At 41.2% G+C, this 61,450-nt stretch overlaps 1 protein-coding gene across 1 annotated transcript; it reads right to left on the bottom strand.

The window, feature by feature from the left end:
- Nucleotides 1-7,703: 7,703 nt before the first annotated feature.
- On the bottom strand, nucleotides 7,704-47,506 carry CEP162 (centrosomal protein 162; the record flags this gene model as incomplete). The annotated part of the gene is made up of 27 exons (XM_084261148.1): nucleotides 7,704-7,934; nucleotides 8,693-8,827; nucleotides 11,724-11,822; nucleotides 14,465-14,606; nucleotides 15,419-16,089; nucleotides 17,164-17,388; nucleotides 18,437-18,541; nucleotides 19,824-19,987; nucleotides 20,841-20,967; nucleotides 21,966-22,071; nucleotides 22,840-22,952; nucleotides 23,855-23,992; nucleotides 24,947-25,174; nucleotides 25,857-25,999; nucleotides 27,988-28,255; nucleotides 29,415-29,679; nucleotides 30,521-30,602; nucleotides 30,771-30,962; nucleotides 31,654-31,776; nucleotides 32,166-32,193; nucleotides 33,365-33,432; nucleotides 35,019-35,068; nucleotides 36,012-36,198; nucleotides 36,466-36,618; nucleotides 41,108-41,218; nucleotides 43,345-43,483; nucleotides 47,447-47,506. 27 exons carry the CDS (start codon nucleotides 47,504-47,506, stop codon nucleotides 7,704-7,706), a joined length of 4,353 nt encoding a protein of 1,450 aa, XP_084117274.1.
- Between the last annotated feature and the right edge of the window lie 13,944 nt (nucleotides 47,507-61,450).

Below are 61,450 nucleotides of genomic sequence, written 5' to 3'. Positions count from 1 at the left end.
ACTGTGAAGGCTGCCACTGGGAAAACTCCTTGGCCAAGAAAAGCATAAACCTCAAATTACGACTGAAGCAAAGAATAAACCGGCAGTTCTGGGGACGTTCTGCAGCTTCTGCCAGTGCCCAAAAGGACACCTGAAACTGAGCAGCACGATGGGTATCTGCTTGGTGTGCCACTTGCTTTCTGGTGCAGTTTAAACCCAACTCCCAAAGCTTTGAAAGGGAATCGCCACCTTGTGTATTGAACTGGTTGGTTACAGTGTTTACAAAGTGCTACCCAGACCTGTTGCTGAGTGAAAGCAGATTGCTGCCTGTAATTGTAGTACTTCAGAGTGATATTCTGACAGCTGCCCAGTAATCATCTGGAATTAGTATTCTACACATAAACACTAATTTGATTTGATTTTTTTTTTTAAATTGCTGATGGAAACTTCCAGTCCAGTAAGGGTAACTAAATTGCAGGAAATCAGGTAACTCTATTGGCAAAAGAAGAATAGTTTTATTATATGCAAACGGTGTTGGTATACCAAGCTGCTGTCATGCTTTCTTGTAGGCTGGACCTTCCCATGCTTTTTGGCTTTGGAAGTGGCTGATTTTTGTCTGGTGGGCCAGTGAAGGGCTACCAGCAGGCACAATGGATATCTGCTTGTTGAGAGGACCTGGCCCAAAAGCACGGCTGAGCTTGCTCATTGTCTATTTCTACTCATAGACTCATAGAATGGTTTGGGCTGGGATGGATCTTAAAGATCATCTAGTTCCAACCCCCTGCCATGGGCAGGGACACCTCTCACTAGACCAGGCTGCTCAAGGCCCCATCCAACCTGATCTTGAACACTATGAGGGAGGGAGTAGCCACCACCTGTTCCAGCGCCTCACCACCTCATAGTGAAGAATTTCTCTTTTATATCTAAATCTACCCCCTTCCAATTTAAAACAATTTGTCCTGTCACCCCATGCCCTTCTAAAAAGCCCTTCCCCAGCTTTCCTGTAGCCCATTCAGGTACCAGAAGGCTGCAATAAGGTCTCCCTGGAGCCTTCTCTCCTCCAGGCTGAACAAGCCCAACTCTTTCAGCCTGCCTTTGTAGGAGAGATGATCCAGTCCTCTGATCATCTTTGTGGCCCTCCTCTGGACCTGTTCCAACAGTTCCATGGTACTCGTTTGGGATGGTGGTGTAATCACAGCTATTCCCCCAGGAGAAGGTTTGTTAAGGAACTGAATAGGTGTAACTTTAGCCTCTGAGTTTATTTTTAGAGAAAAAATAAGCTTCTGAACCTTAGCCAGTACTTAAGCTACGTTTCAGCTTTCTTCAAGCGATGGGAAATGAACAGCCAAATTTTATAGGAAGTGTACAGGATGGAGAGGAACCAGGTTCAAATCCTTTCCTGGATTTGGAGTAAGAGTGCTCTGCAGGAAGTTCTTAGCTGAAATGAAACTAGGAGATTCCAGATCCTGTACCTAACTGGGATTTTATGAAACTAACCCAGTTTGCATGTGTGTGTTTTGTCAGAGTAAACACAGAGCAATGGCCTGCTGCGATGCTCTTTGGCCACCTAAATGCTGATCAATTCAGTTTTCCTTCACAAACAGGAAATACAGTGAAAGGATTGTGCACAGAAGGGGGGAGGAGGGGGAACAACACCACACACTCATGTTCTCATCTTCCGTGTCCCTATTACAAACCACTTATGCCTCAGTTTCGTGTTTTCAAATGCAATTCTGGCACCACTTCCTAGTGTTTAAAGTAATGGGATTATACTTAAAGCAAAGCAGACTGTATCAAGCTGGCAGATTAATGTTGAAAATAGTTCCCAAGAGAAGACTTAAGTGAACCCTGTTCTAAATGAGCAGAGCTGCTCGGGTTGCCACGTAAACTCTGCAGTATTCTTTTGCAGTAAGTACTTAACCACAAGTTTGAGGGCTGTAGCTGTGGACTTTGCTTTTCTCTTTGCAGATTAAGAAACTTGGGATATCTGCCTTGTGAATGTGGCAGCCGCTTCCTCCTGAGGCACCTCAAACAACTGTTAACTGTCTGATGGCTAAGTTTTGTCTGAACTGAAGCTCAATAGTGTCCTTGCTAACAAGCTCTGGGACTTGTGCTAAATGTGGCTTTTATAGCCTGTTTCTGGATGAGTGAGCTGCCTCCAGTGACATTTCATCTATTCCTTTTTTTTTCCTCCCCTTTGCCATGCTTGAAACCAGAAATGATGCTTAAATGAGCAGTTCAGAACTCTGCAGTCCAGAACTGAAACTGAAAAGCATTTGAAACTAGATTTCAAAGTAACACAGGTCTGGTTTTTGAGCTTTGTTTTCCCAGTGGGCTAATATAAGCTTTTTCCCCACCACCCTAAATCTGTGGCTTTGGTTTCAGTGCATAGCTTTCTATGTGGGGGAGAAAGAAGCATTCACAAGTACGGATGCTGGTGACACTTAATACCTAAATGAAAGGTATTTAATCAAATGACCAAGAGACAGTTCTGACTTCACTTACAACACATTTCAAATGTGTTCCTAGTGTCTTTCTGAAGCATGTATTAATCCTGTAAAGGTATTTAAGCATTTGGTTCCTGCTTCTGTTCTTTCCTAATGGTTCTACTTTTCTCATCTCATCTCATCTCTCTCCTATCTTTAAAAGACCTTCACAGTCCTTCACACAGGTTTTTACAGCAGAGGAACCTGGCAGTCAGTCCCCATGGCACAGCTCCCACATGACTTCAGAAGCACTGTGAACACAATGCAGCCTGATTCAGACTTGCTAAGAAACTTTCTGTGGTCTTCAAAAGCATTTATTGTAAAGCTGTTCTGGCTGTCTTCTTCCTTTTTAAGAACTAATAGACAAAATGTATTGCCTGAGGGAAAAGGGGATTGGTAGAATAACCAGCTTTGTGTAACATGTTGAAAAACAAAATCCCCTTTTCCCAGAAAACCAACATGAGTTGATGGACTATGAAGTAAATGGAAATGTTTGGACCAGGGTAATCCTTCAAAAGGAATACCTGCAATTTAGTGATGTTTGAAAAGTTGAATTCACAGAAGGGTAGGGCCTGGAAGGGTCAGCTGGAGATCATCTAGTCCCACCCCACCTGCTAAAGCAGGATCACTCACAGCAGGTTGTACAGGGTCATGTCCAGCCACATCTTGTTTGTCTCCAGAGGAGTCTCCACAACCTCTCTGGGCAGCTTGTCCCAAGCCCTCTGCCACCCTCAAAGGGAAGTTTTTTCCCATGTTCAGACAGAACTTCCTGTGTTCCAGTTTGTGCCGGTTGCCCCTTGTCCTGTCACTGGGCACCACTGAGAAGACCCTGGCCTTGTCCTGCTGGCATCTACCCTTCAGCTATTTAAGCATGCTGATGGGATCCCCTCTCAGTCTTTTCTTCTTCAGGTTAAACAGCTGCAGCTCTCTCAGCCTTTCTTCATACCAGAGATGCTCCAGTCTCCTCATCATTGTAGCCCTCCTATTTGGACTCCCTCTGGTAGTTCCCTGTCTTTCATGAACCGTGGAGCCCAGAACTGGCCACATCTCTCCAGATGTGGCCTCACCAGGACAGAGTAGAGGGACAGGATAACCTCCCTTGACCTGCTGGCCATGTTCTTAATGCACCCTGGGATACTACTGGCTTTCTTGGCCCTGGGGACATACTACTGCCTCAGGGGGAGCTGCTATGCAGAGCTGTTTCCCAGCAGGTCAACCCCTAACCTGTACTGGTACCTGGGGTTATTCCTCCCTAGGTGCAGGACCCTACACCTGTCCTTGTTGAACTTCATTTGCTTCTTTTTAGCCCATTTCTCCAGTCTGTTAAGATCTCGCTGAATGGCAGAACAGCCTTCTGGTGCCTCAGCCACTCCTCCCAGTTTTGTACCATCAGCCAGTTGCTGAGGTGTGCTCTGTCCCCTCCTCTGGGCCATTGATGAATGTGTTGAGTGAGACCCAAGCACTGATCCTTGGGGCACACCCCTGGCTCTGGGCCTTCGACTAGACTCTGTGCTGCTTATCAGAACCTGGGCCCTGCCAGTTACTGCAGGTTTTCTTCCTGCTTGGCCTCAATATAAACACAGCTCTTGGCACAGACTTAACTTCAGGGTGAGCTCCCCTAAGAAAAGTACACGTGCTCCTTTGCATAAACATGTGTTCAGCAAGACCTTACTGGGTCAATTTATGTATTCTAGTTTTCAAAGGTATTTGTGAAATGTTCTTCTGTGTAAACAAGTTTTAGCTATGTACCTTTTTTAAAAACAAACCAAACCTACAGTAAGAAGTCAGAACACGCCTGCTTGCTGAGAAACAGGAGAGGTGTTTACCAAAACGCAGCGATACCTGCTCTGAGATGGCGTGATGTGTATTTGTCAAGTAGTATCTGTGTACCTGAGCTGAATATCTTGAATACTCTGATTATGTTTTTTGCCACTCTGTGATTAAAAGAACCACACAAAACCCTTCATGAATGAGGAATTCACGTGTGCTTTTCCCCTGCTGCTGTGCCTTAGCTTCCTGGCAGTGGGAGATGGTGATGCTCGGTAAATCAGCTGGAGGTGCTGCAGAGCCAGGCTGGGCTTTGTAGCCTCAGGTACTGTCAGGGAGCAAGGACTGCACGGAATCTTTTACTGGGGATTCTCAAAGAGCCAGAGGTGGAGACCTGTTGATGACTTCTTTTTGTCTATGAGACATGCAGTGAGCTAAGACTAAAACATCATGATTCAAAGTTGTCCATCAGAGGCCTTTTGTTCCAGAGGGCAGCACTTGATGCACCAACCCCCTTCCCTGCAGAACTGGATTTGCACAGCTAGTGCTGCACACAGAGCTGGTTTCCTCCTTTTTGCCAGGCTGGGTCAAACAGTACTAGCAAATAAAGTTTCCATCCACAATAACACATTTAATTTGCTATATGAACAATTTTGACAAGTATTTCAGAAAACTTGAAATAAGCAGTGTGCTCTGTGTCTCTGCCACAAATGCTGTATGAGACCCGATACTCTGCTGCACACCCTATTTTCCTCCCTTGAAGCAAATGTCTTCTCTAATCTAGGTCACTGAGTCACCCAGGCAGCTGCTCACTTGAGTTCTTAAAAGCTTCAAATATGACAATTCCAATTATTATACTCCAGCTGCTTTGGTGTAAACAAATGGATTCCAGCTAAACATACGGCAATGATTCAAAGAAAGGCTGCTTAAGATTCTTTTATTTGTTATAATGCCTCCTGGAAACACATGGTAAAACAGTATGGCATAAAGAGAACCATATAGCATATGATCTTCTTACTGTCCAAAAGGTCCCACTGAAAGCTGCCATGGAATACAGTAAAAGCTAACACCTTGCTTTGTCAGCCCCTGCTCTGTTTCAGGGTATTTTCCCCTTTCTGAATTGTGAAGACTGCTGGGGAGTCAAGAAGGAAAAACTTCTGGCAGGGAAGTTAAAACCTGGACCTTTGACCTCCAAAAAGACCACAGTTGTTATGTCCACCCCTACAGCAGCAGAGGGGCTCGTGCTGGTAAATGCCTAAACACTGCTGCAGTGAGCTTACAGCTATCTGAGTATCTTCAAGAACGCAGCCGAAGCCACGCTCCAGCTTGGAGTAACAGCAGGTAGTACTGTCCCTGCTCACTACAACAGACTCAGAAATACTTTAGCTGAAATGTAATTCAAGCCCTGCAAGATACCAGTGTGTGCTGGGAACCAAACATACGGAACTTAAGAGGTGTCTGAATGAACTGCATGAATGATGAGGAAAGCCCTCCTGGGAATCTAAGGATGCTATGTTGGAGACAGAGTTTCCAGCAACCAGGAATGCTTCCCCTAGGCCTTCCTGCCCTAGACAGTGCCTTGCCTACCTACACCCAGTCCTGGCCTCTATGGTAACACAAGGTCTCTAATTTAAAATAAATAAAGAAAGCAAGCTCACTTTAACACAGTGTTACACACACAGCAAAGATGACAGGAAGTAAATGGTAAGTTAAAACCTAATAATTGCATCCTTTCCATTTGCAAGGCAGCCCCAAATCACAAAAATACAGCATTTACACATATCTGATATCTTACACAGAAAGTGTTACTGAATTTACATGCTTTAGGAACACAGCCTAATGCTGCATTATTGGGGCACGAATACTGAAAACACTGGAATACGAAACAACCCATTTCTTAATTGCCAACTGACCCTCTTTGGGTTTATACCCCTAGATATGCCTGCAGACTCTCACTTTGTATGTATGTACATGCTCAAAAACAACCCCAAAGCAGAAGACAGATACTCCTTGCGTTGCTGATGCCTGCCTGTGCCTATAGGGTACGGGTAGTGACATGAGCTTGTTCTTCAGGAGTGCTCGGTTGCGTGCTGGTGTGAACCAAAACGGGGGGCTGCTGCTGGTCGCCGAAGCAGCACCACACCCAAGTCATACACAGCCCTGAAGTTCTTTGCACTAGACAAACAGCTTTGACCTTACCACAGGGGCCTGAAATGTACGTTCTGACATTTGTCTTCTCTGCACTAAGTAAGTACAGTTGATTGATGTACAACCTCCACATACATGGAGTTACAGATGTGCAGTGCTGAGCCCTCAAACTAGTGACTTACTGACTTGGAGAACCCTGTCGTTACAGCCACTGAACAGCTATCTATCTACCCTGAATTTTCTTTACTGTAATTTGACTTGCTGCTTCTCCTTTTCTACCCTTAGCAGCAGGTTTTCCACATCTTCCCTCCCCAGTCTCCTCGAGGAGCAGAGCAGCAGCCCTCAGGGCTCCGTGGTTCCCAAGGCTGCAGTTTTCAGGGTTGCTGATCAGTCTTTTCCCTCCCACCAGCCCACCTCCAAAAGGAAGGACCAAAAGCTCAGCACACCAAGTTACACACTGGGACTGCAGTAGGAATTGCTCTTATGCTATCTAGTGTCTTGCAGGCTCCATGCCAAGGTGTACTAACTCTGGCAGGGCATAAGAGGAGATGGAGAAGGCAATGGGCTCTTCAACATTCAGGCTGGTACCTGATAAGATGCCTGGTCAGCAGCTAGTCCTACCCCCAGGCAGTACTTGGGTGGCAGATCACTCCTGCTGAAGAAAGCCTCTCACATTGTCTTTTACAGGGTTTTTTTCGTATCTACCCCATAACAATTCAGCTAGAGCGCTCAGCCATCCTTACCTGCACAGCTGGAAGCATCTGCAAAGTAAACAGAGAGTAGTTTGAATGTGAGCATCACCAGAGAAAGCCTGGTCTGCTCCAGCCTTCCAATCACACAAAGCTTAAAGGGTTCTTAAAGATAGGGGAAGGAATGTTTTATGAATTGGAGGGAGAGGAGCTAGATGTTGGAAGAGGATCTTTCATGCCCTACTGAATGGAAAAGCGTAACCATGTACTAAAAAAAATACAAGTTCAATCTGTTCCCAGAGGAATCCCTGTAAGACAAGCCATAACCAACAGTTAAAAGTACTCAGGCATGTTCAACACAATCTGACTAAGCAGTGCATGGAACTTCTCAATGGCAATTGAGTTTGTTGAATACCTTCAATATTCCTACATTTTTTGTAAAAAATTGCATGTACCTTTTTCCTAAGGGAATCCAAGACACATGATATGACTGGGGGGTTGCTCAGTGCTAATTTACCTTTGGACAAGCAAGATTCCACATAAGATCAGAACGTAATTCAATTTAGGAGTGTCCCATCAATGAGTTTCTGGAATATTTTCCATACATAACTTTGAATGTCAAAATCCCACTTCTCTAAACTCCTAACCCGTCCTTCCAACAGCCGCCCGTCCCGCTGAGCCCACTGCCGCCCGGCACAGGGATAACCACCCCTTGTTTCTGCAGCTCACGTAGAACTTCCAACATCAAATCAAACTCCACTCGAAATTCCTCCAGCTCCCGGTTTTTCCGTTGCACCAGCCTTCGCCACTTGTCAGACTCCTGGGTTTGCCGTGCCTCGGTAACATGCTGTGCCAGCTGGGTTGCCTGCAAATTAGCAGCAGAGCAGCACTGTGACTCCCCCCTCACAAAGCAATGCTCAGTCCCAAAGCACAACACCCAACGTCACGTGGGAGCGATTGGTTCTGAGCAGCACAAACATCACTCCGATCGCCATAAACTCCTTTAAATATTTGCATTAACGACAGAAGGGAAGAATCCATTACTGACTAATAAGCCTCAGGAGAATTTAACTTACCCGCTCCAAAACAGCAATTAAAGAGTCTGATTATTTAAGACAAAGCTGAGTGTATGACACAAACCCCACTGTACTCAAAACAAACCTCTGGCACTGCCATTAAGCGTGCTAATTGAAAGAACGCTCTGCAAGAAAAACAAGCCAAATCAGAAGGACGTGTTCTGGGCTCCTACTGTACCTTTACAGAGACCACATTCTAACTCACTGCATTAGAAACTCTTGCAGGAACTAGCTTTCACAGCATAACTGGCATTCCAAATAACCCAATGACAGAGGGGGACTTCTAGAGGCCACGGGGTCCATCCAACCCTCTGCACAAGTTGCGAGGAAGTGACACACGTGAGTGGTGCCCAAGAAAGTCCCCCAGCAAGGCAGCCCTGACCAGCACTGCCTCGAGCAGGGGCCAAAGTTAAAACTATGGCTGCAGCAAAAAGGACTTCCCTCCCCCCCACCATATGGGCTAAACGAGCCCAGGCAAATACCACAGAATTAGAGCTGAACTGACAGACTGCTCCTGAGAAATAAAAGCAGGCAGACTCTGGTGTACCTTTCGGATTTCTTGCTCTCTTATGGCGTGTCTGGTCTCTATGTGCCTGATTTTCTTTTCCAGGCTCAAGAAATGTTTCATTTCCGGACTTTGGCTCTCCTTAGCCTCTCTCAGTTCTTCCAATAATTTTGCCACCTACAGTTGGGAGAGAATTGATGGGAATTGTTATCACTGCATTATGCAGTGTATCAAACAGATTCCTTCCAAAGTACATTGGCGTTCTTTAACCATTCCGTTCAAAAGATGCAGAAATGAAGACATAAAAGAGGAATCTTCTTCACTGAAAAATTTGAACAGGGGCTTGGATTAGCATCTTTGATTTGTTAAAAGTGGTCTGAGGACAAGGAACCACAGTCTTTTTGATGAACTAATCCTGTTCATAAGGTGTTAGGCAGTGATAATTCACAGACAATTTTTATAGTGCTAAACACACTAAAAATTAAGAGAACATAATGATTAGATGTTCTAACACAATCCCTTCTCACACCCTGGATTAAAGTAAGAGGAGACATGCTGTTAACAAACACGATTACAAACCTCCATTGGTCTAACAATTTCCAGGTCAAATCAACTCTAGCAAAGGCTTCGAACCAATTTCATCATCTTCCAGATATTTAGGTTGTTTCCACATGAAACTCCACTGGTTTCTTCTCATTCCTCACCTATTTTAAGTAACTTGGTATTTCTTCATTGATCATCCTTTGAACAGCCTTTTCCCATCCCTTTCATCATGTGCATAAAACTGAAGTAAAAGCTCTGAAGTCCTTACCCTTTATTATAACCCTCAGCTTCCCAACATACCTACGAACCACTAACCCTCTTCAAGCACTCAGCCATCCTCAGCTCTCTGCTGCTGAAATCCAAGGAGTCAGAAGCATTGTGTACTTCACAAAAGATGCTGTCCCTCTTGCTCAGGAGCGAGTCCAAGATTCCTTACTGCTATTTCCATTTTTTAGCATGGTTTTCTAAAAGAAGGCCAATGCTGTTATGTTTTTCCTGTCTGCTACTCCAGCAGCTTTGAATCTGCAAACCAATTGCAGCCACGTTTGGCAAGGAGCACAAGTCTTTTGTTTCAGAAGGTCTGTGCAAATGAATGCCTGCTGCTTGTCTGCCAGGCTGCCCCACTGAAGGGAAGGGCTGTCATGTGATCTCAAGTGCATAATCCAATCCAAGAAAAAAAACCCATGCAGGAATGAGGTTATGAAGGGAAAAAAGCCCCAGCAGAAAATGGGCTCCATGTATTTTGCCACCAACAGAACTATGTTCAATACAAAGCTGCCCTACAGGGAAGCTGTTATGCATGAGAAGTACATGGTTAATGACCACCACCCAGAACGGCCTTTCTGAGATGAGCAGTCAAAACCTTCCAGTGAGCCTCAGAAAAAAAGCTCCCCTTTTCTGAGGTACCACTGTTTTACAAAGAGGAGACTCAATCCTATTTGCAAACAGTAGTAGCTTTCCCTATCATGACCAATTCCCCTTGCAGGTTTGGTTGCTTTCATTTTTCAGCTCAACTTACGACACCACATAACACTTAAAATGTATTTTATAAGCAGTGCAGCAATCACACTGGAGGGCAAAAGCAAGGCTTGGCTTTGACATTTCCCTCTGCACAGCCTTACAACGTGGTCTGTAACAAAGGTACCTTGCTACACTGCCTTAAATGCCAGCACCTCCAACTCAGCCTGTACCCCGTGGGTCGGATAGAACGACCGCTCTTTTCACCATTGTGACCACCAATAATCTGTACAGCAAAGGGGCACAGAAGAAACAAATACATCAAATAACACTTGTCTCTCTACACTCTCACCCTGTTTTCCCAGCAGGTCACTGGAGCCAAACAAGCTTTGTACAAAAAGGTGCCATCTGCCATTTAGGTTTGTAATGCGAACCCGAAGCCCCAGCCTGTGTTCTGTAAATACAGAGCATGTGTAACAGGAGAGCTTTTCTCTCCCCACAAACCCCCCCTTTTCTAGGCCTCTCACCAGAGGCGAAACTTTGCACAGATAAACTAAATACTGAATGAGTTTAGTAAGATTAATTATATTAAGCATGTACTAAAAACATACTTATACTTCATTCATGTCTTCTAATTAAGGGCAGCAAACAAGATTAAATGTCTGGAGTTCTCAGTCCCTTACAGAACTGGAGAATTCCTTTTAATAACTACTGCAGGTTAATTACTTTATTATCAAAATGAAGTGAAAATTAGCAATGGAGATCACTGAGACGGTGAATTAAGCATAGGCACAGTGCTGAGAGAGGCTATAACCCTCTCCTCAACAGGAGGTGATACAAAGCAACAAAGAAGAGATTGGCAGCACTTCAGGAAGGACAAAAGCAAAGCCAGTAGTTCCAAAAAGCATTATGCTAATGACAGACAAGCAATTTTAAACAGTAATAACCCAAAAAATGAAAACATGAGCAAATGTAATTTTTAGATTGTATGTCATTAATAGCAATAGAAGATTAGGAGAAATTGAGAATTCCCCTCTCACAGACCAGTGAATTTCAGACTGTCATAACTAACCTTCTCAAGAGACCTCAGATTTCATAGATATCAAAAGAGAAAACCAAGAATGCAATTGCTGAAGTCAGATTTCTGGCAATGATGGAAGAAAAAAATGAAGGTTTTATCTGAACAAAGAATTTGAAAACAGTAACAAAATACTCTCTTTATAATGAACAAGTCCCTTGGTCTATTTACCACCCATCGACACGCTCAAAGAGGTGGCTATAAATTCTTGGATTAACCTGCTGATCAATTTTCATGCTGATGTCAGACATTTCTAACATTAAAAATAATTAAAATAAAAACATAAGGAGGTCAGAGATCCACCTTCTGTGCTGCATTGTTCTCTTGCTCACATGAGAAAAACATCCTGTGTTCGCAGGTGTCACTGATGTAGAAGCACCTGAGAAAGATCCTGTTTCTAAGATTTATTTTACTAGATGTTATTTGAGGCTTTACAAGGATGAAGGTGAAAACTCTTACTGGAACGAGGTACCCCCAATCCAAACGTAAACATACCTCCTTTTGCAGGAGTTTCTCTCGCGTCTGTGAAACTACAAGGGCTTCCTGATGTCTCTGCTGTCCACTGATTTGTTCTTGGAGATGTTTTATTAATACCTAGAAAAAGGTTAGGAGTAGTCATCATCAACACCACAAATGCAGTCGGTATTGTGGTGCTGCAGGGAGCAGTGATGCATCTATTAGTGACGCGACCTCTAACACGTGTGCAAACTGTTCCTGTTTGACAAGCCACATGGAGGACTGTAGATGGCACCTTGTACCCATGGAGTAACATGGAAACAAGTCTCGATCTTCAGGCTACTTTCTGCAGTTACAGAAAGTCCCGAGACAGTCTGAACGTGACAGCTCTTTGTACCTTCACACTGCACGTAAAACCTCCCAAAAAATTAACACAAACACCATCACAGGCCCAGGGCCTCGTGGGGCACTTCAACCACCCTGGGAGCTGCTGTAGGAACAACACAGCAAGGCAATCCAGGAGGTTCCTGGGCAGCACTGGTGAGGATTTCCTGACCCAAGCGAGAGAGGAGCCAGTGAGGAAAGGAGCTCTGCTGGATCTTGAACTCCCAAAAAAGGAAGGGTTTGCCTGGGATGTGATCACAACCCTGTGCTTCAGGAGAGCAGACTTGGGCCTCTCAAAGATCTGCCTGAAAGATAGGATGGTGTCCTAGGGAGGAAGAAGGGCCCAAGAAAGCTGGTTGACATTCAAGTGTCACCTCCTCCAACCTCAAGAGCAGTCCATCCCAATAAGCAAAAAAGTCAGACAAAAATGCCAGGAGGCCTGCATGGATGAACAAGGATCTCCTGGCAAAAACTCAAACATCAACAGGAAGCCTACAGACAGTGGGAACAAGGACAGGTAACCTGGGAGGAATGCACACACTGCCTGAGCTTGCAGAAATGTGGTTAGGAAAGTTCAAGTCCACCTGGAACTGAATCTGGCAAGACTGGCAAAGGCAACAAGGGCTTCTGTAAGTACCTAAGGAGCAAACAGAAGACCTGAGAAAACGTGGGTCTGCTCGTGAGTGAGCAGAGGCTTAGTGACCCAGGACATGGAAAATGCTGAGGTACTGAATGCCACCTTCACCTCAGTCTTTACTAATAAGACTGGCCTTCTGGAATCCAAGGCCCCAGAGACTAAAGGGCAGGTCTGGAAGAGGAAGATACACCCTTGTTGGAAGAGGATCTGGTCAGACAATACTTGCAAATTGGACATAAATAAGTCCATGGCCCAGCAGGATGCAACTATGTGGGCTCATGGCAAATGTCACTCCTGCCTTCAGTAAGGGCAAGGAGGAGAACACTGGTAACTACAGTCCAGTCAGCCTCACCTCCATCCTCGGGCAGGATGGCAATTAATCGTGGAACCCTGGCAGGCACACAAAGGACAAGAAGGTTATCAGGACTGGTAAGCATGGATTCACAAAGGGGAAGCTTGACCAACCTGATAACCCTCTTAGATGAGCTGACTGGCTTGGCAGGTGAAGGAGAGCAGTGGATATTGCCTACCTACATCTTAGCAGTAAGGCTTTCAGCACTGTCTCCTGTACAGCCCTCACAGAGGGCCTGATGAAGTATGGGTTGGGCAAGCAGCAAGGTGGACTGAAAACTGACTTAAATGGCTGGGCCAGAGGGTGGTGATGAATGCAATCAAGTCTAGTGGGAGGCCAGTAACTCAGGGGTGCTGTGTAGAATTGTCAATTCTGGGTCCAATCCTGTTCAATACCTTCATTAATGTTCTGGATGATGAGGCAGGGTGTACCCTCACCAAGTTTAATGATCATATAAACCTGGGAGGAGCAGCTGATATACCAGAGGGTTGTGCTGCCATCCAGAGGGACCTGAGAAGCTGGAGAAATGGGCTGACAGGGACTTAATGAACTTAAAGAAAGGGTAATGCAAAGTTCTGCTCCTGGGGAGGAACAACCCCAGGCACCAGGACATGCTGGGGCCAAACAGCTGACAAGCACCCCTGCAGAAAAAGACCTGGGTGTCCTGGTGCAGACACCAAGTTAAACAAAAAGCTAATGGTAACCTGGGCTGTGTTAGTATGAAAGTTGCCAGCTGGCTGAGGAAGGTGGTCCTTCCCCTCTAATCTAGTGGCTCTAGTGAAGCCACACCTGGAGTGCCATGTCCAGCTCTGGGGCTCCCAGTGCAAGACACAGAGTACTGGAGAGACCCTGCAAAGGGCCACTAAGATGATGATGAAGGGACAGGAGCATCTCTCATGAGGAAAGGCTGAAGGAGCTGGATCTGTTTAGCCTGGAGGAGAGAAGGTTCAGCAGGATCTCATCAATGTTTACAAATATTTGAAGAGAGGGTGCAAAGACAACAGAGCCAGGCTCTTCCCAGTGCAGAAGCAGCAAAGGGCACAGGCTGAAATACAGGGGGCTCTGCCTGACCGTAAGGAAAATGTCTTTACTGTGAGGGTGGCCAAGCATTATTTGGGTCTCTAACCCCATGAGATTGTTCAATCTCCTTTCGTGGAGATATTCAAAAGCCATCTGGACACAGTCCTGAGGACCTGACTCTAGGTGACTCTGCTTGAGCAGGAGGAGCTGGACAAGACGACCTCCAGAGGTCCCTCAATGTCAGCCATCCTCTGATTCTGCAAATGCAGTGGCACAGGCCCATTTTTAAAACACGAGATCCTAATTCAAAGAAAGAGAAAGTTTATAATAATCTAGAAAGAAATAACTTTAACACTATATGTAATGAATCTATTTACTGCATCTTACCTCTTGTGTTGAAATTCTGCTGTTTAGTTCAGCTACTTTAGAAGTAGAATGCTCCTTTGCATGCTGGCAAAGGATCGTCTCCACTTCCCTCTGATGGGAAGCTTTCAGGGACGCGATGTATTCCGCTGTGTCTTCCTGTATCCTGAAGAGAGTGAGTGGAAAAGAAGATGTAACAAAGCAGATACAGACAGTTCTTCAGAAACGCAGCAAAGTTTCTCACTTGAAAACATAAAATATCAAAAACATGAAAGGCAGCACACAACTTAAATTTCACACCCAAACCTGGCAAGAGAGCACTGCCCTTACTTCGTCTGCCCCGGGGGATGACAGGGTGTGAAGCCTTCAATGTTGGGCATGTGCCTCATTTACCTACAGACAGCTACAATACAGAAAACTCACCCAATCACCTTTTTTGGCTCCTCTTACCAAAAACACCCCAAAAACCTGAGAGAGGAAGTGGATGCTTTTAAATCATAATTCAGCCATCCTATTTCAGGTTTCTGTGTCAGTACAGAATGTGTTGCCATCTAAATATGCCAATTTCCTCTACTTTGTCTATGAAGGGATTTGAGTGAGACCAGGTGAAGTATGAAGTTTCTACAGTTGGTCAAGTAGACCCCACTGAAAGCATACCCCAGTCTGAAGGGAAGTACGGGTTGCAAATATTAACACTATACAACACAAAGCATCTAAGGTTCCACAAGTTATACTGAGATCTTTTTACTAAAAGCCATGATGAATTGTAGCATTAATAACGAGGATTAATATAGGTTTGTCTGTATAATGGGTCATGACAGTGCACTGCTCTTAAAAACCCAAAACAACCACTAAAAATGAAATTTACAGAGAACATTGGCCAAGCATAAGTAGCTTCACAAATGGCTGACATGTTAATGTGTCACATCAATCCTATATCAGCCAACACTTTAATAAGAAACACATTTGAGCATTTACCTTCGCATGTTATTTTCAGAATAAGCCAGTGTTGCTTGTGACTTCACCCTCTGCTCGTTCATTTCTAGAGACAACCTTTCTAGCTCCTCTTTCAACTGTGCATTTTCTTGCAGAACTTCTGAGAGATTAGAATCAGAAAAGGAATGTGGCTGGTATACTTTGTCATCCTTGGAAAGGCTTGGAAAGATTTCCCTGTTGTTGGCATTCCTTTTATCTGTTGCTGAGGTATTCTTTTTCAAGCCCACTGTAGAGTTTTCCTTATTGTCGGTTTTATTTCTCAAATTATTATCAGACAACATGACCATCCTTTCTTTTTGAAGTTTCTCTACAGTTTTTGTAAGGTCTTGTATTTCTCTGTTTTTGGTGACCAGTTCTTCATTTAGTTTTAATAGTCTGTCTTTTGTATTACCCTGTTTCATTTGAGAGTCCGTGGATTCTGAATCTTTATTATTCTTTTTACTTCTGAGTTTTAATTGGGAATTTTGACTTTTAAGGTTTTCAATTTCTGTCTGGAGATTTTTAACAGTGATCTGATGGGTCTTCTTTAGATTCTGAAGCTCCTCTTCAAGTTCTGTAGAACTGTTTTTATCACCATTCAGTTTTGGTGATTCCCTCATAAATTTGTAAGCCAGTAGTTGCTCAAGCTCCACAAGTCTCTGCTCATACTGTATCTGCAGGACAGGGGTGGGAGGAGGAAAAGAAAAAGCAGGTTCCTTCACTGTACTTTTATTATTTGCTCTTCTTACTGTTCTTTAAAGCTAGTGCACATCTGAAGCAATATGCCACAAATCAGTATTACTAACAACACTAGGCAATCAGTTCAGAAATTAGTGAGTTAAAAAACTACAGGAGGCAAACTTGAGTCTGCTGTAAAACAGAGTCACCCAAAATCTTCACTACAAAATAATTCTTTACTCACAATAAATTCTGAAGAAACAATTTCATTTTTATGTAATTAAATTCTCTTCAGCTGTTACCAACTTGGACTGGCAAAGAACATCTTATTTTAATACAGCAAGGAGTCTTTTTTTAAAATAAGCCACCCCTGCCATTAGGTCATTGCCGTATGTCAGTTTCGAAATTTTATTTCATTTTTCTAAAAAGCCTTAGAATTTTAGCAGGACATATTTTATTTATTTCTTTATTAAGTACAGAAGTCTGAATTCAGAAAGAGACAATCTTTCTCCCTAGAAAGCTGAGGAAAGCCTAGCCTGGATAGCCTCTGAGGAAAGCATGGTGAGTTATTCACAGGGACAAAAAGGAGAACCAAGTGGCCAGTGCTCTCACTTCCTGCTCATGAAGCAGCTGTGCAGTTCCCCTTCTCCTTGAAGTAAAATGCCAGAATTCCACGCTTCCTAACACAAGTCTTTAGACCTGAGAATCTTTAATGTTCCCAGGCGCCCCCCACAGAAACACGCAGGCAGCAGCCCTTTGCAACCACAGCCTTCGTGCAGGAAGGAACTAGGTGCTCAGCTACTCCAGCACACAGGATGAAATCCACTTATCCCAGCTGTAAGAATTAATTGTTATGCCTCAATAACGTGTCCTCCCAGTTTAAATACTACTCTAGCGATTTCAATGCTCTTTTTATCTTAGGTGCCCAAAGCTACTGAAATTCTGGTTATAAATTGAGTATGTTTTTCCCTTGAAGGTGGTCACTCTGCCTTCAGTTTTCACCACTACTCCGTGTTAACTTTGTGACTGTTATTGTGGAGTAAACTACTCCACATGCCTGCAACTTTTACCTTTACTTTTTGAAATTGTTGTTCCATGGCACGGAGACTGGTTTTAGCTTCATCATCTTTACCTTCAAGTTCCGTTTCTAACTTTTTTATTCTTCTCTCCAAAAAATCAACTGTCTTCGTTTTAGCTGACAGATCATCAGTTTTCTCAGCAGCGGCAGCAGCGTAAATCAAAGCAGGCAAAGAATTCGGATACCTTCTCTTTAGTATTCCTTCCATTTCTCTGATCTATCAAACAGAAAATTAAGTCAGAAGACAAAATGAATGAAGTTCTGTTGAAAAGTGAACTGAAATAGGTGACAGAATGGTAACAAATGTCATCCACTTGAGCCGGGTACATTGAGAATTTTTTACATTGTTTATGTTATTATTTATGGAAAAGCATGACTTTGACATAATCTTAAAATACTGCTTTGGTCTTTAGATTGTTTTACATCAAACAAACCTTTTACTTACTTTCTTGGCACTAAAGTTATATATGGCTCCTAATGCCATTAAAAGTATTTCCTTTTCTTCTGGACTTACATGCACATTCTCCTTTTCCAACTGTTACAGATATTTCATACCAGTATTGAAATTCTACTCACAAAACCAGATTATATGCCTTTTTGCATTTTTTTTAGAGTCTTCAATAAAATAAAACTGATACTTTACAGTCAAGACTTCTTTTATCTATGTATAAAAGAAGTCTTGACTCTGCAGTATTCTAACGTGGATCTTCATGCTAGAATACTGCAGAGGATCTCTCCCATCTGTCCCATGTCTCTACCAAACACAGCTGCCATCTCCTAAATTTCAGAAAGGCCCTCTCCCACCTGGCCTTTCCTCAGTAGAAACACTGATTTTAACGTCCCCAGTTCCCCAATTTTTATGAATCTTGTAGAAATCTAATAGAATTTAAACCCCCACTGCTGAATCAACTTGGCTGAAACTGGTCACAATGTTAAGGGGCTACTCAACATAGACAAAAGGAGCCTAGGAAGATACACAGTAAGCTTGGTGTGCTTTTGCACTCTTGTCCCCCAAGAAGCTCTAAACAGTATTTTTATGTTAAAAGGATTTTAAAAGGGGTATTTTTAGCTTATTAGAAAGTAGTAGTAGAAAAGCCCTTTGTACATAAATAGTTGTGGCTTTTTGTGTTGAACATTCTGCAACACAATTTACTTTATCACAGGGCTTCATTTGATGCTTTGTCCTTCTGAAAGTGCTGGTAAGTGTTGTAAGAGACCTTGTCTGAAATAAAGGTTAAGCAAAACATAGTTCTATCACTGCATACCTGTCGCTCGAGATCCTGAATCCTTTTAGCATCTGCTGCTCTGTCTCGCAGACGTTTCTTCTGTTGCGCACACTGATCTCCAGCTTCAGCTCTGAGTTTCTTGACCTACCCAATTTATGAGAAAATAAACTGAAATAGATATTCAGAAACGTTGTCATGGAGCACAAAAGCACCTCACACAGAGTATAGTGTAAGCATTCTGCCACTTAAAACCTGGTAATAGTAATTTCTGTACTAACTGTTCCTTCAGGTACCTAAACGAAGTTGCAGCTTATTCAAGCCACTTAAGATCAAAGGAGCTGAAATTGGCTACAGAAATCTAGAAAAGAACTTAAATTCTGAGACATTCTTGTCTTCAGACCAGTAAATCTGCTTCTTTCTGCAGCCTTGGTTAATAACCTGTAATATAAAGTGCTATAGTGCATTACATGAATTCATGGTGAGTTAAGAAAACAGTCTGTGATTTGCAAGGCTGTGCGATATAGAAACAGCCAAAAAACAACATTATGTTCTGCCTAGATAAATGCTGGCTCTGAGGATCAAGGCAAGTAATGGGATTCTCCTGCATTCCCATAAAGACTGGCCATGAAGACTCAAAGCTTTACACCAGTCCATCCTGGAGAAAATGGAAATGAAAATATTTTCCTTCAAAGCAATATGTTAATCAAAGTTTGATATGATACTGTTTAAGGGATCTCCTTCCCTGGCCGCTTCTCCAGAAGCACCTGCTTTCATCTGTGACGTCTCTAATAAAATACCATGGAAAACATTCCAAGATCAATTATATTTTAGCACTGGTGAAATTATTTATTTCTGTGACTCCTGGGTCAGATCTACTTAGAAGTAGTCATTGGAAATCTCAGAACTAGACAAGATTAGTTTTGCTTGATTTGTATTTCAACTGTTTTGGCTTTTTCCTCCCTGTTACAGCAGCCAGAGACTTTTTCTAAGAAAAAATTTATAACTGGTATTTCAGAGAAAAAAACAAAAAAGGCGTTCTCTATGCTAGCATGGAATAAAAAGGAGGAAAAGAGAATGACAAGAGGGATGTCTCAACTTGTTAATGTAACAATGTACTTCCTTTTCGTAGTCAAGAAATTTGCAGGCTTTAAGGAAACACGTTCCTTCTGTTTCCAGGAGCACCATCCAGACATCCAATAGACATAAAACTGGGGTTTAAGACTTCTGCATTTGCAACTCTCACAGTATGCAGTAATATCAATTCTGCATCTAAAGATTCCACATTTGATTTAAAGGTGGTCAAGAGTTTACTTTTTTTTCTTGGAAAAAAATGGATTATTATGAAGGACAGAATTACATTGCACTCATCACCAGAAAAGAAAGAATGTTAAGTTCCAACTTCTTAGATAAAGGTAGATATTCTCACCTCCAGCTTTAGTTTCTCAATTTCTTCTTTTGCATCTTTAAGATGGGCTGCATCTTTATCCAGAAGATCTTGGTTTTCTGCATACCACTGAAGTCTTTTTTTTAAACTAGTAATTTCCTGTTTGTATGAGTCTTCCATAATTTTAAATTCATAGGACTTTTCACCTACATGAATAACACAGCCTTAGGTTTTTTTATTAGTAATTATGTATAGAATAATTAGTCAACACTATCCTTCTTAGCACATCTCATACATTCACTCTATTTTACAATCCTGCTATGACAGCGAAGTTCTAACACCAGACCCTAATTAGGATTTTAAATGCAACAGTATTTGGAAAAAAAACCATTTTTCTCTTGTACACAGTACTAGGCAAAGTTTACCACTGAAAGTATTTAAAACAGAATCCCAGGGCTCTACTCTTGATCAGGCTCTAGTGAAGTTTTTCAGTAACAACATGGATGACAATATGGAACATATGCTTAGATATGTATTGACCACCCTTCTCACACTTAGGGATTGAGCATTTTGAGACGAGACACAGGGTTAAATATTACAACTCTGGTATTGGAAGAAGAGAATCTGATTTCTGGCCCTCTCTCATTAATTAAACTAAAGTCAAACTGAAAGAGTTCTGATAGAAATAAGTTACATTTAAAAAAATGTAACTCTAAATAGGAGATTAAGATGTGCCACAGTCAATCCTTTCTTATGAACAGAGCGGTCATATAAATAGAATTGTCTGTTTTCCATGCCCAGTGGAAGATGGACAAGAAATAAAACTTAATAGGCAACAACGAAGAGTTTGACTGGACACAAGGAAAGTCTTTCTAATAGAGTGCCAAAGGTACTGTGGCATGTCCTTTGCCATATGCTTTTATTACAAATTTAGACAATATTTGGAAATGGTCTAGATGCATTTGGCTAATATTTTAGTCAGAAACAAGTTTGAGTAACACATTTATTTAGAGAAACACAGAGTAGGTAAAATTATTCAACAAAATGAAGGTGCTTTACCTGATGTGGATGCAAACTGCACTTTTGCTAAATCTCTCTCCTTCTTTGCTTGTCCCAAGTCTACCTCAAGAGCTTGCTTATCTTGTTTGAGGCGTCTTATCTCTTCTTGTAATTTAGTTTCTTCCTTCTATGTTTTTGAGAAAACAGTAAGAAAAGAAAAACTAAACATACAAAAAACCCAAACAGGCTTTTACACCATAAAATGATTAAATCACAACAGTTGTGTGTATTTCTGTGGTGTGAGCAAAGGCATACATCTCTGTGTTATCTGTGTGCCTGACCATGTCAGTGTTGTCTGTGAGTTTCTCTCCACCTTTGGACCTTGTGTTCAGTCTCTTAAGAGGCTGGACCTAAGGTCAGGGAAGTGTAGCAGCAGGACCTATGAGGCTGGAACCAAGGCAGTCCCTGGAGTCTTTAAAGTCAGTTCTACCAGACCAGGAAGGCCTTTGTTGGTCTTGAAGCTCACTGGATCCAGATCCTCTTATCACCTACCTACCTAGGTGTTGGGTTTTTTGTTTTGTGGGTTTTTAATTCTGTTTAAACAAAAACCCCAAAACCACAGAAGGAGCAGCTTGTAATTCAGAGTCCAGCTATCAGATAAAGTATGTTCCAACACAGTTCCCCCCCACTTGCACACAGAGCAAAGGATGATCCTGAAAATCTTTAATTTTAACATGAAGCTTATTAAACACCCTCCTTCAAAACCACAAGCATATGTTGGACTACAAAAAAAGCTACATGAACAAACAACAAAGGATTCTTTTCACTCTGATGTTCTTTCCTAGAACACCTTTCCTTGGTATGCAGCAGGGATAAACACTCTGGATTTGTCTTATGCTGGAAAGCTATAGAGGTATCACTACTTTCTCCAAGCTCTCACGAGATACTTCAGAACTGCCAGTAAAAATGGCAACACTACACTTCTTTCAGTGAACCCATGTCTTAGGGGATTACTTCTGAAAGTTCACGTGATGAGACATTTGTAATATACAAATAATGTGGCAAATATTAACACTGTAGAAGAGTAGCACACTCCACTATCTAATTTGCATTATTAATCTACAGGATGGGTGGTTATGCATCTTTTGTAAGAACACGTGAAAAACAGGCTTGATAGGTACCTACCTGTGCTGCTCGAAGCTCTGAAATCAATTCTGTGAAGCTCTGACTTCTGGCTGGTTCAGAATCCTGCACTACTCGTGACTGGGTATTAGTCTTCTCTGCCTTCTCTCTAAACAGCAACAGCAAAACCAGTTACACAGTGCAGTGAACTGGCACCCAAGCAGTGGCCTACTAAAAAACAGACAGACCCTCACTCCCCCCCAAAATGGTACCACAAAGTCAATCCAAGCAGACTCAAAACAAAGGAGCAACTATGCATTACATTTTTATACCCCAAAATATTTCACCTGAAATCTCACCTCACACAAACTTGTTTGCTGGGACTACACAAGGGAGGGAAACAAAAACTACTCTGCAGCAGTGGAAATCATGTATGAGCCTCTCCCAAGCAAAGATTTGTAAATCAAGAGTAAGTGCAAATCCTAGGCTTTTTTCTCATCACTAGCACAGGATGCAAATCTTACAGGACCTACAGTGCAGTGAATCTGATGGTTCCTCCACTACCAGGATCTCTTGTAGCCCCTGATCTACTGTGCATGTTAGAACAGTATCAAAACATTTTGACAGGTGAGCAGAGCCATAATACTAGAACCAGTGGAGTATACTTACTCTGCATCTGAATATGAATAAGAGTATTTGAATTTTAGCATTGAAATATTCCCCAAATGGAAGACTCTCATCTTCCCACAGGTCTGCAACACCAGCAAGAAGACTTAGTGCCCATAATCAACATAAATCAATTCTCAAAAGAAAAATACAAACCCACAAACCCAAGAAAAGCTGGAAAACATGCATGACAGACTCCCCAGTGATTCTTCAAAAATAAACACAGTTGGAAACTCCAGAGACTTTAGGTCAGATGTTTCAATAAGCCTACCTTAGGGCAATTAATTCAGACATTAAACACTGATTCTCCTTAAACATTCGTTCCTCATTTTTTTTGTTTTGTACTTGCAGCTCTTTCATTTGTCTGTATAACCTCTCATTTTCCTAAGACAAAGAAAAGAATGTTCAAAAATTACCATTTTCCTCCAGTTCAAAAACAATTGTCTATGACTTGCACAGTTTGCCTACTGAAACACTGGCAGCAAGCACTACATGTTTCATTACTAGGTTTCTAAAACAGATATCTACTTTCACTATCTTTATGCTAAAGCAATATACAGCAACCTGAACAATCCTGTCCAAGTGCCTGCTCATTCTGGAGAATCTAGGCCAGTTCCTCTGCAAAGCTTTCCTGACTTTATTGTAAAAGCACATCCATGGATGGCTGCTCACAGAACAGAGCTTGGCCTGCCCATGGACACTCTGGACACAAACCTTTTGGGATGCTCACAGCTATACCAGCAAGTCTTTGTGCCTGTACCAAGAAATGCTGCTAAGCAGCCAGCTGGAAGCTGTTTAAACTAACCTAATTGATTTTACAGCTGCAAGTATTCAAAAGGATTACTACAGTTGCCTTATCTATTTCTACACTTGACTAAGGATTTAAAATCAGGCACATTAATAAGGTTTCCTTGAAATCAGCTGCTCAGATCCTGTGAAAAACATCTTAAAAAAACAACCCTAAAAATTTCTAACACTGCTTAAAAATACTATTTTTCTACTACATTGGACAATAAGTTTGTGGTTCTTTATTGGCCATAAAGCATTCTCCCAGTTCTCAACTGGCAAGTCAGAGTACTTTTACACTTTACAACAGTTACATGGAATCATGGAAGAACTTAGCCCAAACAAGACATGTGTGCAATTCTTTTTAACCTTGTAATACATTTGTCCTGCACACCATGATTTCATCTACTTTTTAGATACTAAGATAACTATTTTTAACAGAAAAAGAACAATTAAACACTTTTGTTTCTGAAACTGGCTCAGTATGTTGTGTGGTATACCTGTTGATAACCTTGAATAATCATCTCTTGATCTTCAATTTCTTTTTTTATTTGTGCCAGCTTTTCTTCAGCAACAGGATCTGTTGCTGCATGATGGGTCCATCTCTTTTCTTGAGTCAGCTCTTCCATGCTTCTTAACTTTCAGAAATAGAGAGACACACAATTAAGAAGAAAGCTTTGCTAGCAATGTGGAGTTCTCTACAAGACCATGCTTTTATAATATAAATACAACAATCTTTTCATTAAGATATGAAAGCAGACAAATGAGCCAATCTTACAAACCAGGTAAAAATTATAAAAAGCTTGGGAAAAGTTAACAAAGTTTCACACTCCCTCTTCTGTTTTAGGTATCTAGACAGGAGTGTAAAGTGAAATAACCCTGGGAATATGCCATATATTCCAGACAAATCACAACATTGAGAAATTCATCAAAAAATGAACAGTATCTCAATATATAGTACTTATCTATAACAAGTGATACTTTATTTCTTTGGTGGTGGGCGGGTTTTTTTTGTTTGGTTGTTTTTGCAGCAGGGATTTTTTTGTTGATGTTTTTGGGGTTGTTTGGTGGGTGTTTTTTTGTTTGGCTTGGGGTTTTTTACATAAAAGTGAGTTAAATCTTTGGAAAAAAACAAAGAACTCTCAAAATAGCAAACTAAAGGAACTCAGGGCAACATAGTTTATTAGATATCAGGAAGAATTTCTTTACTGAAGGTATTGTTAAACATAGGATCAGACTGCCCAGGGAGGTGGTGGAGTCACCATCCATGAAGGTGTTTAAATGCTGAAGTCCTTAAGGACAGGATTTAGAAGTGGACTAGTCAGGGTTAGGCTGTGGTTGGACTTGATGATCTGAAGGGTCTCTTCCAACCCAGGTGATTCTATGATTCCATCCTCTCTGTAGGAAGAAAAAAAGATCATGCCTTAAGGGCACTAAACCTACCAGTGGGTATGCATTTACAAACTAGCAGTATGTGTGTAAATCAGGATTTTCTGCTCATGTCATTTCAACTACTCCTGTAAAAGAAGATTAATTTTCAGAAGCAGCATTTCTCCTGTTCTGCAGTAACGGGATACAAGAAGCTACAGTACCTTACTCTGAAGAACAAAGTTTTCCTGACCCAAGCGAGAAAGCTCTTTTTCATGCTGGGTTTTCAATTCCAGTGTCTTTGCCTCCAGTTCCTTCTCTTTTTGGGAAGCCGTGCTGGTTAGCTGTTCGATCAAATCCCGAGCTGCCTTCAGGTCGTCTTCTGCAACCTGGACTCGCTTCAGCAGATACAGTTCTCTATCACAACTTTTGATAGGAGAGAATGATAAATCCTAGCAAAGAGAAAAGCCGCAGTGAAACAGGACACTGAGCTGATTGCTTACCAAAAACTAGGGCCATCAATTTTATTTAACTGCCTTTTTTGGCTCTCAGCAACCTCATAAAGTACTTGAAAAGGCAAAAAAAAAAATCCCAACAATCTAATAGCAAAACATCCTGCATTTACTTGAATGAATTACTTTCTCTTTTGTAAAGTATGTACGAGGAAAACAAGCCAACAGGAAACAAACACACCTGTCATATGCCAGCCACCACACAGCTACCAGAATTACTTTATTATGCACCTTGCTTTTTGAAAAGCAATAATGATTTAGGTATTCAATGAATTCTTATTTTATTATACAGTTCGTAAGGAAGAAGGAAAATCTACCACAGTACTGCACATTCAGTCATCCTGGAGAAGTCAGAAGATGCTATTAAATATTTAATGCAATGCAAATGTGAAAAACCCCAAACAGTAGTACCACTTAATATTCGTAACAGAATACTTTTAAATAAAAGTTTATTTAAAATTTTCCCCTTTTATACCACTAAATGCTATTTTTTTTAGGAATGAATAAGCATTCCAACTCCAGCATTTGCCAATCTTGTGATAATTGCTAAAAGTCTTGACAAAATAGGCTGCAAAACAAGTTGTACACACTTTAATTAGAAGCATCACTGATTATTACTTACATGCTGATATTGCCTGCAATAATCCACAGTCTGGTGTCCAAGATTATTAACAGTTGATTGGCCAGAAACAGCTGTTCTAATACTTCCCTTTGAAGTTGGTTCATTTGTTGCAGATCTTATTATCCTAGTAGCAAGTAAGGCTTCTTCATTTAGGGAGAAAGTAAAATAGAACAAAATTAAATTCAGAATTTGATGTCTTTAAAAATACTCCTATTAACTTGATTGTCCTCTTGGGCATATAAATTGAGTATTCTAAAATCTTAATTTTAAATAGAGAAACTTGAGAGCAATGAGACATTATGGAAAGTATTGTCATTTTTTTTTAAGTAAGGAAGTGAAGGAAGATAAAGCAAACCCAAGGGAACAACTGAAAGAAGTAGATGGAAAATAAAATCCCTCATTAAACAAAGTAACCTCAGTTCTTTGCTTGAGAAGTGGCCAGTATATGAGTGTACAGAAATGCAACGTATTTCAATCTGTGGTGAAGATACAACACGTCAATGTTCAAAATGAACTATGGAGAGCAGAGAGCAAAGACATGCAACATTTATTTTTTGCATCAAAAAGCAACTTGACAGGGAATTAAAAATTAGGGAAGTCCCTCTGGAGAGCAAGTAACACCCATGGAACTATTCACAGCTTAGCCTTCTCAAATACAGACAGTAACTACAACTGCTGTTTAATTTCTGCCGATAGCAACTTAAGCTAAGAGCTCCTGTCTAGGAGTACTATACCTGAAAACAAACAGGCAATTATCACTTTCCAAATTTAATACTTTCTCCATTTGTCACACTATCCTGTCACAAAAGTCCTCCCTCAGCACTGATCGTTAGGAAGTTGATTCAATGCCATTCTCTCCCATTCGCCCCCTGCAGAATGCATTCTGGTGACATTAACCTCTGAAGTCACCTGAAATTGCTATGGAGAATGGTTATAGCTAGAGAAGGAAGACCATGTTTGAATCCTAGAGTGGTTTGGGTTGGAAGGGACCTAAAGGATCATATAGATCCAACCCCCTGCCTTGGGCATGGACACCCCTCCACTAGACCAGGCTGCCCCAAGCACCATCCAACCTGGCCTTGAACACTGCCAGGGAGGGGGCAGCCACAGCTTCTCTGGGCAGCCTGTGCCAGCATACATCCCTCATACAGAAGAATTTCTTCCCAATACCTTATCTAAACCTACACTCTTTAAAGCCATTACTCCTTGTCCTGTCATTCCATGCCCTTGTAAACAGTCCCCCTCTCCAAGGCTAGTGGCCTCATTTTCTCGAGACTCATCATCCATTTTACCACCTCCACCTGGCTGCACACCCTCCTCTTCAGGGAGCACCACAGAAATGCACTGAGAAACAGAGGTCCCTTACTTTGGCACTGAAGCGTCTCCTTAAGGTGGGCAACATAATCCTACACTTTTACCAACACTACTTGCAGGTTCTTTAAAAGCATTACATCCTACAGGTGTGTCAGAAAACCTGGGCATCTGTAGCGTTACTTTCTCATTCCCCAGTGATAGCAAACATCACCTGCAAAGCCACTAAACTGAATTATCTCATGAAACTCTACAGGCTTCACCCAAAATTTAGAAAAACCCTCAGTCCTTTACTTGCAGCTCAGTTTTCACAGAACTACGCTGTATTTCTCTTTTCCTTAGTGTCATAAGAGGCATGAACAGAAAATAGGACTTCCTTTTTAGTGCTTTCTTTGTACTCTAGGAAAGCAAAGCTAAAAATAAACTGAGAGAAATTCAGCATCACACATAGAAGTATGTCAGCAAATCTTTGCATTTACTGTAGTGACAAGCAGAACTTGCAGATACTTCTTTTTTGAACACCAGCTCTTTCTATTGTTTTGGTCCTACTGAAGAACAGTAGGTAAGCCTCAAACACAGCAGTACCAGATGAGTGGAAATTAAACACGACTACAGCACAAAGCTTTATTTAAAAGTCTCTCTTTCAGCAGCCTTATGCTGATACAGGGAAAAAAACCCAACCCAACCAGTACTTAACTGCATTTGGGTTTACATTTCTTCTACAACATTCTCAATTTTATTATTTTTTTAAATTAATGTGAAGCATGAACAACAAAGCTCTCTAGCTTTCAAAACTCAGACGACTTTATGATAGAATTACCTTTAGATCTTGTTCTGTCTGTGGGATTTTTGACTTTCATACTGGTCTTTTTGTAAGTTTCTTTTTGTGTTTTCTTTTCATTAACTGGAGAAGATTGTTTAGAAAGTGAAGTGGGTTTCCCATACCCAGAACTTCTAACCACTCCATGCGGACTACAGGAAGATTTCTTTTTATATAAAGCTGCTGGACTTCTGATATTCTTGTATAACACTGGTTTTGCTGCCATGGATTCTGATCTTTCATTCTTCAAGGAACCAGGCCGAAGAGCCTGTGATAGAACACATTTGTTTAAAACAAGTTTTAAGCTCCAGTGTAATCTGAAGGTGGCTTTCACTACTAAAAGAACACAGAACCAGTCACCAGAATTACACAGCTGTAAGAATTGGGGTGGTGGGAGGTGTTATTTTTAACCAAATTAACAGCATGTCATTTTGCAGACTTTCACTACTTCAGAAGTATAAATGTAGCCAGTACAAAGCACCTGCACTATGCAATTGTTCTGGGAAGTTGTATTACATTACAGAATCTTTAGCAGGTAGCTCATGACTAAAACTTGATCCCAGCAATGAAGAGAGGTACAGTGTCATGCAGAGGAATCCTACAGACCTTGATCATCAAAACCAGAGCACACAACTCCTAAGACCAGCAAATGAGAAAGCTTAGGATGTTGGCCCTGGTAGGAAGCCCACCAGGATGAGTAAGCCAAACTACCTCTCTCCCTGCCACATCTTGCAGACAGGAGAAGGAATGTCTACATGAATGGGGGGCTAAGTTAGGGGAAGCGAGGAGAATGGAATTTGGGGATGCAGGAAGAAAAATTTGGATGGTGTAAATCTTGTTATGGAACATTCAAGAGGATTGTGAGAGTGTAAAAGCTTATAGCATGTTTACAGAAAGAACAAAATCTAGAAAAAGGGACAGAGTAAGGTGGATCAAGTAGGAACAGTTGTGAGAAACAGAGGGAAAAGAACACGAATGAAGCTGGTGACATGACCAGGTTGCTGGTCAGTACCCTTGTCTGACTAAGCCCTGCACTGGTCATTGCAGTCTCTCCTATATTCTTAACGAACCACATTTCTAACTGTCCTCTCTTTAGGTATGCTCTCTATTCTGAGCCTGTGTGTGTTTATCCATGTCCCCCTAAGGGAAACCTGTGCTCAGGGTCGCTGCCAGCCTGAGCTGGAGACATGGAACTGCAGGAGCTCTGCACATACTGAGCTGGGACAGGAAGAATCCCACTGGTCCCAAAGTCCATTGGATTTGGCTACCTCTAACAGCAGCAATGGTAACATGTGAGTTTCAAAAAAGACCAGCAACAGTCTCTCAATTCCTAAACATCAGAGTATCATAAATGATGGGCAATCTGAAATATACAGACATTTAAAACTTATATCCCTGTAATAAAAAAATCAGTTGATAAAACTTACTTGTTTAGCTTTGCTGCCTTGTGAGAGCAGAGTGTCTTGTACTATTTTTTCTCTTAGTACATCAGGCTGTGCTTCACTGGTCTGAATTTCTTCCTCAGTCACCCTCTGTAAGTTATCTTCATTCACAGCTGTCTGCAGAAAGATGCTCTCTTCTCGGTTTAACTTTTCAAGTAAGTTTGTCTCCCAAACCGTATTATTCTGGTGCTCTTTAAAGGGCAAGTAGCTGATGAGGTCATTTGCTGTGCTGCCTACCAGTTTCACAGGACTACAAGAGAAAGGAATAAGGTCATATATAATAAGACTTTTGCCCTTTCTATTGCTCTGGAAAAAGTGGGTCATTTTTTCCTTCAGGTATCAGCTATAAAGACTGCTTGAATTTGAAGAACTACTTTTAAGAACAGCCTCACAGAATTAATTACACAGGTTCACTCCCATGCTGTGGGACAAGAGCCATTTCCCAGCACTGGCTGTCTCTGTGGAGGGACCAAACTGGGCTACAAGATTAATACCTGCAATCATGCAACTAATGTTAATAAAGCAATAAACAGTAATTTCTGCTGGGTGCAGCTACACAATAAGGTCCAAAACTCATTTGTTAAGCATAACCTATTACCGACAGTTCCAGGGCTGGTGCTTTCTGCTCTAGACACAACAACTGGAACAAAGCAGAAAGAGGTATGGAGCACAGGTTACCAAGAATCACCACAGTAAACAGAGTAAGAAGATTTCATCTTAGACTATAGAGGTTGGAGACCTAGGATAGGATGTGGGCTGAAATCCATGTACGGGAGAGGAGAAAATGCAGAAGACTGGAAAGCAGAGATTGTAGCTGTGGTGGCTGTGAGACCGAAGGACACTCCCCCAAATGATTCAGCAAACATTGCTGCATATCACTCAAAATTTGGGAATCCCTGTCCTAACCAGTTAATCTTGTATACTCATTCTACAATTCACTGCAAATGCCATAATGCCAGTGCAAGACATAATGAAATTTCAGTATTTAATTAGGGAAAAAGACAGATAGAGCTATTAATTAAGCTGGTTTTCATAAACATTTAATGGACTTACATTATTAGAATTCTTAAATTGCATTCTGAAATAAGTACCTTTCAGGCTCCACATCAAAACTTCTGATATCACATGAATGTCCTTTAATTGGCTTCATCAATTCTTCCACAGTAGGTAAATCTAATTAGCGTAAAATTAAAAAAAAAATTAAAAACAACAAAACCACTTTAAAAATATTTGCAAAAAGGATAACATTTTATAATGTTTCATAAACAGAGTGTTAAAGGTATTACTAGCTCAGTTATTTTACATGTTTGTGCAATACATGCCTGCCTTTCGGGTACTTACCCGATTCAAGAGTTGACATGTTTTTTGAATAGAAGTCATTATTCTGTGAAACACCTTGCACTAAGCACTCTGAGGCTGCCACTGCAGAGTCGTGCAGCTTTTGCTCCTCAGTGTCCCCCAAAGACTGATCAAGATGATGGTATGCTTGGTGTAGCATGTCGATGTCACTGGTGGTCTGTCCATAGGAAGTGCCTGCCAAAAATGCAGGCGTATAAGAGATCCCACAGGATTTTCTGGCTTGGGAGGCACCCCACTGGAGCCTGTGTTTCAGTTACTAGCTTGGTCTATGTGGTGAGAATAGTGATTTCAGTTATGCAAAAAGTAATTAAAAATCTAATTTTTACTATAAAAACAAACAATTGCAGAGTTAATGAGTAAACACTTCATAGTCTCATCTACAGTTTGCATGCCTCTCCACCCTTCCTTCCCCACCTCTATATTTTATCAGTACTAAAACTAACAGCATATGTGATATAACTGTTTTAACAGATGCCATCAGAGCCACACTCCAGATGTAAGAGGCGTACACTGCTGTATGAAGTTTGATAAGAGAACGTACTTCATAATTGTGTTCCAGGCTGTCGAAGAAGAATTTTAGCTATGATGAAGAACCAAAAGATAGGGTATTTGGAAAAATATCAAACTCCAATGTCAAAAGGAACTTTATAATAACAAAGTGTAAAAACTTGTCTTTTAAAAGAAACTTGACATTTTCCTGATGTGTTTCTTACTCCTTTCAAGACTTGCTACTAAAAGCCAAGAGCTTCATGTTCACAGACACCCTATGAAAAAATTAAGATAACAGAGCCTTCTATTCTTCTAAAGTAAAATTTTGGGGGTTGGTTTTTGTTGTGTGGCTTTGTTTTTTTACAGCAACTCTTACCTGCTTCATTCATTTCAATTCCACTGACTTCTCCAGGCAAATAATCTTCACCTTGAGCTACATCTGATGTTTCAGCAGCCTTTTGAAGTTCCGGAGTTGAATCTTGTGAATCAAGTAATACAACTAAAACCAAGAAGATAAATGTTAAAGAAAACCTGATTCTCTAATTTATACTTTGACTACACTGGAAATAGAAATACACCAAAGCTTATCTTGATATATGAAACATGCCAAAAAGAATATAGTATATTCTAATGCCATTAATCGTAATCTGATTAACTCTGACTGCAAGTATCAAAATCTGAATACTGATTAGACGTAGTAAAATAATTACATTGATGATCACTTTGAAGTACTAACATTTAGATAAATTTTTAAACATTTAATTCCAACGGACTTTCAGCTGACCACTATAAAATCGGGTGAAAAATATCAAAATACTAAAAATTAAGTAATAAAGTTTTAAAAAGTTATATTTATTATTCTCCTACTGATCAAAGTTTAGATTTTACCTTTAGCCAGCATGCCAGTGCTTGCTTCTTCCTAATGAAAATGAAAAATAATAGTTTTTTTTAATTTCAGGGGAAAAAAAAAAATCTGGACCAATTTTAAAACTTGGTCCAAAACCAAGTGGTTCTTGGTGGTCCAAGAATACACACTTCTCTCAAACTCTCCTTAGGATGCCAAAAGGTCCTCAATATCCTGTGCTCTATAAACCTTCTCACAAGTGACTGGGAACTAAACATTACTCCACATAAACGGAGTAATATTTTTGCACCTTCCTGGTTCTCTTATATTGTAATTTGAAAAAAAAAAGAAAATAATGTAGCAGTAAGTACATTACACTTCCATTTCCATGCTTTTTTCAAACATTAGAAATATTACCCTAATAAAAGCCCTATTTATCTATTACAGATGAACATGTCGTGCTCCACAGACTCCTTTCATAAGAAGAGCACTGGAACAGGCTCATTGGTCAGGCACTGGAGCAGACTCCCCAGGGAAGTGGTCACAGCACTGACCTTGACTGAGTTCAAGAAGTGTCTGTATGATGCACTCAGTCCCATGCTCTGATTTGGCTGGCCCTGTGTGGAGCCAGGAGTTGGACTCAATGATCCTTATGGGTCCCTTCCAACCCAGGTTATTCTATGATTCTTTGATCCTATGAAAAAAACATCAGTTCTCCAGGAATGCACTTGATGTGCTCCAGCCACACATGCTCCACATCAAAAGACCTGACTAATCTAGATGATCATGATACCCACAAAGCTCATTCAGTGTAGACTTTGCATCCTCTGTCCAAACTGCTTCTCTGTACAGAACTACTTCCCTCAATCTGTGTCACTTGCTGCTGTAGAAACCACTTTAATAGTTCTGACAGATTAATCACTACCCATCCTGAGGCAGCAGCTCCAACCTGAACTCAGTTCTGCACTCCCATCCACAGTTTTTAATTTAAAGGAGTACGCAGCAATCCCTGTGAAGACCTTATTCCTTTCAGTGATTTATGACGGGAGAGTGTATATCCTTAATTGAACAATATAATCCAACTGTCTTCCTCATTCAGATAGTATACATTATATAAAGTTTTATTATAATTACAGTTAGATATTGCAGAACTTTTACAATTCATGCAAGTAACATAAATATTTGGAAGTTATACCTGTTCTTGAGGACTTAGATCAACTCCTGACAGGATGTCTTGTTTCACCTGACTTGCCTCTGTTTTAAAGACTGGATTAGCATCGGTTTCGTCTTCAAAATCTTCACTGTAGCTGCCTGAAGAGTAAAATAAGCATAAAATCAAATGAATACTCCAGGAAGATAAAGCAGTAAGGGAAAGCCATTTCCTCTTCCCCAATCCCTCACCCAAGAACAGACACTGCCACTTGTGGTCTTTCTGTGTCTTCTCACCAATGCCACTGACACACAGTCTAACTCATGTGTAAAACTACTCTGAGAAAAGTCTCTATTTCAGCATCCCTTGTGGGCTTGGACTATGAGAACTCAGATCAGCTGAAAGCTGCTCTCAGGCTGACTGAAGCCACACACAGGGTTTGTACTATTCCTGCACATCTATTACCCACGATTTCAATTGCTATTTCAGCAAATTGCAGTTTGACAAAGACTCAACCAAACCACACACACCACTCCATTCTGCACACCACAGAAACCGTTTCCCCAAGAATCAAAGTGTCAATTTTGTAAAACTGACCATAACAATTGGGTCATTTCAACCAGCTTTTTTAGGAAAAAGGCTATAAATTTATAGCCTTTCTGCTACAATTACCATGATCTGCTGCAGTCTACACAGTGATCACACTTTCAATGAGAAAAGATTGAGCTTTACAAATACATCCTCTTTAGGTTTGGGAAATTCCAGCCTGACAACAGGAGCTCTCAAAAGTTCAGCTAAATATATTAATTTGAAAATACAAACTGTCAAGTAAATGACAGGAATACACTCTTTATCACAAGCTATCAATGAAGAGTGAAATGAAGAGAGATAAATAAAGTGAAAGACAAGTAAGCAAGATGGAAGGACTGTAGCAGGGAAATTTGGGTACAAAAAACCAGGTATGAATAAAGATTACAGAGATTAAACTCAGGCATGAAAAGATGGTACAAAAATAGAGATGACAGTTAAGGCACTGGAGTAACTAAAAGATTGAGACATATTTCAACGTTCAGGTAATTTTCTCTTTATTTTTTGACTGATAGCTGGGCTTGGTTTTATTTTGCCACTCAAAACCCAAAACAGCACAAAACCAAAAGCAAAATCCCAAAACCCTGTCTGAAAAACAGCTGCAGAGCCATAATGCAAAAGCAGCCTAAAAGGCTGATGTAAGAACCACAGATAAATGAAAATCATTAATTTGAAAATCACATTAGCTTGCAGATAAATAAAAGCTTTACTCAAAGTGGTGAGGGTGATACAGGAACAGAAGCCAATTGGTTTACATATTACTCTGCTGTAGCTTAGCCCCAAACCCAGGATATACTCAGAACAAAAAAGTTCAGAGAGGATGCTGGACTACTTTGTGAATCTGAAACCTGGAAAGAGCTGAGTTTCCTGACTAGCTGCGAAGGCAACAGAGTACAGAACAAACTACGAGACTGTAATACAGTTTCCTCTTTCCACACCTTTAAATCACATCCCATAGTAAACATGAAGATCCTATGCTATCCTCTGACACCCTGCTGGGACATTTTCTGAAGACTTGGCATTTGAACTGCCACACAAATCTGCAGCTTTAAGTTCTGTTATTCTGTTCAGTGGGGCTCTCACAATTCACTATGTACACACAGTTAAAAAAAAAAAAACACAAATCAAAAAAAGAATTTTCAAATAAACATTGTATTACCAGATTTCTCTTCATGTACAGATTCCTCTTCTTGTTCAGTTTTTTCATTCCTGAAAAACAAAATGAAAATTTTACTCCTGTCTTGGACAGCCAGGAAATAAGACGTTTTTTCTACCTCTGAACTTTGTATATTCCTTACTCAGCAATAAAGTTAAAAACCTGAATTTGTCCATGACATGAAATCATAGGTAAGAATGGTGGATAAATGTCAGCAATTACTAAAACAAATACTTAAGTTTTTACAATTGTCCATAGGTAAAAATCTCAATCTAACACTTAAAAATCACTCTCTTTCCACATTCCCTCCAACCTCTACATTGGCTTCCCAAAGAAATGTTTAACATCAGGTTCACTTCCTGTTCTAAGCTTCTCACTCTGCATTAACATAAAAAAAAAAAGTTTCCTCCTTTCTTTCCGCTTTTCTTATGAAGTTTTGTCCTTATCTAAAGCTCCCCAGAATGCTGACCCTCCACCTGTTTCCCTCCACAGTCTCCCTTTGCACTCACCATTTCTAGCAATGGCAGCCTGAATTGCCCCCTCATCTGTTTCCCTCACGTATGCTTCAACTTGGTTTCATATAACCCATTATAAGTGGAGTGCCCTAATCTATGATGACTTTGTATCCTCTAGATTCATTTGTAAATATCATGTCTAAGGAGATATGAAATCTTTCCTGATCAACCTCCTTGTTATTATCAGATGTTACACCTTACAACTGAGAACGTTAAATTGACTTGTCACTATTGTCTTATGCACAAGACTGTGTAGCTATGTCCACTCATTGCTAAGTCATGCTCTCACCTTAAGTCCTTTATTTTATTTATTTATTTAGGTTATTTCTGTCCTTGTCTTCAAAGAAGACACCAGCAACCAAACCAAAACAAACAAGCAACAAAACCTGACAAAAATCTTACAGGATGCTGGCCCACAATATCTCAGTGGCCACACCACACAGTCACTAACAACCCATAACTTTTCTTCACTCTAAATTACCGTACAAATGGTGTTAGGAGGACAGAATCAATGGAATCCAACTCTTTATTTAATCTTGAATAATCAATAGTAGAGGAAGCTTCTCGTTCAAGTTTGGCAAAGAAGATCTCTTTTTCTTCTTGCTCTTCCAAGGTATCCAATCCAACTCCCACAATACTTTGATTAGGTCCAGAAGCTAAAGCCGAATCTAAATCTCAAAATGAAGAATAAACTGACTGTAACTGTACTGTATTGTCAACACAGAATAGGCATAACAGTTAACAACAACTATAGACAGACTCCTAAAATGTTAACAGGATCAAATCGTCACAAACTAGTACCAGGAACCTTCAAGTGCACGAGATGCAGCTGTTAGAGGTGAAGAATCTCTACTTGCAATGAATGAAGGTAAACTGCTTGTAATATTTATTTAGATTACCTAACTTCATGACATGGTTGTGCTCGTGGTTCTCACCATTTGTCTCCAGGCTGTCTCTTGTTAAGGAGACAGCAACCCCGTCACTTTTCTGAAGCTGCATCTTTTCCGTGTGCATATACTCAAAACTTTCTCCCGCAGGCTGTGAAGTGTTCTGTATCTTGACAAAGCTTCCATTGGCTCCAAGCACTCCTACAGAAAAAGTTGCAATATTTATTTAAGTTTAATATTTAAGTTGCAAGCTATTGGTTTAACTCTTCAGTCTTCTAGTCCGCTTCCAGAACTACCGACCTTAATCTCAGTTGCAACTGCAAAGATACAGAGTCTCACACATCACATTCATCTAACTTCCATTTCTACTACGAGGCATGTAAATCTTGTTTAATTAGTTACTTAGGCTGTTCTGTACATGGTCTTCCTGTCCTTCATATTTGTACATGAAGTTCAGCCTGGAGCAAATACAGTAGCTGTAAAAACTGACCTGCTGTAACGCTACTCATAGATGACAAGTGGGGACACACACACCTTATGCAGAAATTAACAATTTTTTTAAAAGCCTGTTCATTTTTTTTTGATAACCCCAGAGAAAGCATGACAGATTTTTTGAAAATGGTAGCCATTTGCTTAGCTCTGCATTTCACTTGTGCAAATTAAATGCTTTAAGCAAAAAGCAGTAACCAAAGTTACTTACAAGTCACCAATGACTACCCAGTTCTTCGACTCTGTATGCTTGCACAACTACAATATGCAGATGCTCTCCTTACTGTAATTTCATTGTTGTGAGTGTTCAACATCACCATACCAACCTTATGTGTGGATTCTGCTCTCAGACAGAAGGATGCCTTATCTACTTCCTTACAGAAAACTAAAAGCCAATTATTGCAGTACACTACTAGTTAAAAGCAGTACCAAGTCCCTTCTGCTCCCCTCCCCCAACCATACACATTTATACTTAAGATTCTTTAAAGGTCTTATGAGAAGGATGAGGAGAAAAGCTGCTTATGCAATTTATCTAGCAACACATTAAATGATTTCACAGTTCATACGGAAGGCAACAGAAACCATGTCTGTCTTTTCCAACATGAATCTCCAGTTGGTAAAACAAACTCAGAATTTTTTCTTCTGCCTGGCCTAATGATGTTTGGGCTGTAGCTGTGTACTTGTACTGAACACACTGGTAAGGGTGAAGACACTGACAGCAGCTCATTTCCTGTGGGCTGATGCATGCATCACTGACCCTTCAGATCAAGAACACTAAACCAGTCTTCGACATGTTGATCAAGTGCTTCAACTCTGGGCTGTTACCCTGTCCTCTACACAAATCCAACCAAATCCCTTCTAAGAAATGCCATACTTGCCTGTATGAATACAATGGAGAATCCTCTCCCTTCAGCACTGTAAACGTACCCAGGGTGAGGTCAGGAAAGGAGGAGCTTGAGCAACTTTTCCTTCCCTACTGGGCAGCCCTTCACTGTGTATTCTGCTTATAACAGCTTCCTTCCAAAGGAGTAAAATAGTTGGGTTTTTTTCCTTGATTTCAAAGTCCCCTTGCATGTTTTGCTGGGAGGCTGAGTGCATGCGATTACACATCTTGGAAATTACTTCCACACTCCTGTATCCGACTTCAGGTCTCACCTTCATACAGAGCTCTGACTGACTTGCCTTGCATGACACAGATCAGGCTCATTGCTACAGGGTCAAGCTCCCCAGGTATGTTAAGTTAATGCCTAAATAAATAGATTCTGCTGCTACATTGAAAAGTATAAAATTAAAAGCTCAAAGTGCTGAACAGGAATGAAAAGAAAAAAATGGTCTGTTTCTCTGGTAGCTAAATGCAGTAGTTTGAAGTAATTTACTCAGTTCTAGTTATTAAAAAAGCAAAGGGGAATCTGTAGCAGGTTCAAGTCTTTAGCGGAGCTTTAGATGAGACACAATCTCACCAGACCTCCAACACCCATTATTCACTAAGAATATATCACTGGAATCAATGATGAACAGTCATTGCCCTCCAGTGTAAGATTTACAGGAAAGGAGGGAGGTGGGCATATACTTCAGGACAATTCAAACTTTCAACAGAAGAGAATTTTAAGAGAAAAAAATATTCTTATATGATCTATTTCTTTTTATTATTTATATTTTGAAATGACTTCTATGAGTTCTTTCATTTAAATTATCTCAAACTCAATCAACTTTCAGAACAGCCTTACATTGATCTTGAAGGCTTCCTGGTATTTATGCCAAGTACCTAAGTATTTTGTCAGTTCAAACTCAGTTAGAGTTTGTTGTTATTTTTTAAAGCACCTCCGATAATAATCTTAAAATCAAATACTGTTTTGCAGCCATTGAGTTCTACAACTCAGCCACTCCCAATTCCCAGAAACACACTGCAGATTGCAGGGGATCCTACAGTTGCTAGTGAAGGCAAGAAGTCTGGGTGGATTTCAAAGTCATTTCACCATGGGTTTTGGCTGTTTGAACAGCCCTACTAATTTCTCTGAGGCTTGCAAGAGGGATTTGTTTTGTGCAGGGGGTATTCGTTAGTCTTCATAAAAACTTTTTAAAGCAGCATTTTTCTTGAACTCCAAAGATTTCACTACCTTATCTTCACAACCAGTATTTTTTAAGGCTAATAATACACAAACCTCTCTTTTAAAGTCCTGACACTTGAAGTTAATTGAAATAAAAGCCTGAGTTTCACTTAGAAAAGTATTTCAACCATCAAACCTGCAGAGGAAAGTTTAAAAACATAAATACAAAGACCTCAAACCTACAAACATCTATTTAAAAAGTAACTCCTTTTCTCCTTCATTTGACCAGCACTGTGAGAATGGAGACATTTTACCTTTTTTATACTATATGAAATACAGTAAATTTGTTACCCTCAGAATTTTCTGGACTATCAGAAGTGAGGCTTCCTCCTCCTCCATTGTCTAAGTATGAATCTTTCTTGTCCTTATGAAATTTTTCCAGCATTTTGAATTTAGACAAAGCCTTGCTGCGAGATGCACTGGAAGAAGGTTTAGGGGGAACTACTTTTAAGGGTACACAAATATTTATAAGTTTTTATACATAATGGACAGGGAATAAAGAGAAAAGTTATATGTGAGAATTCAAATTGACACTTCTGAAAAAGTAATGCAGTTCATTTTCCTGCAGATTGAATAATATGTAATTTTCTAGGCATAACTAAAAAACTCTTTTCCATCTTTTTTTATTTGTAAAAAAGACAAATTTCTTCTTGCTCCACGTATACCTCCACATTCAAATACACTGTTCTAGAACTGCAACATATTACCTGAAAAGAAACAAGACTAGTAAAACTACTTCAACAATAAGTTTTATACTTATTTTTACTAATTATTATACTACTATAATTTTGAAAGAAAGCATCTGGATCGGTTCAAAGAAAAGTGGAAAAACACAGACGGCTCTTAAATCGGCTAGTTTAGAGAAAAGATTTAATTACAGGTCTTTTGAATCTAACTTGATGCAAGAGAACAAGAACAGTCTAGGAAATCAGGGCCAAACTTCTGCTATCTACGGGAGTAAGTGACCAGAAGCTCACACAGCTCAGAAACATCCAAGACAAAGGAAGATGGTGAGCATGTGGCAGGTGCAGTATGGGAAAAGAAGCGTTATGAAATCTGTTCTTACACAAAGCATGGGTCCTTTATTCCCTCACTGATGTCCAAATCCACTGGTGAGGCATAATTTCTCTAGACCTACATCCTCACACATTTACTGAGAAATTACAAGTGCTGACACAAGCCTCCTGTTGTAAATCATGCAAACACCTTTTAAAACAGTAATTTGAAGTAAGTACCAAACGTCTCCTATACCTCATAGTTCAAATACTAATTCAAGAAATTGATTCAGTTTTAGTGTTTACCTCCCAGACCCAGATGCTTTATGGCTATTCTATGCAAATGAGGCTTATGAAAACAGGGCAGCATCTAGAAGGTTAACGTAGGGAAATGTTCTAAAGGCTACATAATACATCACCAACACGATCTAAGGACCAAGTGCCAAATATTTCTTTGTCATAGATCTCCAAAATATATTTGATCGCTTGAATTTGACACCAAAGCTTTACAATAGCACATACAAGTTCACTGCTACTGCCATTTAGACAAAATTATTTCAGGGCTCAATGCTTAGAAGTCTTAGTTATTCTTCAGAGCTTCTCTTCAGGTAGCAGGAAAAGTTACTTCCCATAAAAGGTTGAATTTGAAGTTGCACTGATCAAATAATCCTGCAGGTTAAACCATGTAGTTTGCTATTATGACACCAACTGTACTGTTTGCATTATAGAGGCAGCATGCACAGAACAGCCTACTGGTCAGCACAGGGAAAAGACTCACGTCAACAGAAAATAAGTAGGATGTTTATCTGACTGCAGCCTCCAAAATAAAACAAACACAACAGTGAATATTAATATTCCTGGCTTACATTCAATAGTGTCTGTCCTACTTCATCACCATAGGTAGTGATGTATGATGCAATAAGACTGAGCATAAGCTATTAAGTTTCTTCTGGAAATGACAAATGAGTAAGTGGCAGCTTGCTTTCAAGGAGAACACTACTGTCAAATGGACTATTCGGAGGGATTTTCTATGGGAAACACACTAGAAATACAAGGCTGATAGTGAATAAATCTAACAAATCATATTTAATCAAATACCAGACTGGGAATCTGAATGGGGACTCTTTTGTTCACTATTTTCTACTGCTGCAGCATCGCTTCCCATCATTTTCTTCTCTTTTCTCAGCTTAACAAATCTTGTTTGAAAATCTTGAAAAGGAAGACAGACAACAAGAACAGACAGGCAAGCAAGACAGAAGAGGAATCCTTATTATCCAATTTCTTTTTATCATTTAAGTGACAAAAGCAAGTAGGAAGGACATTACTTAGAGGTAGGTCTTTAACCTGTCAAATATGGAAGACAGCATCTTGAATCCTAATTTGCACATCTCACTTGAAAGCTGAAGAACAAAGAGTTCAAACGTGCCTAGAATAAGAAGTTGAGTTATTTTATCGTGTACTTTTTACTTCTCAGCTGATTACCATTAATCTACAAACCAGAGGGAAAACGGGCTATTAGTTGAAATCCCTACCTATTTCCTGGCACTTCTGCAACAAGACGCCTCAAGAAAAACAATCAGACAACAAATTAATGTATAGCCTGTATTTTCCCTTCCAGTGATCTTTGTATCTTTCAAGAAAGCATGAAACAGATACTAAAATAACCCAAAATAAGCCTCACTGGAAATAACTTGGTGCACTACTCAAGCTAATTAGGCAGACTTTGTACTTTGTTAACACAACACTATGTGGATACAGCGCCACCTGAATACATCAGCTCATCCGTATGGAGCACAGACTTGTAATGCAGTGCCACACTGTGGGTGGAGGGAGGATTTATACATTTACATGAGTCCCAATGACAACTCACACTAAGAGCATTCTAAAAACATTCATAATTCTATTAGCTGACATAAAGCCCTATCTGCAACTAACGTGGATGTTCAAGCCTAGAACAACACACAAGGATCTCCCAAAAACGTCAAAGAATGCCAACATCACACCTTTCAGAAATTAAATTCACATTTTTCTGTATTTGTTACAATGGCAGGAATATTTTTTTTTCTTTTCATCAGGACAATAGTACCTTTAATAACTTTACAAAAAGCTAGGAATCTAAACTACTGTTTTCATCATCATCATCACCCTGTATAGTAACTTCCATCACAATGCTGCTGTGCCTTCGCCCATTGTGACTACATCACACCAACACACTACACAACATAAACCTCCTGATGAATATTAGACCTAGAAAAACTGTCTTTGACAAAGTACTTGGAAGCCCTCAAGACAGAGTGGGACACACTGAGGAAACAAGGAGCAGTTCTAGAAGCCAATCCACACTAAACCCCTTATAGTCACTTGACCTGCCAGTTTATAACCCTACAAGTGTACCTACATGAACTGAGATCACAGCACAGCTTGCAGTGTGTACATACATTGATGAATCCCACACACAAAGAGGGATTTACACTTCTCAGTTACAGCCACATCAAAGCCATCTACTTCCACAGCTGCAGAGGAAAACTCAGCTTATACTGAAGGTGACCAAGCTGGCCTCTCCAAACGCTTCTCTTCTGACTCTAAGGTTAATTACCCTACACCTAGACTCCAGTTAGCAGAATAGCAGATTGCTTCAGTTCCTAATCTGTCACAGGAGGTATTAATACAACTGCTACCATTTGCAAGTCTCCAGTGTGGCAAATATAGCCCTTTCCTTATATGAACACTGCTTCAGGCCACAACGCTATCCTCTTCTTGCCAAGACAGAGCCTGGAAAGCCCTCCAGTAGAACTTCAAGGCCTCCCTGCTTGGCAATATTGAAGTACTAGATGGGATATGGCTTACTGCTTATGTCCCACAAGTGCAGAATTCTATGCAAAGATTGGTGAGAGGGGTGTAGATGAAATAACTGTAATAAACTGGCTGGGAAAATGGTGATCAGGGATGAATTCAGTGCACAGATCTAACATATTTGCCCCATGTTCTTGTATTCTCAGTTTTATTATGTCCAACTGCCAAGACACATTGGACCTTTGATGCATGATGCTGGGCCATCTGTGCATTACACACAGATCACTTTCAACTCCCTCTGAAAAAGCCAACCTTTAGTAACTAAAGGGCTACAGAAAAAAAACAGCAGGAAGTTTATTCACAGCTTTAGTATGATCCCTTTAAAAAGTACAATTATATTGTTTACAAACCTGCACTGTAATGTTCTAAAGGACACTAAAGTGGCATCAACTGAATCTGAAACGAGGCCTATATGAAGTGAGAGACAGAACCAGCCTGACCCCCTGTGGCCAAAGAAATAAAAGCAAAACTGCATTATTTACCACCATCATCCAAATCTTCCTCTGACATCCACCACGGCACCGAATCCTTTTTCCTCGTTTCTTTTTTCCTGGGTTGCCCCAGTGTCTCCAGAACGCTGGATTTTTTGTTTGCATTTCCAAGTGAATCATCTGAAAGAGACTGAGTCAATTGCACACAAGATTAAAGACAGCTTTTACACTCTCACATTGTTTAACTGCCTTTCAGCCACCCAATTCTGGACTTCTGAGTTTGGATGACTCTTTACTCCCCACTGTCTGCCTTTTTTGTATAGGCATAACAAAACTGAGTAAGAGACAATAACTGTCCATGTGGCATAACACTGACCACATCCCTGAAGATAATGAAGTAGAGAAGAAACAGTTTTGCCTCAGCTTTGCTTTCTGCATGAACAACGTAATTAATATTCTAAAAGTAAATCTCCACAGCACCCAGCAAATCAGTTTCAGAAATTAATTTTATACTTTCTGTTCACAGAAATTCAAAGAAATGCCAGAGCCATTCCTACTCTGAGTAGTAAGCTTTCATATGTGTTAGTCATCCATGCTGACTTTGATTGATGGCTTAAATCAATGGAGAAAAAAGAGCCTATGAATGTGAACATCCTCTGAATTTAAGTTACTGAAGAGTAACAGTAAGAAAAAGACCTACAGACACTTCACAAGACAACAACATTTCTTTGAAGTGATGCAGCTTTCAAAAAAATAACAAAATGTGTTTGCTCTTTTCCTTTAATAAAGCTTTTTGTGACTTAACACCAGGCTCAGAGCCACAAGTAGCTGTCCAGACAATGAACAAGCAAATACATTCATTAAGCTAGTGTAGAGCAACCTTCTGTGTTACGTATTCTTTGTGTTCAGACCCAGTAAACATGAGGTTACGGGGAATGGCATATTTTTTATTCTTACCAAAAAGAAGAGGCAACGGGATTTTGGGTACTTGAGATGTAAAACACAAGAGGATGTTTCATTGAAACAAGCCTCTGAAGTCCACTGCCTGACTTCTATTGCAAAACAAAGTGTTACCATCAATGCCTACCTTCACCATAGATTTAACACTTCAATTCATAGGGGCCTAATAACCACATCCACAAATCAAATGCCAATGATCCAAAACTACTATTTAAAAATATAGAAAAACAATAATCTCATGAATATCTCTGACCAGTAACATCTTTAGAGCTTACAGTTTCACTTGAGAAAACTAAATGCCTGTCACACAGCCTCAGAAGGAAAATGTAAGCGCTCTGAGCCTCGCACTTTAATAAAACACTATTTTAATACATTACAAAACTGCTAGGCAACAGGATGTATTGCAAATTCTTCAAGTTGGCTCAGTGACAGAGAACAAGGCAGCTTTACATTCTTAATAAGCGTCATAAATAGCAGCTTCCCTACACTAGTCACAACACGAGTACTAGTGCCGTTGTCCCCGAAGGTCGGGCTGTCTCCTGCTAGCAAGGAGTACTGGCAGGTGCTTTATGCGAGCTCTGCCACCGCTTGCTGTTTCTTTTATGACTAACAGTATCCTCTGCTCTGCAAGCACAACCTGTGTGATGCTCGTACTCCTGAGAGTATTGTGACTGAAGAATCTGAAACTGCCACAGTTTGTTCTCAAGTTCTGGAAACTTACTATGTCCAGCCATGTTGTCAACTGCAGACAGTAAAGTTGCAGCAGCTGGGAAAGAAATGCTGACACAAAAATACAAGTGCATTTTTCCCAACATGTCAGTTCTCTCCACAGTCAAAGTTACAGATTTTCCTTTACTTTTGAAAAGAAGTAAATAATCAACTTTTTGGACCAGAAATGGCTTTTCAGTGCCAGTCAGTGGCACTGATTTCTTCCTGCCCCTTCTCTAGAAAAGTTTGTCAGCCTTTCAGGAACAGAGATGCACACACAAACACACACAGACAAAAGAGAGATAAGAAGATACAGAAAGAAAGAGAGAAAGAAAGAAAGAGACAGTTGTTTAACCTCAATTTAAATAGATTTAAATAAAAGCCAATACTCAGTTTTAAGAACAATGACATGGCATATAATCAACTTCATAGCCAACACTCAGAAAACTCAGGAGCTATACCAATATGATAAATAATATGTAAATTAAAGTGACTATAGGGGAAGTATGCTAAAGCAAGATACTGGGGATGGGAAGTAGAAGGATCACAGACACACAGGCTACGGAGGACGAAGAGGAGAATTATAGATGACAACAGGACATTCTGGCAAGGGGTTGGGAAAAAGTGCATCCAGGCAGAGGAATCATTAGAAGACCTGTCCTGCATGCAGTAATTGTTATTACACACTTGTGTTTCCATTTGCACTATGAAAAAAGCCTGAGAAATCCTCTTCACTGACAGCTTTTCAAGCTCAGTGCTTATGCCATAAGTCCTTTAACGTGAGGTTTGATCCTCATATTAGACCTGCATCATCCAACTATATTTACAGACTTTGTGTTTCACTTGCAATCATACATACAATCCCTCCCCCAAACAATGGCAGTTTCACTAACTATAAACTCTTTAAAAGGGAAAGAACATCCTGATCCATGCTGTCTCTGAATGATTTGCTTAAACAATATTAAATCTTCCTCAAACTACTAAAACAATTTTTTGCTCTCCCCCCATCCCAGCGTTATACTCCCAACACAGCTATTTCAAACAATGGACCACACCAGTTTCTCATCTTTCTAACAGTAAAAGGCTCTGCATTTTTTATAAAAAACCAAAAGCAAACACTCTAACTTGAGCGTTCTCACTGTGGGCAACTGAGAGGAAGAAGAAAAGTGTGTCAAATGAGGAACAAAATACCAGCAGCAGTCATCTGCAGAGCTTTGTCAGATGCACAAAATAAGTAAAAGAATAAATCTCCTTTCTCTTCCCCAGAGCAATCCTTCCTAACAACAGCAAGTAAAGAACTTCTGACAAAAATGCAGGGCCTACATCGTTTCAGTGACTTCAAGAATGTTAACTCAATTACACCATCAAATTAAATGCCAAATTAGAAAGCTGCCTTTAAGTTACCTATGAATCTTAATTTTCAGATGGCATTTTGGGTTTCCATTCTTTTAATTTAGTATTTCTCAGTCTAAGTTACATTTATTCTGGGTCTGTACAAACACCCCACAAGCTGCATGGTCGGTCAAGGACCGACCTGGGACAGATAAAATGTTGCTGAAAAAGAAGCCTCTGGTTGCCACAGATCTTGACTGTGCTGTACAAAGTGCAATTCTTATAGAATCTAGCACCTATATTTTTCACAAGTAAACAAACGGTAGCACAGCCTCTACATCTTTAAGCACACACTACACATAACAGAGACACCCCAAGAATATTTTCTGTCACCATTAGCTACACTTATATACAGCAAGAGAATCTAGTAAAGGCCTTGTGTATGCAGCATTTATATCTTATGGTTACCATACTGTGTGTTTGACAGACCAGAGGGCAAATTCTGAAATTATGGGTCCATATGCAGTGAGAAAGTCCTTCCAAGTCAGGGCATTTTAGCTGTTATTGGATATTACACCACATCTGATAACTGTCATAACCCACAGGCTTGCCTGATTTTGCCTGTACTCAAAATCATCAAGCACCACAAGGAACCAAGGAATCAAATTAAAGTTTTCTAAAAATGCTATAACATACTTAATTTTGTGAGGGTTAATGCAAGAATTTTAAAATAGAATTCAGTGAAACTAGGCATGGCACAGAAAAATAAGGAAATACTTAAAACGCAGCTTGTGCTTACACACAGGGTCAGGTATTAATCTCATCTTCATTATATCCATTTGAAGCCTCTACTACTAAATTACAGACACAATTAAACTGCAACCAATATCAAGAAGCAAGGGCTCTTCCTGGAGATACGACCTAGCAGTGACAAAATATTTAATCACAAAAGCATTCTCTTGGTTTACAGCAAAACAGCAGGAATTCACTTTAGCAAGGACGTTAAGACCTTGCAAAGACCCACACATCAGGCAGCTATGTGCAGTATGCAATCACAGCACAGCTGCATCTTCCATTTCATACTCCTCCATACTCAATTTTCCCCCCTGTATTTTAATAAAGAAAAGGGATGTGACTTTGCTTGGAAACATACCTCTTTCAGAAACTCTTCAAACTGCTCATCTAATTCTTCTTTGGAAAATCGGTAAGCCATAATCTGCAACTGGATGTTGCCTTCCAAACAACCTCCTTAGTTCAAAAACTAAGATTTAAAATTAAAATACAGTTAATTAAAAGCATTCTTAACTTAGAGGCAGCCTAGTGATCTGCTGCTTTCATAGAGCTGCAAGAAAAAAAATCTGAAAATGCCAATTTCATTCCTCCCACTCCTAATCTAAATTATTTACTGAGGAAAGCAATCAATGCAAACATACCTGCATTACCCAATTTCTTATAATGAAAATACTCATTTCCAAAACAACAGCTTCAGCATTTAAACATTTGAGAGATAATTAAAACATGATTGCCTTTACCATCTTTACATTTTTCTTCCAAAGACAGCTCTCTGAGCTTCCCACAATTCAGCATTTTGTCAATGATCAAACAAGAATCCACCACTGTAATACTTCCCATCCATTGTAAGGGCTTTTTCATTCTCCAAAATTGGAGTCATCTGGCATTTAAGTTTTGTTTCATTGTGTCTACAGTGATTAGGACTCAGTAAACAAACAATGAGATTAGAGGACAACATTTGGTTTGATCTGCCCCGACATCGAAACCCAATGGCACTTGTTTCCCCTTCTACTCCCAAAACTCTGTGTTAAGGACTTGGGTATAAGATATGCCCCACACTCAAAACTCTACAAAGCTTTTGTACCTCACACTGTTCGACAGACATGGCTACTTTCAAAACTGCACATGTATCACAGCATTAAACTACTCCAGCACCTTCCAGGCTGAGAAGTGCTGTGTAAACATAAAAGGGCTAAACATTCACAGAAATGTTTTTACCATTAAATAAAACCTCTCCCAATACGGAGCCCTCTCAGTACACAGGACTGTTACTTACCTAGTAAATTGAGTTTGACAGTCAAGTTGTGACAACTGCTTCCTGCTTTCACTCCTTATTCATCCACAGACCACCCGGCACTTCGACTTTGGTAATTAAAAAAAAACCAAAACCAGTTATAACAGAGTGCCCAGACTTTGAACTGAGCAAGACATCCTTACGTAAGCACTTGGACAATAATTCTGAAAACGTGGTAAGAAGATTAAGAATGTTACCTCTCATGACACACATAATCCAGTATCCTTTTACACTTTTACATCAAAGAACAGTAGGTGCTACTACTGAGGGTGCCAACTAAAGCAAGTGGACAATACTTAATTTCAGCCTTGCCAAAAAAGCCACACAGATTCTTCTGACATTATCTGTATTTGTAATTACAGCTTTTATTAAAACTAACAATGCAAACTTTTATTTTTTAAAAGGCCAACAGATAGGTCACAGAATCACTATCAACAGATAGTTCAGCCAGCTTCTGTAACGGAGTTGGACCTGATGATCCTTATGGGTCCCTTCTAACTCAGCATCTACAATTCCCTAACAGATCACAGATGGTACACCAGCCTCGGCAAACCTACCCTACAGCCACACCGTTAGAACTGAAGGCTCACAAACGACTCTGTACATAGACCAAAGACTTGTTGAGCTATGGGCATTAACCCAGTGCAGGAAGCACAAGTTTTGGGAAGGTGTGGCTAAACCGCATGGATGAAGGAAAGCTGATACAACCGAATGCGCTTCATGCAACCTATTCATCACAGGACCAGGATCAGCCGTGACTTCACGCTCCTCCCCTGGCTTCCCCTGAAGCACACGCAGGGCTGGCACAGGGAAGCTGCCGGGCGGGCCTTGCTCCTCCCAGCCCCAACCGGGGCTCCCCTCCGGCCCCGCGCTCAGCCGGCCCGGGCCTAGCGAGCGGTAGGTGCCAGGGCTGCCGAGAAAAGCAACCCCGGAGGGACACCGCCGGCGGGCGGGACTGGGCTCCGCGGCCCAAGCAGACGCTCCGGAGGGAGGTGGGGAACGCGGGGAAGAAACAGCTGGGAGCCGAGTGCTGCCCGGGGAACGACCCGCTCGCCGCCTTGCCCGGGAGCGTACCTGGGCCGCCTCGCTCCTTCGCTGGCGGCGCGGCTTGGTTGCCTAGGAAACCCTACCGGCCACCGTACCGCCAGCCGCAGCCGGCCAAGGGGGGGCGCGCCACGTGACCCCGCCACACTCACCGGCTCCCCGCTCCTCCCGCCCCTCCGCGCGCCGCCCAGCGTGGCAGGCACGTGACAGGACACAGCGGTCCCCAGCGGCCACCGCTGCCGTGGCAAAGGTCGCCCCCGCCCGGCCCGCGCGACTGGAGGCGGAAGTCCCCGCGCGGTCACGTGAAGAGGCGGCGCGCGCGCGCCGGGCGTGTGAAGCAGCGGCGCCGCCTGCCGGGCGGGCGGGCAGCGACGTTCCTGCGACGGGAACGGGGAGGCGGGAAGAAGCGCCCGGCAGCGCTGCCACTCCCCGCTCCCGCCGTGAGAGGTCACGTCAGGGCAACGCAGCGGCCGCCGCCCGCCGCGCCCCTGCCTGCGGCCAGCCGAGGCTGTGGGCGAGAGGAGGCTCTGGCCGGTGCCCGCCGCAGGGGCTCCGCAGGGCCGGGCTCGGCGCCCCTCTGGCCATTTGCTCCCGGGGAGCCGCAGCTGGGCGGCGGGGCAGGTACGGGGCGCGGCTTTGGCCCCGCTGTCAGCCCGCCCGGTGTCCCGGTTTCTGCCGGTGGGGGAAGCGGGGCAGGTCAGGCCGAGCGGCAGGTGGTGCTCCGGGCGGTGCCGGTGCCGGTGCCGGTGCCAGGCCGGCGCAGAGGACCACCCGTGCCCCCGGTGGGACCAGCGCTGCCGCCACCTGCCGCAGCCGTCTGTACGCCAGGCTGGGCCGGGCCGCGCTCCTCCCGCAGGCAGGGGCGGGGTGCAGAGCGCTAAGAGCGCGCTGCTTTCCCTAATGTTACAGCCGGACCAGAGCACCTCTTCTCGCTCGTACGCAGGCACCCGTCCCAAAGCTTTTCCGTGGCCCCGGCTGCTGCGCTTCTCATGCGTTTTAGCGCATCTCTGGAAACGTTTAAAATGCGGGGGTGGGGGGGTGGGGGGAATTAATGGCCCCTGTTCCCCTGACCACTGCCTCCCGGGCGGCCGCGGAACAACTCCAGCCTGGGCTGGCTTGTGCTCCCCGGCCAGGGGCTGTCGGGGGTGTTGGCTCTGAGAGTCGCGTTGCTTTAGGGATTTGTACACCAGCATTTAGTAAATGGCAAAATAAAACAAGCTCACTTAAGAGTACAAGTGAACGTTGTTCACACACACACACACACACACACACTCTGATTCTCTGTGTAGCAGACTAGGAATGAAAAGGGGTTTTTAAGCTTGCAAGATAAAGACCCTGCTTCCCATATGGCCTTTATGTATCCCAGATTCTCTTAACGCAAATATAAATTACAGTTTAAATTCAAAGAAGCCAAGAAATACGGGATCTCCATTTTCCACCCGAGTCTTCAGGAATTACTTTGGTGAAGGTGCTGCGGCACTTCTTTCAATCAGGCCTTTTGTCTGCAGATGGGAGCATTCTACTTCCATTTGCTAAGTGTGGGTCATTTATTTCGTCTTTGTGTGCGACTTCTGCTGCTGTCTGTGGGAAATGTGGGAGCTGGTCAAGGACAGGATGCTCACATCAACTAATACACTAGAGCAATTTGTGTTGTTCACCTTGTGCTGGTGAAAACATCGATTTCCAATGTTACCTCTTTTCCTTTGCCTCATGAAAAATCATGGAGTGAGGCATGAGCATTTAAAGAGAAATATGGAAATTAATTAAGGGATGTCAGTCTGGTGCTGTATACCTTGTTCCTGCTTAGAGTTAAGCCAATGCAAATTTTGCTGCTAACTTCAAAGCGATCGCCGTGTGACATCATTCATTGATTGTGAGAGTTACTTCATATATAATCAAATAATCACATCAAGGGCTCAGTCCTGCAAGCTGCTGAAAAACTGTTGCACATTGAAGCCTTTGCAGAAATGTGTTCAAAGAAAGAGGCTTGTACAAAGTATAGAAAAATGTGCAGAGGGATGAATGCTGTTGGAAGCCTCGGTGTCTGTATGGGAAGGGGGGGGAAAAAAACCCAACCCAAACCACTCCTGATGACTGTGGCAGAGAGAAGGCACTGCCTGGTGTGGAAATGTCATCCAGTGCATTCAAATGACATGCACGATAGCCACTTAAAAGATTTTCATTTCCATCTAGTGCCAACCAGTTGGAGCGGTTTTCTCAAGAGCTCTTAACAGTGGAGCTTAAAAAACAGAGAGTGGAGCGAGCCATGAATTTCAGTCAGGTATGTGGCAACGTGGGCGGTGATGCTAATAACGCAGAAGGGTGCTCACAAGTTCTGAAATAGAACCTGCTGGACAGAGCCCCACGTTGTAAGGTAAAGTTCTGTCTCTGCTGTCGTGGGCAGGAGGCCTTCGTTGGCTTCTCTGAAACCAGCTTTAGCTGCTCTGGTCACTGGCTTCTCGTTCAAATGTGTGGCATGTGTACACGTAACACATTCTTTCCCTTCAGATCACTCAAATACAAGGCTCCACATATTAATAATTTTGTCCAATTAATGGTGAAATTAAAAGGGATAAAATATCCATACTTTTGTTTTTGCACATCTAATAGCAGATTCGTATCATCTCTAAATGTCAGTGGGGGAAAAAGACATCAAATAAAAAGGAAACAAAACACCTGCCACATCCACTTTGGCTGAGGTGTTGCGTTAGATAGTATCTCAGGACTGAACTTGCAAATATGTGAAATACCAGATTATGATAATAAATATTTAGCCATATTCTTGGTTATATGTTTTTTTAAAGGTTAACAGTTTCATACTGAATGAAAAGCAAACAAACAGTGGTGAATTAAGAAGTTAAAAGCATATTCTCTATGCATGCCCACTGTGCTAAAACTTCCTTACATGACTATGCAATAAAAATCCTTTCCAGTACACTCCTCAGAAAAGGAAAAGGCCTTCCATAAAAGTACAAGTTGCACAGAAGACTGAAAAATTATGTGGAACTGTAGCTCGTGCAAGAGAAAACAGTAGCCTGCCGTGGTTAAATTAGCATTGGCTATAAAATAGATCACCTAACTATAATTTCAGAGATTATTTTTAATACTTTCACTTGGGTTTCACTGCAGGTCTCACTGTGTTCTGCCACTGATTAACCATAGTCCTCAGATCCCATGGGCCAGATTTGTGGTCAGCTGCACTGTGGTAGCTAGCTGGAACTCAGCACCTCACCTGCCGGGTCTTTCCCATCATGCACTTTCTCCATGAGCTGAGAAGTAAATTCTGTGTCATATTTCAGATTGTTCCAGAGGCTTAGACTGGTCACTAATCTTATTTCTTCTTCAAGCTTGCATTCTTTGAACCGAGCTGCAGGTTTGGGGACTGGGCTGTCACGTTGCTGGCCATTCCTGGTTTCTGGAAGTTAGCAGATATATGGTGTTTATCAGGCTTTTTGAAAGCAGATCCTCCCTTTGACTCATTTGTGTAAATGTGTAATTGCCTGAATGCTGTGCCCAGCACTGCCAACTTTTCTGTTCCTCTGGGAGAGGGAGAGCACAAAAGTTACTGTAAGTACTGGCTGCAGGAGTTTCCCATCATAGAGAAAAAACTTCTACCACGAGCTAACGTGAGCAGTTAAAAGGTCCTTCAAGAGGGCGAGTGTTTGCAGCCAGCAACTGTAGCCACTTCTCACTCTCTCAACTTCAGAGGAGTCCATTTGTCAACACGTAACGCTGCTTTTTGTTCCAGTCATAAACTTTTCTTCTCCATAAACTCATTGGGAAACATTGCTCTACTGCATAATCCAGTCAGTGGAGCAGTACCCCTCCTATTAAGAGTTTCACTTTCAACAAATCCTGGCAAAATTATTGTGCAAAGATAGATACAAACATGGTTGATTTGTAGCACATTTGATCTGGCCTCCCAATCCTGCCCGATGCCTATTGCAGGTCCTTCTTTGCCAGAAGAAATTCCCAGTACTTGAAATCAGGTGACACATCTACGACTCCTCCTCTGCATGGGGCTTGGAGAAACAACTTGGATCGCTTTCACCCTGAAGTCATTTGAACTGCAAACCCTCATCTGCCATGAATATTCTCCTTTGTATATAGAAAGTTTTACAATAGATTTTTCTCTCTGCTTGAAGACAGACTGCATATCTTTGGTTCAGAACCAAAAAAACCCAAAAGGTAAATATTTTTATAAAAAAAAATCTTAGTGGCTTTGGGAAGATTAAACTCTGAAGACTCAGCAAAGAAAAATTAAGTGTTCTGATTTTTTCAGTTTCTTCAGATCTGTAAAATCTCTCATTAATCCTGACAACATATCTGCTTAACACTGGCAAGAATATTAGCTTTGCATTTCAGATTTTCACTTGGTTATTTTTAGTTCTTCTGAAGTCTGGGAAATAAGAAATATAACCTCTTTGGACAGTCTGAGAGAGCCAAGTCTAGCAGGGCCTCTGAATCTGGTTAGATAAAACAACAAAGAGGTTCTCTTAGGGCAGAGGCAGGAAGAGCTAAGGTGGGTGGCAGTATCTGTCATAACTCCAGGGAAATGTAGCCTCAAAGCACTCAAAAGTGGCTAAAAAAATAACATAGGCAATAGACAACTTTCCCACATCTTAGGTCACTCTCAAAATGCAGTTTGAAGAATATTCTCTGCTCTCAACTTTTTTCTCTTTTTTAATTTTTTTTTTATTTTCAAAGTACAATAAACAGCACATGCATGTATGTTTGTCTTAAAAAAAAAAAAAAAAGCTTATTTAGAGGAACATCATTTCTCTGCAGATAAGTAACCAAAAAGACACACTATGGCAAGCGGGATTACATTTGTAAGTACAGAAACAGAGTAAGATCTTGATAGTTACACAATTTTTGACATTTTCCTCTGAAAGTAAAGTAACTTCAGGGCTGCCACAGGAGATTTCTTCCCAAAACACAGCTACTCATAACACTGCATTTTATCCTACTGTCCAAAAAAGGGATCGAACTGTTGTGTTTAGTGCAACTCAGGGGTCTTCAGGGTTTTTTTGGGTTGATTTAAAAATGGTGTGGTGTTGGAGCAGTGGGAACCTGGAACACCCACTTGGCCAAGGATCATGCTTCCCTGCTTTCAGTGCAGGATGGGTAGTTGGGGTCTGAGTCTCAGCTGAAGTGGAGGGGCAAAAGGAAAGATTTTTCTCAGGAAAATCAGTCACAATCTTTTCATTTCAAGATCACCGTGCATCCGCAATGCTGAGATTTGTCTCTTAGAGGCTGGGACCATTGCCTTTTTGAAGCCTGCTGCTATGCATTCCTCCTATGGAGGTGTAGGAGAACAATCCCTCCAACCTGTTCTTTACTTGCATGTAATTTCTGCTGGCATTTCTCTGGTAAGTCTAGCTCTGTCTTCCCTGTGATGGACATGGGGTGTGGCAGCAGGTATATGTGCATGGTAACTAATGCCGCTCCAATACCAGTTCACACTGGTGGTGAAACACTGGAAACAGGTTGCCCAGAGAAGTGGTAGACACCCTATCCCTGGAGACACTCAAGGTCAGGTTGGACATGACCCCATGCCAGGCTAAGGACATCCAGCACAGGAGCTCTTCGCGCTCTGCACTGAAACGGAGCAGTAGAGCTGTAAGCACCAGGGTCAAACTTGAGGGCAGGGACTGCTGGACTCTTCGTGGCTTCTGGCTAAAGGTTTGTTGTAATTATGCTGCTGAGGTAATAAGTTCATTAAGCACTCAGTTACTGGTTGAGATTGTCTTCTGGTTTGAAAGGTCATTACTTTGTTAATGGATCACTCTGTTGTATGCTAGCTTAACGGTTTTAGAAAGAAAAATTGGAATGGCCATTATGTTAGTTGCCAGAAGTTTGATTCAACTTTTTAACCAATAATGTATTCCACAGTTTTCCTAACTTTGTGTCTGCTATAAACAATATTCCTGTGAACCAAACAGCTTGTTAGTGGTATTTCTGTAGTATTTTTGGCAGACTAAGGGTGGTTACAGGGTACGTTTGGACAGAAAAGCTGGAGTGTGAAATTTATCCCAACTACATTTTTCCTCAACCTTTTTTTCTCATTATAATTTCATACTAAGTTAATGTGCTCCACGTTTTTTATCTTCTTTGAAACTGTGCTCTACTGCATGTGAGGAATGTGAGGTTCAGTCTTACATTCCTGCACAGGGAATCAAGCATCAGGTCTTAAAAGCTAAGGGAGAAAAAGTCAGGTCCTTGCCAGGAATCATTGCATGTACAATTTCTGCCCCACCAACTGATCCATGGACAGCCCAGGGGAACATGTAGGAAGCCCTTTACACCCTGTAAATGGAACAAAAAGGTAGGTGAGCTTGTAGGGATACCCTTATTTGTCTTGGTCAGTGAAGAAATAAACCACCTGCGTGCTCAAGTTTACATGTAATACCAAAAGCCCTGGGATGTGTTAACTGGTATTGGTGAGGGGGACAGGGTGACTGTCACAAGTCTGTTCTCTGTGGGAAGCGAGTTCACGTGTTTGTCAATTTAATGCTGCTGTCTCACTCATCATCCTCTCGCTCCTGAAAAGGCAGAGCCCTGTCCCATGCTGTTTGTACAGATGCTGTTAGTGCAGAGCTGGGGGATGGGAAGTCAGGGAAATCTGAGGTTTCTTCCTCTACTGCCACATCCCCAGCACTGCTTGTGGCCATTTTGCTAGGTGCAGATCCCTGCCTACAGCACCTTGATGGCACGCCTCCTTTGTTGTCCTGGGCTGATGGTGCTTGACAGGCAAAGCAATCTTTCTGGAGTCATGACGTGCCCTCCTTTTTGGTTTATTTTTTCATACCTGGAAATAAAGAAAACCTCAACTGATGTTCTGTGTACAGAGAACAAGAGTGAGCCAGATAGGTACTATGGAAAGGAAAATTCTCAAATGCAGACAGGTAGAAGATTTTTTTTTCATAAACAGAGCTTTATGTACAGATACAATCTGCCATTGCATAGAGATTTACAGCAGCTGAACATTTGGTGTCTGCCTGCCTGCCACCCACCTAGTACTGAAAATGCTACCAAGAGATCGGCTCGTCAAAGGACTAACACGGTCCCCAAATCTTAGCCTCAGGGGACTATGACACCTGCTTTCCCAGGTCTTCCCTTTCCCTCCATATCTACCCCACTAATTGCCTATTAGCTCCTAAGGTACCAGAAATAAACACCAGCAGCCCCAAGGTTCAGACAGTGTATACTAAGACCTGTGAAAACTGCCTTTTGCAAGTGTTTGTCTGGAAAAATAATACCTAGCTTAAGGATTTAATACCTAGTGAGGTACTTTGTTGTTTCAGGCTTCTGGGAAGTGGTCATTTTGTTAACATAAGAAGCTGAAATGTTTTCAAAGCAAAGACCCTTAGATATGTGGCCTGTGTGGATTAGTAATACTGGAAGCTGCTGTTCCATGAATCCTTTAATTACAGCAAACCTTCCATGGTGAGCTTCTCCATGTACTTGCTAGAATATTAAGCTACGATTTTTACATGTATACTGAAGGTATTTAGGTGTCTCTGTTTTCTTACAGTGTAGTACTCTTTTATTTGATTAAGTTTGAATAAGCTTGGCCTTTTTGTTAATTTCCTCCACTCTCAAGGATAAAACATCCTGGTGCAAAAGCCTTTTAAGATTCGACAAGAATGTTTAAGCGTGGCATCTGCAAGTAATAATAAAGACTATGCAACTTGAATTAAAAAAAAGAAAGGAAAAGGAAGAAATAAAAGTCTAATTATCATGGCAATGGGAAGATGGTTGACCCATCTTCAGCAGTTTGGATTACATGTGTGGGATTGTGTTTTGGATGGAGCGCTCCAGAATAGCAACACTCCATCAAAAACACAGTCGTGCACCTGTACTCCACATGGCTGAATAAGGCAAAACACATGTAATCTGAACACTGTGAATCAAATTAAAAAAAAAAAGAAAAGAAAAGAAAGCTGGAAGAGAAATAAAGACAAGTACCATAACATTGGTGTGTATGAAGACTTGTTCCTCTAAAGCTCCCTCAGTGATTTATTGCTAAACCTCTGTTCGCAAGCCATGTTTGATTTTGCTTGATGCTGATATAGACACTGCAACTGGATCTTATAGAAAGGGCTGCCAGCAACTGTCTGATCCTGATAAATTACAATAACAGGCCAAATTTATAATGGGAAGCTATTGCTGCTTCTGGCCCTAATGTGTGACGAGGTTTAAACCATAGAGGGCCAAAATTCTCCTTACCTGGTGGGCCCCCTCGGACCACTTAGAGAGGAACGTAAGAGATCCATTGAGCAGAAGAAAATTACATTCACAGCAAGCACCAGGCCCAATTTGATCTCAAAGGTGGCTCTGTGTGTGTGTCTGTGTGTACCTGCCTGCATTTGAAGTCAGAGATGTTATGGGGAAAAGAGATACAAGAAAAGTGTGTAATCCACATTTCGAAACTTGTGTGTTGTTAACTGAGCAGCCTGTTCCTCCAGTTCCATCTATGTGTGCACACACACACACACACACACACCCCCACACACACCCACACACCCCCTCCACATTTGTGCCTGGAACACATATGTATTGCAAATATTGAAGTATTTGCTTTGGAAAGCTAATTGACGACTGGCTGCTTATTTGATGTTCACAGTGTAGAGTTCAAAATGTAATAAGCTATAAAGAAACACTCAAAAGTTGGACATGGAAAGAGGTGCAAATTCAGAAGGGGATATGAAGTGATATGAATTAGACCCCCACTTACATACTTTGCTGTAGAATTCCCAGACACCTACAAGCATGTTCTGATAGGGGCAGCGTCTTGTTTCACCTGACTTGCCTCTGTTTTAAAGGCTGGATTAGCATCTGTTTCTTCTTCAAAATCTTCACTGTAGCTGCCTGAAGAGTAAAATAAGCATAAAATCAAATGAATATTCAAGGAAGATAAAGCAGTAAGGCAAAGACATTTCCTCTTCCCCAATCCCTCACCCAAGAACAGACACTGCCACTTGTGGTCTTTCTGTGTCTTCTCACCAATGCCACTGACACACAGTCTAACTCATGTGTAAAACTACTCCGAGAAAAGTCTCTATTTCAGCATCCCTTGTGGGCTTGGACTATGAGAACTCAGATCAGCTGAAAGCGGCTCTCAGGCTGACTGAAGCCACACGCAGGGTTTGTACTATTCCTGCACATCTATTACCCACGATTTCAACTGCTATTTCAGCAAATTGCAGTTTGACAAAGACTCAACCAAACCACGCCCACCACTCCATTCTGCACACCACAGAAACCGTTTGCCCAAGAATCAAAGTGTCAATTTTGTAAAACTGACCATAACAATTGGGTCATTTCAACCAGCTTTTTTAGGAAAAAAGCTAGAAAATTATAGCCTTTCTGCTACAACTACCATGATCTGTTGCAGTCTACAGATGATGGCCCACAAAATCCCAGTGGCCACACCACACAGTCACTAACAGCCCATAACTTTTCTTCACTCTAAATTAACATACAAATGGTGTTAGGAGGACAGAATCAATGGAATCCAACTCTTTATTTCATCTTGAATAATCGATAGTAGAGGAAGCTTCTCGTTCAAGTTTGGCAAAGAAGATCTCTTTTTCTTCTTGTTCTTCCAAGGTATCCAATCCAACTCCCACAATACTTTGATTAGGCCCAGAAGCTAAAGCTGAATCTAAATCTCAAAATGAAGAATAAACTGACTGTAACTGTACTGTATTGTCAACACAGAATAGGCATAACAGTTAACAACAACTATAGACAAACTCCCAAAATGTTAACAGGATCAAATCATCACAAACTAGTACCAGGAACCTTCAAGCGCACGAGATGCAGCTGTTAGAGGTGAAGAATCCCTACTTGCAATGAATGAAGGTAAACTGCTTGCAATATTTATTTAGATTACCTAACTTCATGACATGGTTGTGCTCGTGGTTCTCACCATTTGTCTCCAGGCTGTCTCTTGTTAAGGAGACAGCAGCCCCGTCACTTTTCTGAAGCTGCATCTTTTCCGTGTGCATATACTCAGAACTTTCTCCTGCAGGTTGTGAAGTGTTCTGGATCTTGACAAAGCTTCCATTGGCTCCAAGCATTCCTACAGAAAAAGTTGCAATATTTATTTAATATTTAAGTTGCAAGCTATTGGTTTAACTCTTCAGTCTTCTAGTCCGCTTCCAGAACTACCGACCTTAATCTCAGTTGCAACTGCAAAGATACAGAGTCTCACACATCACATTCATCTAACTTCCATTTCTACTACGAGGCATGTAAATCTTGTTTAATTAGTTACTTAAGCTGTTCTGTACATGGTCTTCCTGTCCTTCATATTTGCACATGAAGTTCAGCCTGGAGCAAATACAGTAGCTGTAAAAACTGACCTGCTGTAACGCTACTCATAGATGACAAGTGGACACACACACACCTTATGCAGAAATTAATAATTTTTTTAAAAGCCTGTTCATTTTCTTTGAAAACCCCAGAGAAAGCATGACAGATTTTTTGAAAATGGTAGCCATTGGCTTAGCTCTGCATTTACTTGTGCAAATTAAATGGTTTAAGCAAAAAGCAGTAACCAAAGTTACTTACGAGTCACCAATGACCACCCAGTTCACACAGCCTACTGGTCAGCACAGGGAAAAGACTCACGTCAACAGAAAATAAGTAGGATGTTTATCTGACTGCAGCCTCCAAAATCAAACACAACAGTGAATATTAATATTCCTGGCTTACATTCAATAGTGTCTGTCCTTCTTCATCACCATAGGTAGTAATGTATGATGCAATAATTTTCTTCTGGAAATGACAAATGAAGTAAGTGGCAGCTTGCTTTCAATGAGAACACTACTGTCAAATGGACTATTAGGAGGGATTTTCTATGGGAAACACACTAGAAATACAAGACTGATAGTGAATAAATCTAACAAATCATATTTAATCAAATACCAGACTGGGAATCTGAATGGGGACTCTTTTGTTCACTATTCTCTACTGCTGCAGCATCGCTTCCCATCATTTTCTTCTCTTTTCTCAGCTTAACAAATCTTGTTTCAAAATCTTGAAAAGGAAGACAGACAACAAGAACAGACAGGCAAGCAAGACAGAAGAGGAATCCTTATTATCCAATTTCTTTTTATCATTTAAGTGACAAAAGCAAGTAGGAAGGACATTAGTTAGAGGTAGGTCTTTAACCTGTCAAATATGGAAGACAGCATCTTGAATCCTAATTTGCACATCTCACTTGAAAGCTGAAGAACAAAGAGTTCAAACGTGCCTAGAATAAGAAGCTGACTTATTTTATCATGTACTTTTTACTTCTCAGCTGCTTACCATTAATCTACAAACCCGAGTGAAAACGGGCTATTAGTTGAAATCCCTACCTATTTCCTGGCACTTCTGCAACAAGATGCCTCAAGAAAAACAATCAGACAGCAAATTATTGTATAGCCTGTATTTTCCCTTCCAGTGATCTTTGTATCTTTCAAGAAAGCATGAAACAGTTACTAAAATAACCCAAAATAAGCCTCACTGGAAATAACTTGGTGCACTACTCAAGCTAATTAGGCAGACTTTGTACTTTGTTAACACAACACTATGTGGATACAGCGGCACCTGAATACATCAGCTCATCCGTATGGAGCACAGACTTGTAATGCAGTGCCACACTCTGGGTGGAGGGAGGATTTATACATTTACGTGAGTCCCAAAGACAACTCACTCTAAGAACATACTAAGAACATTCATAATTCTATTATCTAACAGCCTGTTCATAAAGCCCTATCTGCAACTAACACGGATGTTCAAGCCTAGAACAACACACAAGGATCTCCCCAAAATGTCAAAGAATGCCAACATCACACTTTTCAGAAACTAAATTCACATTTTTCTGTATTTGTTACAATGGCAGGAGTATTTGTTTCTTCTTTTCATTAGGACAATTATTTTGCTCTTTATAGTACCTTTAACAACCTTACAAAAAGCTAGGAATCTAAACTACTGTCTTCATCATCACCCTGTATAGTAACTTCCATCACA

This window comes from Gallinula chloropus (assembly GCF_964237585.1).
Source record: "Gallinula chloropus genome assembly, chromosome: 3".
NCBI classification, from domain to species: Eukaryota; Metazoa; Chordata; class Aves; order Gruiformes; family Rallidae; genus Gallinula; species Gallinula chloropus.
Note: the sequence above shows the minus strand (reverse complement) of the source record. Positions and strands in the feature narration are given on the sequence as shown.